The sequence below is a fragment of the Zea mays genome, chromosome 3 (genome assembly GCF_902167145.1).
Source record: "Zea mays cultivar B73 chromosome 3, Zm-B73-REFERENCE-NAM-5.0, whole genome shotgun sequence".
NCBI classification, from domain to species: Eukaryota; Viridiplantae; Streptophyta; class Magnoliopsida; order Poales; family Poaceae; genus Zea; species Zea mays.
Genome location: NC_050098.1, coordinates 100,443,480 through 100,515,568, shown reverse-complemented (window position 1 = coordinate 100,515,568; position 72,089 = coordinate 100,443,480). Strand labels below are relative to the sequence as shown.

At 47.1% G+C, this 72,089-nt stretch overlaps 2 protein-coding genes across 3 annotated transcripts in view; one reads left to right on the top strand and one right to left on the bottom strand.

Moving 5' to 3' along the window:
- LOC100278920 (uncharacterized) overlaps window positions 1–6,499 on the top strand; it is an 18,054-nt gene extending 11,555 nt beyond the window's left edge. For both annotated transcript variants that reach the window (NR_176394.1, NM_001152040.2), the window contains exons 4-5: window positions 5,704–5,840; window positions 5,914–6,499. Coding sequence is in view for 1 of the 2 variants with exons in the window: in NM_001152040.2 (NP_001145512.2) it covers window positions 5,704–5,840; window positions 5,914–6,127 (351 nt within the window). In the remaining variant the exon portion in view is untranslated. The remainder of the gene's footprint in view (window positions 1–5,703; window positions 5,841–5,913) is intronic.
- A 19,622-nt stretch (window positions 6,500–26,121) lies between these two features.
- LOC109945255 (uncharacterized) lies at window positions 26,122–31,276 on the bottom strand. Its single transcript, XM_020551100.1, has 2 exons — window positions 30,320–31,276; window positions 26,122–26,373 (listed from the first exon to the last, which is right to left on the bottom strand). The coding sequence occupies exons 1-2, from the start codon at window positions 30,797–30,799 to the stop codon at window positions 26,350–26,352; spliced, it is 504 nt and encodes a 167-aa protein (XP_020406689.1). The 5' UTR covers window positions 30,800–31,276; the 3' UTR covers window positions 26,122–26,349.
- Window positions 31,277–72,089: the final 40,813 nt, after the last annotated feature.

Below are 72,089 nucleotides of genomic sequence, written 5' to 3'. Positions count from 1 at the left end.
GGTGAGAATTTTTTGGTGGAAAGGTCCAAACAACGATAGCCTTTGTGATTGCTGGAATAGCCAAGAAAGACACAATGGCTAGAGCGGGGGGCAAGCTTGTGAGGAGCGGTGGCGGACATGTTGGGGTAACACGCACAACCGAAAACGCGGAGGTGGTCATAGGTAGGGTGAGAGCCGAAGAGGGCAAAATACGGGGTGCCATAAATAAGGGTTTGTATGGGTAGCCGATTAAGGAGGTATGTAGCGGTGTGAAGACCTTCGACCCAATAGGATGGGGCGAGGGAGGCCTGACATAAAAGGGAACGAATGATGTTGTTAATGGAACGAATCATATGCTCGGCTTTACCGTTTTGGGAGGACGTGTAGGGGCATGACATCCGGAGCAAAACACCTTGAGTGAGAAAGAAGGTGCGAGTGGAAGAGTTGTCGAACTCACGACCGTTGTCACATTGAATGCTTCAGATGGTGCAGCCGAACCGTGTCTTCACATAAGAGAAAAAATTAGCCAAGGTAGTGAATGTTTCGGATTCAAGGCGAAGAGGAAACGTCCAAAGAAAATGTGAGCAATCATCAAGAATAATAAGATAATATTTGTAACCGGACACACTGGAAATGGGAGAGGTCCACAGATCACAATGGATTAAATCAAAATTCTTGAGAGCTCGCGAGTGTGACACCCAACTTGACAAGCATGACATATGGAATCACTAGTAATTTTATTACAACCGATGGCAGAAGTACTAGTGAGTTTGGACAGAGCCTCATGTCCAGGATGGCCAAGGCGGCGATGCCAAGTAGTGGAGGAGACACTGGCAACAAGGGCACGGGATATCGGGGAACATGTTGGAGCAACAAGGGCCCGGAGCTATTGTACCTGGCGATCACGCTCCTGGAATGAAGATCCTTCACAGAAAGGCCAAGAGGGTCAAATTTGACAGCTGACGAACTGAAATGAGGTTTTAAACAATATCGAGGGCAACAAGAATGTTATTAAGATAAAAGGGACCCAGTATAATGGAGTGGCCAGAAGTTGTGATAGGTAAAGTGGATCCGTTTCCAACCATGATGGAAGTGGAGCGCGGAGGACGAAATAGAGATGTTACCACTGTCGGGAGTCATGTGACTAGAAGCACCAGAATCCATGACCCAATCTGTGATGCCAGGAGGACTGAGGGTCATGGTGCTGAAGTTGTTGGCGAGAGACTGGTGATCCCAGGATCTAGTCCATGGAGTCCATGGCGCAGTCGGGGAGGTAGGAACTGCAGGGGGCTGCTACGGAGTCCTGAGCTGATGCAGTGGCGGACCGAGTTGATGCTGAACCAGCCCGACAGGGTGGGTAAAGTGACACAGTAGAGGGGTGTACTGGGTCGGAGTAGCGAAGAGCGCCTGCTGTGGTGCGCCCTGGTGTGCAGGCGGACGTCCGCCATGCTGCTGTCTGTGGGGTCGGGCCACATCGCGATTTGCCTGGTCCATGGATTGTATAGTGAAGGCCAGGGCAACCGAGCCTTGCCTCCTCCACTGTTGGGGCAACGCCGTCGACAACCACTAGCAGAGGAGCCTCGCCATGGGTGTTGCACCAGCGGGCGCCGTGACACCTCCAGGGGGAGGGGCGATGGAGGAAGCAGTGGTACTGGCGACGAGAGCGGTGGACGGAGGCGGAGGTGAGGCGCGCGGGAGTCGATCTCCTCGAGGATGAGATCATTGTGGACGTCGGTGAAGGAGGGGAACGGCTTCGAGCGCCCTAAGTGGAGCTTCATGTGGGTGAACTTCTCATTCAGGCCACGCAACATGTTCAGGACGATGGTACGGTCGTGGATGACCTCTCCAAGATCACCAAGGGCCTCAGCCATCCCCTTCATCTTGCGACAATAGTCGCCGACGGAGAGATCGCCCTACATGAAAACATGAAACTCGGCGTCGAGGCGAAATGCGCGAGCTTCGCGATTGCCGAGGAACTGCTCCTCGATGGACAGCCAGGCGCGGCGCGCAGTGCCATCAGAGGTGCGAGCAGACTCCATCAGCTCGGGGGAGAGTGTGCCCAACACCCAGGACAACACAACGACATTCATGCGCCGCCAGGATGGCATGGCGGGGCAAGCGTCCGAGAGGACATGGTCGGTGAGGGCGTATCGCTCGAGGGCGAGCAAAACGAGATCGTGTTAGCGATTGTAGTGGGGAGAAAGGGGATCCAAAACCACGGGCACAAGGGCACATAGGTTCTGGATACTCGTCGCCTGCGCGTGAAGGTTGGCAATGAGGGTGGCCTCGTAGTCGAGGTCTTCAACAACATCGACGTTGTTGTTCGGGACACCGCCCTGGGGTGGTGGGAAAGCGGCGTTGTGGGCGACGATCGCAACGCGCTCAAGGTTGGAGGCAGCCTAGCGTTCCCTGGCGAGGGCGTCCTGGGCGGCGGCGACCAGGACCTAGCGAGCTGTCTCCTGCGCAGCATCAACGACGGGCGGAGGCTCTGCAGAGGCCATGGTGGCGCAACACAGGCAGTGGCAGGCAGTGTAGGTAGGGAAGAGTTTAGCGAAAGCGATAGGTCACAGGACTGTGACTGTCTCGTGATACCATGATAGCGTGGAATATTGTGTGTTGTATTGCATTGATTAACAGGATTACAATATATAGACCTCTACCAGATTGTGCTCCACCTGATTTGTAGAAACAATGATCAGGGAGATCTCACACTAAGTAGGAAACAACCATATAGGAAAGAATCACCCATTAGCACCTAATCAGGGGATATCATCCAACGCCTGATAGGGAAGGGTATCACCTAATTAGGGGCAATCAGCCAACACCTAATAGGGAAGGAAACCTCCTAAACATGGAAGCAAATAGGTTGTCTAACAAAACGCATGGTCGATGCCCTAACTCATCTGGGATCTCCCATCGATGACATGGTCCTTGTCCTCAACATCCTGCGAGGGATCAACCAGCGTTTCGAGCACCTCGGCATCATCATCCGTCGCTATTTGTCGTTCCTGATATTTCTAAAGGTTCGTGATGATCTTTTGCTGGAGATCCATCTGGACATCTCCGGTCTAGCGACGACTTCGACAGTGGTCTACTCCAAAAGCACACTATTTGCTTCAAAGTTGCCATCCTCAACATTGTCTCGTTCGCCCGACTCTGGCATCAGAAACGACACTAGCATTGGCAACACCAATTTCGACGACAACCGAAACAAGGGCAACAACTACCGCAATAGCGGCATTGGCGGCGTCACACACAGCCTCAACAATGATTGTGGTGGCTTCTCTAGCACATCTGCCACACTTTCTGTGGGAGCTGGGAGCACCGACGGCAAGGTGACGCCCTCGTGGTCAACATACGTCCACCCATGGCATGGGGCACATTGCTATGTACCTCGGATGATTTTACTCCTTATCTCTGGATGATTTTACGCCCTCGTGGTCAACATACGTCCACCCTACGCTAGCTATAAGTACTATTTAATCCTCTTGGATGATTTTACTCATTATCTCTAGACTTTTCCGTTAAAACTTAAATCTGACACCTTCACCACCCCGTCCAACTTTTTTTTGCTTATGTTGCCACTTAGTTTAGCTGCACTATCAAGGCGATCCAATGCGACAATGGGCATGAATTTAATAGTTCTTCTACCCAGTTTTTTCAGCTCTCCAAAGGCACTCAGTTGTGGATGTCCTGCGTTTACACGTCCCCTCAAAACAGTAAAGCCAAGCGTATTATTCGTACCATTAACAATGTCATTCTCTCGTTACTGATCCAGGCATCCCTTTGTGGACGGTACTTGGTTGAGGGGCTCCACACTTCCACTTACCTACTGAACTTCTCCCCACAAAGATGATCGATGTTGGTTGTCCTCGTGTCGCTTTGTCTGGTTCTGCACCTTCGCATGACCACCTGAGTTTTGGGTTGCGCATGTTACCCTAACACTGCCTCTACTGCTTCGCACAAGCTCGCTCCTTGATCCACCTAGTGTCTTTCTCGGCTACTCCGACGATCACAAAGGCTATCATTGTCTTGATCTATCTTCTAACCACATGCTCATCTCTTCATCTCTTGCCATGTGGTTTTTGATGAGGACAGCTTCCCGCTCGCTGCCATGCCCTCATCCCATCTAAATAACTTTGATTTTCTCTGTGAGTCTGGTTCCTCGGTTTCCACCTTACGGTCCCTCTAGCATTTCTGCCCTATGCGGCAGCGCCAACTTCGTTATGCTATGCGCAACTCCCCTGCTAGTTGGATCGTGAGTGACACCGACACCCCTGACGCGTCGTAAGTAGCACCTGTGCCTCTTGCCACGCTACACGCGGCTTCGGTGCCCCGAGTGTGGCCATCTTCGCTGATTGCCTACACTCGTCGCTCGCACTTGCCCATAACTCTGGCACCCCTGGCTCCTGCACCAGTGACACCACGTATGACATCCTAGTTCGCATACATCTTCACGAAGGGCCTCCCCTTATCGGTGTTCAATGAGTTCACGTCCAGTGTCAATATTTGCAGTGGCTACAGTTTCGACTGCGAGAGGTATAACATATTTGGTAGTCTAGATATTGTGTCTAGTAGACATGCCATATATATGATAAAGTATATTTGGTAGCTTAGATAGTGTTTTATAGACTGTCGTATGTATTTGTGGGTTACCTTATCTCCTACGCCATGTACTCTATATAAACCATCTAAGGGCTCAATGCGAGACATTATCTTTTGCTACAACATATACTTTTGGCTTACAGCATATGTTGCTAATATGAAGTATACAATTCTTCTATATTTTTTTAAAAAAATAGTATGTACTTTTATGGTCGAAAAGTGAAAAAACATAGTATGTCGGGGTTCTCCACACGTAGATTATAACTTAGGGCTAGTTTAAAAAATAGTATGTATATTATACGGATAGTACCCGTATGACTGTATTCGTCCCGCCAACAAAAATACCCGTATCGGTGTCCAAAATTTCGGGTTATTTCACTACCCGTATCCGGTACCCGACCTTGGTACCCACCCCGTTTTCACCCCTATTTGGCTCTGTTGTGACAGGTGTATTGGCTCTATTGTAATAAGGGCTTGTTTGGTGTGGTTCCTCCACGCTCGCTCCATAGCGTACATGAAAATGGCACTGGCTCTGTTCTTTCCTTTTGCTGTCCAGAAGCACTCCACACGAGGGCGTTTGGTGCAGCAGAGCCGCAGAGCTGGTGGTGAAGCCGGTGCAGGAGCCGCACCAAATGGGCCTTAAGTCCTTATTGTGGCATGTGTTTGGTCAATCTGATGGCATGGGCGCATCGCCTCAGTTTCTTGTATGTGTATCCCTGATGCTGTGAACAGATGCTACGGAAGAGCAAAATTCTTATGTCATTTGCATGTTCATGTATATCCGTTGACCATAAAAGCAAATAGCCATGTCGCCATAAACTGATATTTACAGTCATGATCTGTCAATTGATGAGAACTTAAAATTAACTCAAAATCCTTTTGACGCTAGCTATTTATATGTTTGTGGATATTTTCGGAGAATGTCTGCTCCATTCGAAAGTAGAGACCCCTGCAGCCTGGCTTATTTATTTTCTCTTGTGTTGCTATCACAATGTTCACCACACGCATTTGCTATGGATCCAATATCTAAATTCACGTACACTTGCCATCGTACGTAATATGCTTTTCATTTTCTATTATGATCCTGGTGTTTTACAATTTTTTTTTCCCGTAAAGCAGAAAAATAAACAGAGTCGGCGCCAGAAGAAGCTTAAAGCATACGATCTGTCGGCACTTTCTGAGTTCCTCCCAGAACCAGCTGCACCAGAGCAGAAGACTGAAGCAAAGCTGAACTGCAAGTCAAGACAGACATTAGTGTAATCCTCCCTTGTTCCTTGCTTCAGGTGGTCATGCTCTTCAACTGTCTCTAAACCCAAATTTCTTGTCCAGGGTGCAGGAGTCTGCTCATCTTAAGGCTGTACTGGACAACCCGCAGTTCCAGCTTGACCCATTCGCTGCGATCCATCAGCACCTGCTGGCAACGCAGCCGCCTGCAGCTGCAAAGAAGGACGACGCAGCGGGGAAGCAGGGGAAGGTTTCCAAGGACAAGAAAAGCAGGAGGAAGAAGGGCACATCGTCAATCTCTCAGGCAATGGATATCTGATTGTGTTCCTTCAGTACTAGTAACTTGGTCCGATGTCGACTGCCCGTGTTCCACTAGAGGGAGCTCATCGAAGTTCGATATCGATGGTTGGCATAGTTTGAGTACCAGTAGAGGTAGTACTGTACCAGCCCTCGCTTTTGGCAGCCTGTCGATTGATGTTTGCAGAATCGGTGCCATCAACATTTGGTGCTACTTTGGAAACTGGGGATTTGAGGAGAGGATTGAGGGAGAAAATGAACTTGAGGGGATTGAGAGGGTCAATCCTATATTCCTATATGAGGTGGCAATTTCCAAGCACAACAATTCATTTGTTATTATACCTGCCGACTGTTTCTGAATCCAGCTCAACTGTTGTAGGAAGCTTGGAAACAAGCGCTCCAATTTCATACGTTTGATATGGTTTTAGCTGAAAGTTCGCAGGGACGTGGCATGTTCAGTTCCGATCAATCTAACCGATGAAATCCAAAACTGACGAGGTCCAGGCCGCTCTATTTACAGCATCTAATACCGACTACACATTCGTGAATAACACTGGACAAAAAAAAAAAAAAACTCAGCCTGCTAGATCGTTTAATTTGTGGTCAGCTTGGCTTTGGCTCGTCGTCTTTAACCTAATTTTTCATCATGTTAGTTACAATAATTGAGTAGTTTATCTTGTTAGTTACAATAATTGAGTAGCTCGGCTCGTTGTCTCCAAACTTCTATAAACAACTTGATAACGGGATTTCTCCTATTGCGGGGGATGACCAAACCCGTTTATGGTTGCATCATTTATCTTCCAGTTCCAGAACTGTTAGGGTCAAGCCACCGACGTTGAAGTGGGTCTCTTTGTTGGGCTTCTAAGGTCACCATTCTTTACTCAAAGGCCGACTCCAGTAGATTATCCAAAGTTATCCATATATACTGTTCTGCATTGTACACTATACTATTATAGAGTGAAGTTTAAATATAGGTATGGAGATGGGTAAAGTGTAGAGATAATCTAACTAGGGACGTCTTTAAGGACAAATAAAAATTACCAACAATATTTTGCTGGGGTCAACCACATGTTACATTACAAATACATGCCTTGGCAAACAGGCTGCAAACAACAAAACCTACAATGTACTAATTCAGACAATATATAGAGATGTGTAAATGTAACATCATGTCTAGCTCCACATGCACTAAATGGATAAGAGAGTGGAAAACATCAGTAATCAGCGGTCTGTGACTTAGTTCTGGTTGCACACATAAAACTGCCACCTGCAGAGGTACATAATAGCAATCAAAATAGTTGGAAGGATAATTTCATATGAAATAAAGACCATTAATAGGCTAACAAAACAGTACTTGGTTTTATCTAGGCATAAAACTTTTGTTGGCTGACAATTATATTTGCATTGTTTTTTTCTATGCTAGCTAATATTTCTAAAGCAGATGACAATCTTACCCATCTGAGATCAAGATGACAATTAGCGGCATATCTTAACCAACAAGCTCATATTCTTGAGAAGTGAGTATCGAGTTCCTACATTTTTAGATAATGGGGTAAAAGTACACGGCCTTTGTCTATAAGTAGATCCTCATCCATGATGTCGGAAAAACTGCATCACCAACACCTCCATCTTACGGCAAGCAGTCTTCATTTGCTCCTGATCGTCTTCCTTACGCTGAAGTTGAGTCCAAAAGCAGAGCCAATGTGTAGTTCGGAATACCACCTGCATAGGAGTTTTCAAAGGAGCATTATCAAAGACCACACCATTCCTACTCAACCAGATAGCTCAGCACATAGCTGAGACCACTAGGAGCAACATTCGTCTCATTTTTACATCCCTACCATCAAGCCAAGAACCAAAAAGATGTGTTACATTGTGCGGAGGTCGTATTCCACACTGTATTTGAAACAACCGCCATAAATTTTTTGCATAATGACAATGAAAGAAGAAGTGATCAATAGTTTCTTTTCTACACAAAAAGAACAATTTGCATTACCCTTCCAATTACGCTTTACAAGGTTGTCCTTAGTAAGCGTAACTCCACGACATAAGTACCACATGAAGACCTTCATCTTTAGGGGCATTTTAATCTTCCATATGTCCTTATTCGTGACAACATTATCATTTGCTAACAAATTATTATATATAGATTGAACACTGAAAATACCACGGCTCGTCAAATTCCATCGAAAAGTGTCCCTTTTGTTATTCAATCGAACATGTGCAATTTGTGCCACTAGATTCATCCATTGGACCCTATATTGTTCTACCAATCCACGATGAAAAGAAACATTTAATGGAACGGTGCTAAAAACACTTGCCACCATTGTGTTCTTTCGTCTTACTAAATTATAGAGTTGTGGGAACTGATCTTTCAAAGAGAAGTTCCCCATCCATTTGTCCTCCCAAAATCTCGCATGATTACCATCATTAAGTTGAAAGGTTCCAAAGCTGAAAAAATCTTCTTTTACTTTCATTAGTCCCCCCCAAAGCGTGAATCTGTTGGCCGCCTCTGTACTTGAGCTAAAGTTTGGTTTCGTAAGTATTTCCGCCTAAGCAGTGTCTGTCATAAGCCCTCTTCATTCAGGAGCTTAAACAACCACTTGCTTATTAAACATCTATTATATATATCAAGATTCTTAATGCCTAAACCCCCCGACATCCTTAGGTTGGCAAATAATATTCTATTTGGTGAGCCTGTACTTCTTCTTATGTCCTTCCCCTTGCCAAAAAAGTGTGATATGAAGTAATCTATCTTTTTGAGAACTCCTCTTAGAACCTCAAAAAAGGACAACATGAACATCGCCAAACTTGTGAGGACTGAGTTAATCAGGACAAGCCTACCACCAACCGACATGTGTTTCCATTTCCAATAACATAACTTCTTTTCAAAATTTTCCACAACAATATTCCAGTCCGCGTTATTGAGTTTTTTGACATGCATAGGAATGCCTAAGTATCTAAATGGATAATTACCCTTTTTGCAACCAAAAAGCTGAGCATATTGTTGTTCATGTTGTTTTGCCTCACTAAAACAAAAGACTTCACTTTTATGGAAGTTAATCTTTATACATAATAATTGCTCAAAAGCACATAATATTAGTTTCATATTAATTGATTTTGAAAGGGAAATAGGGTTAACCTTTTCCTACAATTAATTTTGGTGATTGAATGCCCAACACAAATAAATGGACTAACTAGTTTGCTGTAGAATACTTGTTCTACAGGTGCAAAAAGGTTCATTATAAAACCAATAAATATTCAAGTTAGGGATCCATTTTGAAGGAGCAAAAGAAACCAAGTGTGGTCTGGTCTGGCGCACCGGACTGTCCAGTGTGCCACCGGACAGTGTCCGGTGCACCAGGCCCGTATAGGGTTGAACCAGCCACTCTCGAGTTTTGGCAGACGCACTCCGCTATAATCACGGGACTGTCCGGTGTGCCACCGTACTGTCCGATGCACCAGCGGAGCAACGACTACCTCACGCAATGGTCGACTGCAAAAGCCGCTGATAGAGGAACAGTGCGCGTAAGTCAGCGCCACGGAGTCAGAGGCGCACCGGACAGTGTCCGGTGTGGCACCGGACTGTCCGGTGCCACAAGAAGACAACAGTGCCAACGGTCGACTGCTCGAAAACCCTAACGGTTGGGTGACGTGGCGGCGCACTGAACTGTGAACAGTACCTGTCCGGTGGCGCACTGGACTGTCCGATGCGCCCATCGCCAGCAGCCTTCCCCAACGGCTACTTGGTGGTTGATGGCTATAAATACCCCCCAACCACCACAACTCCAAGCATCCAAGTTTTCTGAAGTTCTCATTCAATACAAGAGCTAGTGCATTCAATCCTAGACACAATTCAAAAGATCAATGCCTCTCCAAGTCTCAAATTCATTCCAACTACCTAGTGACTTGAGAGAGAGTCTGTTCATGTTCATTTGCGCTCTTGTTGTTTGGATCGCTTTCTTCCTTTCTCATTCTTGTTCCCAAGTGAATTGTAATCAAAGCAAGAGACACCTAAGTGTGTGGTGGTCCTTGCGGGGTCTAAGTGACCCGTTTGATTAAGGAGAAAGCTCACTCGGTCTAAGTGACCGTTTGAGAGAGGGAAAGGGTTGAAAGAGACCCGGTCTTTGTGACCACCTCAACGGGGACTAGGTTCTTTGGAACCGAACCTCGATAAAACAAATCACCATGTTCATTCGCTTGATTTCCATTTGATTTGTTTTCCCCCTCTCTCCCGGACTTGATTTAAGTTCTAACGCTAACCCCGGCTTGTAGTGTGTGTTTAAAGTTGTAAATTTTAGATTATGCCTATTCACCCCCCTATAGGCGACTTTCAATTGGTATCAGAGCCCGGTGCTTCATTAGAGTCTAACAACTCGAAGTGATGTCGAGAGATCACGCCAAGAGGGAGATCGTGACCGTTGACAAGCCCGCAAGCTCGGGGAGAATCCTTTCAAGGGAGTCCGGCCACAAGCATAAGGAGGAATCCTCTTCCTCCAACAAGACCCATCGTAAGGGTGACACGAAGAAGAAGATGAAGAAGGTGGTCTACTACGAGACCGACTCTTCGTCACCCTCCACATCTTCTAAGCGCCATGAGCGCAAGAAGTATAGTAAGATGCCACTTTGTTATCCCCATATTTTGAAGCGCGCTCCTTTACTTTCCGTTCCCTTAGGCAAACCACCATATTTTGATGGTGAAGATTATTGTATGTGGAGTGATAAAATGAGGCATCACCTAACCTCACTCCATGAAAGCATTTGGGATATAGTTGAATTTGGAGCGCAGGTACCACATGTGGGGGATAAAGACTATGACTCGGACGAAGCCGCCCAAATACGACACTTTAACTCCCAAGCCACGTCTATACTTGCCTACTTGTGTCGAGAGGAGTATAACAAGGTGCAAGGGTTAAAGAGCACCAAAGAAATTTGGGACATGCTCAAGACCGCGCACGAAGGGGACGCGGTGACCAAGATCACCAAGCGCGAGACGGTCGAGGGGGAGCTCGGTCGGTTCGTCCTCAACAAAGGAGAAGAGCCGCAAGCCATGTACAACCGGCTCAAGACGATGGTCAATCAAGTGCACAACCTCGAGAGCACCAAATGGGATGACCATGAAATGGTCAAGGTTATTCTAAGATCCCTCGTTTTTCGTAATCCTACTCACGTTCAAGTAATACATGGGGATCCTAGATATAAACTAATGTCTCCCGAGGAAGTTATTGGCAAGTTTGTGAGCTTTGAACTTATGATCAAAGACTCCAAACACATTGTCAACTTGGAGCAAGGCGCCACCTCCACACTCGAGGTGCAACCCGTCGCATTCAAGGCGACAGAAGAAGAGAAGAGGGAGTCTACACCAAGTAGGCTTCTAATCGACGCCTCCAAGCTCGACAACGAGGAGATGACGCACATTATCAAGAGCTTCCGCCAAATCCTCAAGCATAGGAGGGGGAGGACTACAAACCCTGCTCCAAAAGGGTGTGCTGCAAGTGTGGTAAGTCCGGTCATTTCATTGCTAAATGTCCAATGTCTAGTGAAAGTGACAAGGACAACGACAAGAAAGGGAAGAAGAAGGAAAAGAAGAAGTACTACAAGAAGAAGGGTGGCGATGCCCATGTGTGTTGGGAATGGGACTCCGATGAGAGCTCCACCGACTCCTCTGACGAGGACGCCGCAAACATCACCGTCAACAAGGGCCTCCTCTTCCCTAACGTCGGCCACAAATGTTTCATGGCCAAGGACAGCAAGAAAAAGAAGGTACAATCTAGAGCCACCCCTAAATATACAACATCTAGTGATGAGGGTAGCTCTAGTGAAGATGAAGATGATTTGCTTACTCTTTTTGCCAACCTCAGCATGGAACAAAAGAAAAAATTAAATGAATTAATAGAAGCTATTCATGAGAAGGATGATCTCTTGGAAAGCCAAGAGGACTTCCTTATTAAAGAAAACAAAAAACATGTTAAATTGAAAAATGTTTATGCTCAGGAAGTAGAAAAATGTGAAAACCTAACCAAAGAGCTTAGCATTTGTCATGACTCTATTTCAAACTTTAGAACTGAGAATGCTAGTTTAATTTCTAAGGTTGAAAAGTCAAATGTTTGTAATGATTCAATTTCCAGTCTTAGAAATGAGAATACTAGTTTGGTTTCTAAGATTAAAGAACTGAATGTTTGCAATGATTCTATTACCTGTCTTAGAGATGAGAATGAAAGATTAAATGCTAAGATAGAGGAATTAAATGTTTGCAAACCCTCTACATCTACTGTTGATCATGTTTCTATTTGCACTAGATGTAGAGATGTTAATATAGAAGCTATTAATGATCACCTTGCCATGATTAAACAACAAAATGATCATATAGCTAAATTAACTGCTAAAATTAATGAGCATGAAATAGAAAATGAAAAGTTTAAATTTGCTAGAAGCATGCTTTATAATGGGAGACGCCCTGACATTAAGGATGACATTGGTTTCCAACAGGGGAGCAATGTCAAGCTTAATGTCCCTAAAAGATTGTCTAATTTTGTAAAGGGCAAGGCTCCCATGGTTCAGGATAATGAAGGCTACATTTTATATCCTGCTAATTATCCTGAGCACAAAATTAGGAGAATTCATGCTAGGAAACCTCACACTGCTTCTCATCATGCATTTATGCATAAAAATGAGGCTTCTAGCTCTAGGCAATCAACTCATGTTAAAGTGCCTAAAAAGAAAACTCCTACTGCATCAAATGAGCATAACATTTCATTTAAGACTTTTGATGCATCATATGTGCTTACTAACAAATCAGGCAAAATAGTTGCCAAATATGTTGGGGGCAAACACAAGAGTCCAAAGACTTGTGTTTGGTTACCCAAGGTGCTTGTTTCTAACATCAAAGGACCCAAGACTGTTTGGGTACCTAAGAACAAGGCCTAAAATTGTTTTGTAGGTTTATGCATCCGGTGGTTCAAGTTGGATAATCGATAGCGGGTGCACAAACCATATGATAGGGGAGAAAAGGATGTTCTCCTCCTATGAGAAAAACGAAGATCCCCAACAAGCTATCACATTCGGGGATGGAAATCTAGGTTTGGTCAAAGGACTTGGTAAAATTGCTATATCACCTGACCATTCTATTTCCAATATTTTTCTTGTAGATTCTTTAGATTACAATTTGCTTTTTGTTCCACAATTGTGTAAAATGGGCCACAATTGTCTTTTTACTGATATAGGTGTTACTGTCTTTAGAAGGAGTGATGATTCAATAGCATTTAAGGGAGTGTTAGAGGGTCAGCTATACTTAGTTTATTTTAACAAAGCTGAACTTGACACTTGCTTAATTGCTAAGACTAACATGGGTTTGCTCTGGCATCGCCGACTAGCCCATGTTGGAATGAAGAATCTTCATAAACTTCTAAAGGGAGAGCACATTTTGGGACTAACCAATGTTCATTTTGAGAAAGATAGGGTTTGTAGCGCATGCCAAGCAGGAAAGCAAGTTGGTGCCCACCATCCACACAAGAACATCATGATGACTGATAGGCCACTCGAGCTACTCCACATGGATTTATTCGACCCGATAGCTTACATAAGCATCGGCAGGAGTAAGTACTGTTAAGTTATTGTGGATGATTATTCTCGCTTCACTTGGGTATTCTTTTTGTAGGAAAAATCTCAAACACAAGAGACCTTAAAAGGATTCTTAAGACGGGCTCAAAATGAGTTCGGTTTAAGGATAAAAAGATAAGAAGCAATAATGGGACGGAGTTCAAGAATTCACAAATTGAAGGCTTTCTTGAGGAAGAGGGCGTCAAGCATGAGTTCTTTTCTCCATACACACCTCAACAAAATGGTGTAGTGGAGAGGAAGAATAGAACTCTACTCGACATAGCAAGAACCATGCTTGATAAGTACAAGACACCAGACCGGTTTTGGGCGGAAGCAATCAACACTGCTTGCTACTCCATCAACCGGCTCTATCTTCACCGAATCCTCAAGAAGACATCATATAAACTCCTCACTGGTAAAAATCCTAATGTTTCATATTTTAGAGTCTTTGGCAGCAAATGCTTTATTCTTGTTAAAAGAGGTAGAAAATCTAAATTTGCTCCTAAGGCTGTAGAAGGCTTTTTACTAGGATATGACTCAAACACAAGGGCATATAGAGTCTTCAACAAATCCACTGGATTAGTTGAGGTTTCTTGTGACATTGTGTTTGATGAGACTAATGGCTCCCAAGTGGAGCAAGTTGATCTTGATGAACTAGATGATGAAGAGGCTCCGTGCGTCGCACTAAGAAACATGTACATTGGGGATGTGTGTCCTAAGGAATCCGAAGAGCCCCCACAAGCACAAGATCAACCGTCATCTTCCAATCAAGCATCTCCACCAACTCAAGATGAGGAACAGGCTCAAGATGATGAAAATGAAGATCAAGAGGATAAGCTACCTCAAGAGGAGGACAATGATCAAGGGGGAGATGATAATGATAAAGACAAGGAAGATGATCAAGAAATTCAGGGTCAAAGACCGCCACACCTAAGAGTCCATCAAGCAATTCAACGAGATCACCCCGTCAACTCCATCCTTGGTGATATCCATAAGGGGGTAACCACTAGATCTCGAGTTACACATTTCTGTGAGCATTACTCCTTTGTGTCCTGTATTGAGCCTTACAGGGATAGAGGATGCACTAAGAGATCCGGATTGGGTGCTAGCAATGCAAGAGGAACTCAACAACTTCACAAGGAATGAGGTATGGCATTTGGTTCCACGTCCTAATCAAAATGTTGTAGGTACCAAATGGGTATTCCGCAACAAGCAAGATGAGTATGGTGTGGTGACAAGGAACAAAGCCCGACTTGTGGCCAAAAGTTATTAAAAAGTCGAAGGTTTGGATTTCGATGAAACTTATGCACCCATAGCTAGGCTTGAGTCAATTCGTATTAATTGCCTATGCTACTTACCATGGCTTTAAGCTTTATCAAATGGACGTGAAAAGTGCCTTCCTCAATGGACCAATCAAGGAAGAGGTCTATGTTGAGCAACTTCCCGGCTTTGAAGATAGTGAGTACCCTAACCATGTATATAAACTCTCAAAAGTGCTTTATGGGCTCAAGCAAGCCCCAACAACATGGTATGAATGCCTAAGAAATTTTATTATCACTAATGGCTTCAAAGTTGGTAAATCCGATCCTACTCACTTTACTAAAACTGTTGCGAAAGACTTGTTTGTATGCCAAATTTATGTTGATGATATCATACTTAAGAAATTTGGCATGAAGGATGGCAAACCCATCAAGACACCCATGGGAACCAATGGGCATCTCGACCTCGACACGGGAGGTAAATCCATAGATCAAAAGGTATACCGGTCGATGATAGGATCTTTACTCTACTTATGTGCATCTCGACCGGATATTATGCTTTCTGTATGCATGTGTGCAAGATTTCAGGCCGATCCTAAGGAAGTTCACCTTAGGGCCGTGAAAAGAATCATGAGATATTTAGTTTACACTCCTAAGTTTGGGCTTTGGTACCCTAAGGGATCCACCTTTGATTTAATAGGATATTCCGATGCCGATTGGGCAGGGTGTAAAATTGATAGGAATAGCACATCAGGGACTTGTCAGTTTCTGGGAAGATCCCTGGTGTCTTGGGCTTCTAAGAAACAAAACTCAATAGCTCTTTCCACTGCCGAAGCCGAGTACATTGCCGCAGGCCATTGTTGTGTGCAATTACTTTGGATGAGGCAAACCCTAAGGGACTATGGCTACAAATTGAGTAAAGTCCCTCTCCTATGTGACAATGAGAGTGCAATCCGCATGGCGGATAATCCTGTTGAACACAGTCGCACTAAGCACATAGACATTCGGTATCACTTTCTGAGGGATCACCAACAAAGGGGATATCGAAATAGCTTATGTAAACACCAAGAATCAATTAGCCGATATCTTTACCAAGCTATTAGATGAGAAAACCTTTAGCAAACTTAGGAATGAGCTAAATATTCTTGATTCTCGGAATTTCGATTAAAACATTGCACACATAGCTCATTTATATACCTTTGATCATCTCTCTTTCATTTGGTACAAATGCATATTTCTTATTATTTTACCAAGGCTACGACTAATGTGTTTCCAAGTATATTTCTATACTAAGTCATAGATTGAAAGGGAAATGGAGTTTTCGGCAAAGACAAGGCTTCCACTCCAACTCTGACGGTATCAATTACCATTTGCCGTTATTCCTCCACACTCTCAATTGGTATAATCCTTCACTCTTATTTACTTGTACCAATGGGGAGAAAGTATTGAAGGGGCTCTCAGCGTCTCCGTTTTTGGCGATTAATGCTAAAGGGGGATAAAATATTGAGCCCAAAGCAAAAGGACCGCACCACCAATTTCAAAATTTTCAAAATAAAGCTTTAATTGATATTTTTCATTGGTATCTATGTCATGGCAATATCTCAATTGTTGTCCTTATCTTGAGAAAGCAAAATCTCAATTGGTATTGTTTTAAACTTCAACTGGTATCTTGCAATGACAATTTCTTCAATTAAGTATATTTAAAGGTAGATTTTCAAAGTTGGTATCTATTAAAACCCTCTTGAAAACTAAGAGGAGAATTTCATTCAGGGGGAGTTTTGTTTAGTCAAAGGAAAAGCATTTGAAACAGGGGGAGAAATTTCAAATCTTGAAAATGCTTCTTGCAATCTTATTCATATATCTTTGACTATTTGCAAAAGACTTTGAAAAGACTTTCCAAAAAGATTTGAAAAAACAAAACAAGTTGTGCAATTGTGGTCCAAAATATTAAATAAAAGAAAGCAATCCATTCATATCTAGTGAGATTCTCAATTGGTTTAATTCCATGTAACCTATGCACTTACCTTATGCAAACTAGTTCATTTCTGCACTTTATATTTATTTGCTTTGGTTTGTGTTGGCATCAATCACCAAAAAGGGGGAGATTGAAAGGGAAATAGGGTTAACCTTTTCCTACAATTAATTTTGGTGGTTGAATGCCCAACACAAATAAATGGACTAACTAGTTTGCTCTAGAATACTTGTTCTACAGGTGCAAAATGGTTCAATATAAACCAATAAATATTCAAGTTAGGGATCCATTTTGAAGGAGCAAAAGAAACCAAGTGTGGTCTGGTCTAGCGCACCGGACAGTGTCTGGTGCACCAGGCCCGTACAGGGTTGAACCAGCCACTCTCGAGTTCCGGCAGGCGCACTCTGCTATAATTCACCGGACTGTCCGGTGCACCAGCGGAGCAACGGCTACCTCGCGCAATGGTCGACTACAAAAGCCGCTGATAGAGGAACAATGCGTGCAAAGTCAGCGCCGCGGAGTCAGAGGCGCACCGGACAGTGTCCGGTATGGCACCGGACTATCCGGTGCCACAAGAAGACAACGACACCAACGATCGACTGCTCCAGAACCCTAATGGTTAGGTGACACAGCGACACACCGGACAGTGAAAAGTACCTATCCGGTGGCGCATCGGACGGTCTGGTGCGCCCATCGACAGCAGCCTTCCCCAACGGCTACTTGGTGGTTGAGGGCTATAAATACCCCCCAACCACCACAACTCTAAGCATCCAAGTTTTCTGAAGTTCTCATTCAATACAAGAGCTAGTGCATTCAATCCTAGACACAACTTAAAAGATTAAAGCCTCTCCAAGTCCCAAATTCATTCCAACCACCTAGTGACTTGAGAGAGAGAGAGAGAGTTTGTGTTCATTTGCACTCTTGTTGCTTGGATCGCTTTCTTCCTTCCTCATTCTTGTTCCCAAGTGAATTGTAATCAAAGCAAGAGACACCTAAGTGTGTGGTGGTCCTTGCGGGGTCTAAGTGGCCCGTTTTATTAAGGAGAAAGCTCACTCGGTCTGAGTGACCATTTGAGAGAGGGAAAGGGTTGAAAGAGACTCGATCTTTGTGACCACCTCAACGGGGACTAGGTTCTTTGGAACCGAACCTCGGTAAAACAAATCACCATGTTCATTTGCTTGATTTCCATTTGATTTGTTTTTCCCCTCTCTCCGGGACTCGATTTAAGTTCTAACGCTAACCCCGGCTTGTAGTGTGTGTTTAAAGTTGTAAATTTCAGATTACGCCTATTCACCCCACTCTAGGCGACTTTCAGATTTCTCGAAATCATGGTCCATGAACAGAATCGTATCATCGGCATATTGTAAAATCGATAAACCTCCATCCACTAAGTGTGGCACTAAACCAGATAGTCGCCCGTCCACTTTAGCTCTATTAATTAAGATAGACAGCATACCCACTACAATTGTAACACCCCTGGTGTTACTGTCACTAAAACTTGAGCATAACATCATGTGCATGGGCATATCATGTGTTTGTTACACCTAGAGTGCATTCACTAGGAAAGAATTCAAACAAGTTATACTGATGTGACTGATGTGTGGTTAACACTGGGTAGATTACTTAACCCTAAATGGGGCTTATGGGTGAAAATGAAGCCCAAATAAGTTAAAGCCTCAAAACTCATTAGGAACGATCATAAGATATCATCTTTGATAGACTTTAGTGACCCAAAACCCCTAAAGTGCTAAAAACCCTGAAAAGACCCTTGGAAAACCCTAAACTAGAACCCTAGGGGGCTAAGTGTAAATTTTGTGCACTTTTGGACCCAAATGCAAAAACCAAAATATTAGAGAACCACCAATCATATGTTTTACACATTTGAGGATTTGCAAATCAAATTATGGGATTTAGACTTATTTGCAAAAAAAACACCACTTAAACCCTATTGGGTTAAGTCTGAAATTCAGTAAATTTGGGGCATCTTTGGAGCCTTATATCTTTAAATCCATGTGGATTCTGTCCTGGTCCAAAACATCAAGATGATAGAGCTATGATAGGAGGATATGTTTGATTAAAAGGCTTAACCCAAAAACCTACAGGAATTTAACGAAAAGCCCCTCAAAGTTGAGCTATCAGACTAGGTGTTGGGGACTTGTTCTCAAATGCTATGAGTTAAGAACAAGACAACACAAAACGTTAAAGGTTAAAGCCCTTCGTCCTTCGAAGCATTATTTCTCTTAGGATATAATGATCTTCAGACGAAGGTCATGAAGGACATACCTTCATCATCGCAATATATGTTAATGAAAGAAGAAGCATGTGAAATATGAGAGACAACATGAATAATCATATATCATATAACATTATTAACTCATCTTTTATTATATATCGTGGATAAACAAAAAATAATATAGAATTACATTTGTACCTTCGGCTTGACAGAAGGGGTAAGTACAAGTGTGATGCACGAACGAATACAAATCAGCGTGAACAGTACGGGGGTACTGTTCATCTATTTATAGGCACAGGGCGTAGCCTGTGTAAAATTACATTCATGCCCTTCATGTTTACTATTGACATTGGGACAATCTATCGAGGACTAAATAACCTTTTCCTCTTTAAGTCGGTTCCTTTTCTACTATTGAGCCGAAGCTCCCTTGCGCGTAGCTTCGGAGCTGGTTCGACCTTCGTCCTGACCATGCTTTTCATATTGTGAACAGCTTCATCCCGAGTCCGAAGGTTCCTGTACATATATTACACTTGGGAAACAATGTTAATCATGTTTTTGAGGACCTTCGGAAGACGAAGACCCCCAACACTAGGGTTCTGTAGGTTTCAGAAGAACAATTGTATAGGGCCGACTTTGGGGCCATGTGGAGCTCAAATTAAGGGGTGTTTAACCAAAACGTCTGTAACAAAGTTAAAATTGGTTTGTAGTAGAGTAACTTTGATGCAGTCGGCTTGCTACGGTATTGTACAAAAATCAGAGAAATAGTGCGATGAAGTTGAGCTATCAGAGACAAGTTATGAGAATGGGGTAATACTGAAAATCGGATTAAGAATGTTATGGCTTCAGTGAAATGCAGTCGAATTGAGGGCACCAGATCTGAGAATTTATGCAGAATTGATCCATGAATCCTATAGTAAACTTGAAGACTGTTGTTTGGTGAACAATTTTTATTAATGAAGATCACCCTGTTCTTAACAAGAATTAAGAGAAAGAGAGGGTGAAAGGAGGCCAGTTCAGTGAAACGATGAAGATCAGTGGCACATGAAATATCTGAAGAACAAAAAGATCAGTGGCACTGTGGATTCGGATGTGCTCAGGTGAATTGGAGATTGGAACGACCGCGGCAAGATAACTATGAGCCGTGTCATCGTTCTGCGAATTTGGCCAGAGCCTGACCGAAGATATTTCATCGACGGTCACCGTGGCTCGGTCATTTCATCACCGTGTCACTCACGCCTCACTCCTCCCTCACTGTGCTCCTTCCTTACGTGTTTGCCATGCGCTAACAATGAATTTCGTGACCATGGATCGCTAGCCTGGTCGCCGCCCCTATAAATAGCACCATCACCCATGGCGAGGTACTCACAGTTTCACCAGTGAGCTCGGTTGAAGCCAAAATTCGCGGGATCCTCTCCACCTCTCCCCAAATTGGTTGTGCACGGTGAATTGGTAGTCCCTTGCGGCCATGTAGCCCCAACGTGACCTCCTAATTCCACAAGAGATCGTCGCGACGCCATTTCCCCCTTTTCAGACACCGTTGAGCACGAATTCTCCGCGCTCCGTGGCCAGCCGTCTCCAGGTCTACTCTCGCTCTCCTTGGTCATGTTTTAGCACCCACACATGCTTGCGATACTCATCGGCTCAACCCTTTGTGCTTGACCACACTCAATCAACCAGAACACTTTGATTTGTATTCGGTATTCGCCGTCACCGTGGTCAGTGAATCCAGGGCCGTATTAGTTCAATTAAGGCTTGTTCTAGGTTCGCCTCGGGTCGGTAATGCTTGCCCCTTAGTTAATTTGGGCAGCCGATGCCGGTCATGGCCAGTCTGAGCAACAAGGTGGCCGGCGGCGAGCGCGTCGTTGCCAGGGTTCGTTTTGGAGAAGAAACATAAAACAGAGGACCTTAGTGTAAATGTCAGAGAGACGCGTGAATAGTGTCGAGGACTTCACTTCTGATCTTTGAACCGGTAGGGACTTTTCTGCAAAACCAACTGCGCGGTCGTGAGCGCGCCCGTTTTCTGTATAGGTCTGGGCTGGTTGGGCCAGTTTCGGCCCAACACTATTGACAATTTATCTTTTTCTTTTTCCAAGAACCTTTGAAAATCCCTAAAGAATTATAGAAAAATGATAAAATAATGAGACTAATTTTGTTGGACTCCTAAATTTCTCTAGTATTTAATAAAAATAGTTCTAGGATTTTTAGTCCAAACAAGGAATTAGTTAGTATTTAAAAGAGCTTAAACCTATACCTCTAGAATTTTAGGAATTATTTAATAGCCCCAAAAATCATAAAACTTTTTGGGTGAACTTATTTTGGTACTTAGAACCCATGGGTAAAGTTTGATATGTTTTGGACGTTGTTTGGTTCTCAAACCCAAAACTCTAGCTCCTTAGGGTAAAAATGTCTAATTTCACTTAAGTATTGACTCAGAAAAACCCTAGTTTCCCTAGAGCACCGTGAAGGAAAGTTGTATTCAAGATACAACTTAGTGTAGTTTCTCTATTATTGCATTTTCATAAGCATTACATGAGCATTCATGAGTATATTTGGCTACGTATAGAGAACGAAGAAGAGATAACTGTAGAAGAGGAAGAACCTACTCCGTCAACAGAAAATCCACCTGCCCGGAACTGTTTCTATTTTGACATCTGTGGAACAGAGCCCGACTCTCCTACAACACAAGGCAAGCCCTGGTGCATTTGGTGCCACCTCCTTGCTGTTTTAAACTCTTTATCACTTGAATGATGCATTAGGTGGTAGGAGTTGTGCGTTAAACCAGTTGATGCATTTCCTTCCTTGGATCTGTTTACCATTCCTTGATTACCGGTTTTATTCAAAAGGTTTTTCTGATGCTTAGTCCTACTTTAGAAAAACAAAGGTTTTGTTTTTAACAAAAGGTGATGCTTCACAGTGGATGGGATGTTTTCAAAAATAAAACATGATGGTGGATCCATCATGGCCATGATGGGTTCAACCTCAGAAAAGATGTACCTCTGCCAGGTACCAAACTTTGGGTTTGAAATGATAAAGCTGAGACCGGGTGGGTGACTTGCACGAGAAGAGAGTCTCAGTGTAGTGTCTCCGTCTGAGTCGATTAAGGACCGTGTCGATGTAGGCTTGTTGATTGAGGACCTTTTAACTGGTCACATGCCTCATCATGGGTAAGCTTTGCCTCGGGCAGACTGATACTAGAAAGGCCAACACGCAATGGGAGTGGAGAGATGGCGAGAGTAGCGTGTACCCTCCGTGGCAAGAGGATGGACGGTGGTGTATCTATACTCTTGGTTGGCGTGATCCCGGTCTGGTCTTAAGAAACCCGGTGGCGAGTTGACATATGCAAGGGTTAAGTGTTACATATGTCGTGTGATTGGAGATCCCCAGCTGGGTATTAATCAATTCGGATCGCCGTTACTTCTCGGACATGAAGATTTGGTCACTGCCTTACACGTAGCATTCCAGTGAACAAAAAGGGGTTGATAAAAGGATGGCTAGCATAGGCCAAGTGCTTGAACTAGGGTAGAAAGAACTCTAGTGACATGTAATGACTTAACTTGCTAATAAAACTGGATTTTTAAGGATTCACTATTAGTAAGCATTCTTGCAAACAAAGTCTTGATTCTTGATTAAGCCTTACCTTGACTCCCTCAAGCCAGCATATCCTTGAGAGTCTTTTATTTTGACGGGTAAGACTTGCGAAAGTACACTTTGTACTCAGGGTTTTCGAACCCATGTTGTTGTAGGTGATGAAACAGCAGACTTCTGCTGTTTTTTGCACTAAGGTGGTGCCCAAGGATGTGGTGCCCAAGGACAAACCTCAACAGTAACGTGGTTGCGGAAGGACGTGGTCCTTCCTTTTGAAAAACAATATACTTATATGTGGGATGGGTTTTTGCCCCCCAAACTTGTAATAATAATACCTATGCACTCTTATATCCTGGTGATGTAATAATAACACTCTTTCTATATTTTAATGAATGTAAATTAAGTTATTGTAATCCGCTTCCGCTTATTCGTTCCTCTGATGTGTTGTAATATCTGCGTGACGGGTGAAACGCTCTTGGGAAAGGAAAATGATACAGATACCGAACTTATCGAGTGATTATGTGCATCTACAAGGTTGCCCAAGATCCATTGGACAAGGACAACTGTAGGTGGGCCTAATGACTTGGGAGGTTCCGTCACAGCTGGTATTAGAGCGAAGCCCATCTCTTCAGATATTATGAAGCTTTTCAAAACGAATTTTCAAATAGTTATCCAAGAAAATTTCTTTCATTCTTACCTTATCATTTTCTAGAAGTACTCATCTTGCAAGACCAGGTAATAGAGTGCAAAATAGAGGAAGTAGGATCAACAAAGGTTGATTCTGTAATTATGCATGCATCACGTTTAAAAACCCCACTAATAAATTTTCCCCCTTATGGAGATATGCCGTGTACGAGGAAAACCACATGTAAGTCCACTGGACCCATTGGTGTGCCTCGTCATCGGTTGGCTCCAAGACATGAAGAGAGCAGCAGCGGCAGCAACGATCCAATCGGAGACTTGGAGGCCCAAGTGGAGCAGCTTCGGACGGAGCTACATCACCGAAACAGGGTGTGGGCAGAAGACAGTCAGCGTATAGCTGAGTTATCAACCGAAGCCGGCCGCTTGCGGTTTGAGCTCTCCGAAAGAGACTCGGTCGTTGATTGGGCCATCAACTCGCGCTCAATCACTTGGCATCGTGAAGCAAAAGCTCGAGCTCGTGTGGATGAGCTCATCATGGCCCTTGATAAGCTGCAAGTATATTGTAATACTCTACATGAGGAAGTACATGTACTATATGGTCGACTACACCCGGACGTAACTGCCGACTCTGTTGCAATGGGAGCCAGACCATCGGGGACAGCAGGTGAAGGACCTGATGGGGAACTGGATCTTTTTAAGCCCCCTCCTTCTATGAACCTGGCTGATGAGCAGTCTCCTGCAGCAGATAGTGAAGCAACAAAAGATAACGAAGACTAGACTAGTATAGTTTAGAAACTATACTTATGTAAAATAAGTAGTAAGGTCATGTTGTACACTTGAGTCTGTATCATTACATCTTGGTAATGTAAAATGATGGTATATAGCGGCATGTTATATTTTTCCCAAATGTTTCTTTTCCTCAGATGCCATCAAGGACTCGTGCGCATGACAGTGCGGGTACTTCCCATGGACGGGAAGATACTCCTAATCCACCACCTGTACCACCAACATTGGCCGAGGCTATCGCTGCCTTGGTCAACGCGACTGCAGATAATACCCGCTTTTTACGTGAAATGGCGGGTAATCAATTCTAGCAGCATGGCGAAAGGGCTCCTCCCTAGGGACCGCATGAAACCTCATACCTGGACTTCTCTGAAACGCGTCCCCCACTCTTTGTTAAAGCTGAAGATCCTCTTGAAGCTAATGAGTGGATCAGGGTAATGGAGCAGAAGTTCGGATTAATCCGCTGCACCGAAACACAGAAGCCATTGTACCTGGTGGGGAAATTTTGTGGCGATTCAACAAGCAGGACATCAGGTCACTTGGGATGAATTTAAATTGGCATTCCATGAGCACTATATTCCAAAAGGAGTGCTTCACATGAAACAAGAGGAATTTATTTGACTAAAACAAGGAGGGGATACTGTGATACAGTATCTCAACAAGTTTAACCATTTTTCCCAATATGCAATTGATCAAGTAAACACTGACCTAAAAAAGAAGAATGGCTTCATGAGAGGACTTAACGATCGGCTCCAAAGGAAAATGGCCACCTGCATAGATCTTACATACAGCAGGGCTGTCAGCACGGCGCTGGCAGTAGAAGCCAAGAATACAGGCCAAGGAAAATCCAAGGGATTTGGAGGTGACAGATCCAATCAGGGACCTGAGAAGCGAACAAGGTTGGTAATCCGACCTTTCAATCAAAATCGTTCTTCGTCTCGTCCACCCTCCTATCCATTCAAACAGCCTGTTTTCATTCGCCCTGCCACTGCCCCCACTTCTACAAATCAGCCGAGTGCCCCTGGTGCTCATTTCCCCGCCATCCCTAGTTCCTCAACTGGCTGCTTCAACTGTGGGAAGTTTGGTCATTTTATCAAAGACTGCCCATATCCGAGGCAGAATAAGTCCACCAATCAGCAGAACTCGGGGAGCTCAAATCAAGGCAAAGGGAACATGGCAAATAATTCAGCGGGCAAATATGTGAAGAAGACTGGGCGAATTTATTACACTCAAGTGGCCACTACACCGGAAGGAGAGCCGATAATGATGGGTATGTTCCTTGTGGCCAATCACCCAGCAGTCATTCTCTTTGAATCTGGTGCTTCACATACATTCATAAGCAAGAAATTCGAGGAAAAATATTGCATTCCTTGCACTGAATCAAGGGAAGGGTTTATTATTCATTCGCCCGGGGGACAAATATTTACTAACGAAGTAGCCTTCCATGTGCCAGTTGTGGCGGAACTGCCAAAATTATTCCAACTTAAGTGCCTATTGTAACACCCCAGGTGTTACCAGGGTGTTGGCTTCCTAATGGCACATCTACCTATTATCACATGTGGGTAAAACATGGAGGAGAGGGAGCACTTAAGACCTTGGAAGCTTGAGTGAGTTAAGAAATGCCAAGGACCATAGCATTACCCAAGCTTTTAGGTAACATCACCTTGGGCAAGGTAGGATTGAACCTTGGCCCCCCTCTCTTGAAGCCTTTAGTTGAGAGAAAGATTAGGCAAATCCACATTCCATGATTTAAACCCTTAACCAAAGTTTAAGAGTGTGGCGGAACCACCCGAATTATTCCAGCTTAAGTGCTCAAGTCGCACCCTTAAGGGCAGCAACACACTTAAACAGGAATAACCCGTCAGTCCCTCGGATCTAGTCCGATAAAGCCACTTACCAGGATCGAATACCACTAGCTCACTCGAAGGTGAGGCACAGAGAAATACAATAAAACATAATACCACAAATTTAATAAGTATCATTAGTGATTACATTATCGGAGTTTCAGAAATAATAACCATAAATTTTAATGCAGCGGAAATAACTAACGGAGAAGAACCGAGTAACATGGCGAAGCCTGGCCACGCTACTCCTCCTGGTCCTCTCCTGCGGAAGCAGTAACCCACTCGACCGTCTATCCCGGTGGCAGGGATGGAGGCCAAGTCACACCATCAACCAATCACCCTAAGGGGTACCTGCAAAAATTGTGCCACAAGCAAGGCTGAGTATACTAATACTCAGCTAGACTTACCCGGTGTGAGGAGTCTATACTCCTCTACCTCTAGACATGCAGCTGTTTGGCTGTGGGGTTTGGTTGCCAAAAGCACTAGCTGAATTTCTAAGTCAAGATTTTAATTTAGTCAAAGTTAAGTGTGACTCTCTTAAGGCTAAAAGTGTACTATCTATTCATACAAAGTAGCAAACATTTTAGCAATCAACATCTTATATCATCTCCGCATCATTTCACTTGTTACTCAATGTAGCAGCATGGATCAAGCAGTCTCATTAGCTGCGAGAAGCAGACGATTCGAATCGAGTTTTTATCCTTGCAAGGTAAACCTAAACACACGACATGTAGGGGCACTCCGTCCCCACACATATCAACCGTCCCCATCGATTCCCCGTCAGCAGATCAGGGCTCACCGCCTTGGCGTACAATGCCTCACTGACCCCGACTGGCCGTCGTGCAGTGACCGCACTTGTACCCACCATAACCGGAATGGGAGACCTCGTCTCAGGTCGCGTGAGGGGATATGTCCACTGCCAGGTTCACTCAGGCTTACCGATTTACCATATTTCTCGGCATATGTTTAGTACGTTCAAACGCTTGACTCACGGTACCACACCTTAATCCTTATTCCAATTTCCACCTCGTAGACAACCAATCCCCATGGATTGTTGTCCACAGACCAACATCATTATGATATAAAAATGGATACAACCAATTCCTGACCTCGCGCGAGTGCTAGAAAAATCACTTGACTTCTACCGAGATCCCTAATTAGCAAAGCAGCTACTCGACCTAGTATACTAGTATCCATCTCAAAAGGAATCCTGAGTTCATGCAGCTAAGGTTTCAGTCAACTCCTACACTTAAGTGCACAGTACAAACCTACAATCATTAAGTGCAGTAAAATAGCATATATAACGGTTATGCATAAAACCGGGGCTTGCCTTTAATTTTAACACTTAGATAGTGTTTGCTGGGGGAGGTACTCGCTTGGCGAGCATCTACTGGTCATGTCCATCATTCTTCAGGTCGTCCACCAACTGCATCTTGGGGGTGGCACCACATCACTGGCTCGATCACCATCTCTCGGTCCTATATGAGGTGCAAGATGCATATGTATGAATATAATGAAAGTAGCACAAAAATAGCACAAGATAGACCTAGACACATTGGCGAACCAAACATTAATTAGTATGACACTGCAACAACTATACGCAAACACTAGTTACTTATGTGTCATTGGGCACACGTAAACACCACCACTGGAAAGGCAACGATCACTACCTACAATTAACCAATGCAACACAATATCACTCGTACAAGCATTTATTTAGTTGCTACGACTTTTCATTAGTTCTTCTATTGATCACACAAAAGCATCACAAATACAAGTTTAATAGAGGACCGATGCATCAATGTCGATGGACTCCTCTATCACAATCAACTACAGCAAGCAAGCACATTAATCATGAAACACATGTTAACCTAAGTTTAGCCATGACAAGTCTATGTCCGTTAAGTGCTAACTAAGCATTTTTAGCCAAAATGGTGAACTAAATATTCATTTGAGCACGTGCAGATTTTTTAGGACAGCAGCACAGCAGCTACTTGTTCTAATCATAACTTTTCAAATATTAATCCAAAAATAGTAAACTATGACTTTCTGGAAAGTTTAGAAAGTGCTCTATAATTTTGGTATTTTCATCACAGCATGATTCAACACTTAGCAAAGTCGAATTGTGCAGACACAGCAGCTCTGTCCAGATTTGGACAGATTCAGGCTTGCAACTTCAAAAATTCACAAATGAAGATTCAGACATCCAAACAAAGTGATTTTAGACTTTCTGGAAAGCTAATTAAATGTTCTACAAATTATTTATAAACATCTCAAGGTGATTCCATATCTAACTAAGGATAAAAGGCACTAGAAGGCTTTGCTGTCCAGAATTGGACAGATTCAGTCTTTAGAGTTTAAACATCCTTAACTTAATCTTCAGATCACCAAAAATAGTGATCCAAGACTTTTTGGAAAGCTTAGAAAAAGCCCTACATAAATTTTATAATTACCAAGAAGTGATTCCAGTTTTAATCAAATCAAATATTTCAGTTTTCGAAATCTGTTCTGACAGAGGACAGAACACAGCAATCAGTTTGTAAATTTCATAACTCTTAAACCGTCAGGCCTTTAGTTATGAAATTTTAACACAGGCAAGATCAGAAAAGCATCTACAACTTTCTTATAATCTACAAGGACTGATTCAAACATTAACTTAAGCAACCAGTACAGTCTCTGAAATCTGTACAGAAATTGGACAGATTCAGTTACTGAATTTGTAAAAAGCATAACTCCTAAACTGTGAGTCCTATGGCTGTCAAATTTTAACACAAGTAGGATAATAAAGTTATCTACCACTTTTCTATAGCACATATCTATAGAAAACATCATTTAGTTTATCAAACATACAGCACTAGAAAATCACTGCGTGCAGTCCAAAACAGCAATCAACACATTTCAGCTTCTATACAATTCAAGAATTGCCGCGTTCTAGAGACTTGAATCATTCTAGCACTTTACCATTTCTTAGAGTTAAATTAATTAAATGAGGACTGACAAGTAGACTTACAAATTTTATCCAAATCATTTAGTGCACTAAAATTACCACATTCAGTTAACAAACGCATTCACCACAATCATCAAATCCGGCATATACTTATATCTAAGCGCTTTTCACCCACTAGTCCGCATTTTAGTTTAGACACCACACGAGCACTATAGATTTTTACCCGCGATCATCACCATGCGCATCTAGACTACAACACGCAATTCATCGGGACTACAAGCTTAATTAAAGTCATCTAACCAGTCGTCTAGCTAGAGCAACGACACAACCCGCTGGACAGCATACACGTCGGCTTGCCTATTATTATCACAATTCGTGACACAACATATATAACAATCACTTAACACAATCAACTCCTACCTGACATGAGTTGGCTAATGACGTGACCATTTCCCAATTACCATCACACATCACCTTTCGCCATTTTTTTGGATGACCGGCATGACACACAGCTATTGTAATACATCTCAAGTTCATTCAACCCATCAGTGGAGCACTAGCGCATTTCAGAAACTTTTCTAAGACTACGACGACAAGGCATCGATTTTATCATGTTCATACAAGCATTACAAGCGTGTTTACAAAACCTATCGGTTAACTTGATCGACACACTATCCATGTTCTTTGCCTTTCAAATTTTTATCGCACAACAAGAATCATCCCCTTTTGCTAATGACACCAATAATACCTACTGACCTATGGTTTACCACCCGAGCACAGTTACACGCCGCACATTAGTTTCTAACATGATTCTCGCATAACTCGTAATTCAATTACTCGCTAGCCATAAATCACGCACGACCACTACCACATCGACCGGTTAATTTATTTGGACACCGCCTAGCGTACCACTAGTATCCCGCATTTTGGCTCGACTTATAAACATAGAGGAAGTGATACAACGACCAAACATTTATGTCGAGCACAATTATTCATGACCACATTTATCGACTAGACAAGTGAAACACTAACCGATCGTTCGCACATCTCGCCTTTAAAACACGAATCACATGTCACATAATTTATATTTTTAACCCACGCTATCCTACGCCACGATGAATACATAAGATATATTTAACATAGGCTAACATCTTAGCCGACTGCGGAAATTTCCAAGCATTCTTTACGCTTTATTAAATTTACCACAACTAACACACTAATTTACGACGAAGTGCTTTAGCAAATAATTAATACATCCGCGAACCAATCTCTACGACGCACAAAAGAACTATCGCAGCCACACATATATATATATATCCAATCCAACAACAAAATAACACATCGGCTCACCATATCAAATCTCCGTCGTGGTTGCTGCACATGTGGCGTGAAGACGAACGCGTCGTCGCGCATGGACGACCAAAGCAAAGCCGGAGGGCGTGGCTCGCTGCGGCGATTCGTCGAGCACTCAACGCGCGAGGCGAAGGAGCATGCTGCTGCGGCGTGCAACTTGCTGCGCAGATCGGCGGTGGAGCTCGCTGCTGGAATTTTCTGAGCGCCCTGGACAGTGAGCTGGGCGGCCAGGGAGGAAGGGGGCTCGGCCATGGGCGACGGCGACTCGCTGCGGGTGCCGTTTGGTGGGGAAGATGGGGAGGAAATGGAGCAGCAGCGCTGCGCATGGATGCTGCTGGGCGCCGGACAGGGGTAGAAGAAATGGGGCTTGTGCTCGCGCGCAGGGAATCCTCGGCGCCGTGGCTGCTGACCGGAGTTGGAGCTCGGCAGCAACAGAGGGCGGCTGGCCATGGAGGAAAGGAGCTGCTGCGTCGCCATGGACCTGGACCTCACCGAGGTCAGCCCAAGGAGCTACAGCGCGCAGGGAGAAAGGCTGCCTGCTGCAGCGCGAAGAAGAAAACAGGGGCGTCCATGGAGGAACGCAGGTAGGGAGTCGGGTCTGGGCGTCCATGGCTGCTGGAGCTTCTGCCCCTGCGCGCACCAAGCAGGGAAGGAGGAAAATGGGGCGTCGGCTGCTCTCCTGCAGGGAGCAAGCGCCAGGGAGGAGGGCGCCATGGTGGGGAGCGCCTGCTCCAAGGGAGCTCGGCCATGGCGGCTGATGGAGATGGAAGCCGTTGGCCATGGGAGGGAAAAACTCCTGCTCGCCATGGACAGAAACAGGGAGGGAGGAAGGGCGTTGTCCCTGCTACAAGGGTGCCGAGCGCCATGGCAGCTGCCGTGGGATGCCTGCTGCGCGATGGAGAAGAAGACAGGGAGGCTGCTGCGGCGGCTGGAAAAAAAATGAGGGGTGGGAATGCAAAATAGCCCAAGTGCAAGGAGAGAGGGCTGCTATTTATAGAGAAACCCTAGGGCTAGGGTTGCTTAGTGGGCTGGGCTGGGCTGGGCCAAAACACGTTATCGGGCTGCGCTAAATTATTTTTCTGAATAAAAATGCTCCCGCGGAATTCGTTTCTACAGAGAACAGAGCGAATTAGAGTTTCGGCGAATGGACAATTGAGCGATTAATTCGGCCGAGAGTCTGATTTGATTTCGCTCGGAAATTAATTCCCTACGTGTGATTGGAAAATAAATCGTCCTGAGATTTGATCGACTTTGGATTTTTAGTCGGAGAAAGCGAATCGTGATATTTAAAAATCGTTGCCGATGTTGATTTTGAAATCGGATTGGATACAGAGATGCTAAGCTGAGTCGAGTAAGATTTGATCAGAGGACGACATATTGATTATTTCGTTTGTGAGTATGGACTCGGATTAAAATAGTTGGACATCGATCGAACATCGAGAAATTGGATTCGGACACAGCGCGACCAGCAACTGTCGAGCGTTTGATTAATATGAGCTTCAGACGAGATTTATAAATCGAGATTGAATATCGAGATTGCCTTCGTGCCGAGGATAAAAGTTTTAGCAGGCTTCAAAAATTGGCCTTCTATGAGACTGAGTAACTCCGAATTCGGTGAAACGTGAATGAATAATCTAGATAATCAGGGACATACACAAGAGAGAAATAAAAATTTTCACTGAGCATCCGAGATTAGGACAAATCTCGTGACGTAACACGAAACTGACACCTGGGGTGTCACAGCCTTCCCCCCTTAACAAGAATCTCGTCCCGAGATTCGGATGAGGATATTTAAGGGTGGAGAAGCATGTAACTCCCAGACTGAAGATAGATGCAAAATTATGAGATGGGATCTGATAAGATAATGAAGATAGATTTGGATAGAATATCGTGGCATGTTGAGACAAAATGCAGCGATCACTTTGAGATAAAGTCCACAAAAGATAGCACACCAGTATAGTCTCGTAATGGATCACGACTATTAACCGCGATACCAGCGCGTGCCGAGCAGCTCAACCATGTGTGCACCATAGTAAGCTCTCGGTCTCGTCGCGGCACCATCAGTCGTCAGTCATGATGCCATTACCAACGTAACCAATGAGAAATCCACATAGCACATATAGATGGAGCCCATGAGAGTATGGCTCAGAAAATAAGAATGTGATCAGAGTTGAAGCAGAGATGGCTGGCAAAAGAGCATCACATGAGAACTCTTCAACTCCGCGAATTAGTTTATGATCAACATGGAGATTATCAGATCAGATATTAGCACGAGATTTGATATGAGGATGAACCGACCATGAGATCAAAAAATAGATTGTTGAGCTTTTAGAGACATGAGAGAACCAAGGACAACAGCGAAATCCATTAATCCACATGGATATGCCATTTAGAGATGAGTTGATAAAACAAGCGTCATGATCCTCGGAGAAGGGGGTATGAGAACGACCAGAATTAAGAGATTTAGGCAAGATCAACATCTGATACTTGAGAACAGGTTATAGCAGATAACCAGATAATAGGGCAGAATCAATAGGGGGTCCCGAGATTCGGATGATAAAGCCAACATGATTCATAAGAAAAAGGATTACCATATCCAGGTGAAAGGAGAGGTAGGCAACAAGATCAGCTGGATGATCAACAGGAATGTTATGAAGTTTTAGGGGCAAGGGTTTATGGAAAGAAACATGGCCTTGATAGGGTTTGCGCAACTAGACACCAAACAACATTTTTTTTGTGACATGTGCAGAAGGAGACTTGGGTTGATCTAGCGGTCAAGCTATGGGTGTCTATAAGTTGTGCAGGTGCAATTTCAAGCGTAAACACCTAAACAAGCACGTGATTTGATTTTTTTTAACAAAGGTTTCACTTGCTAAACTCAAGGTTGTTTGGAGGGGGAAATCTTTTCATGAGCAGAACAGACAACATGTTTTTTTTTGTAAAAAGGGTTGAACATTCAGAATACCACCTAGATAGCACGGCAAGAGAGACACATAACACAACCTAACAAGACTTACCAATCTGACACGAGGTAAGACATTTCTAACATAGCAGCACATCACATTATTCACAAGTTCTTATTATTGGAATAAAGGTGAGAGAAGCATGTTGATGCACAAGAAACAATTATGCGACAATCATGATGCATGCTCATTCTAGTCGTCTTCTCAGACCTAACTACTTTATCGGATGCTTCTACAGCATCCTTATTAGTAGTAGTAGTAGCCTTTATGGCCTAAATAACTAGCCACCTAGCTACCCATCTATTTCCTAAGGCTTCACGTCCTAGGTCTATCCTGATCGTCCTGACGATCTATCCAACATTAGTTTCTAGCAAGTTTTACTTTTAGAAAATGTTGGTATTCATGACTTATTGACTTCTCTGTGATGGTATTCGCTCCGATACCAGCTGTGGCGGAACCGCCCGAATTATTCCAGCTTAAGTGCTCAAGTCGCACCCTTAAGGGCAGCAACACACTTAAACAGGAATAACCCGTCAGTCCCTCGGATCTAGTCCGATAAAGCCACTTACCAGGATCGAATACCACTAGCTCACTCGAAGGTGAGGCACAGAGAAATACAATAAAACATAATACCACAAATTTAATAAGTATCATTAGTGATTACATTATCGGAGTTTCAGAAATAATAACCATAAATTTTAATGCAGCGGAAATAACTAACGGAGAAGAACCGAGTAACATGGCGAAGCCTGGCCACGCTACTCCTCCTGGTCCTCTCCTGCGGAAGCAGTAACCCACTCGACCGTCTATCCCGGTGGCAGGGATGGAGGCCAAGTCACACCATCAACCAATCACCCTAAGGGGTACCTGCAAAAATTGTGCCACAAGCAAGGCTGAGTATACTAATACTCAGCTAGACTTACCCGGTGTGAGGAGTCTATACTCCTCTACCTCTAGACATGCAGCTGTTTGGCTGTGGGGTTTGGTTGCCAAAAGCACTAGCTGAATTTCTAAGTCAAGATTTTAATTTAGTCAAAGTTAAGTGTGACTCTCTTAAGGCTAAAAGTGTACTATCTATTCATACAAAGTAGCAAACATTTTAGCAATCAACATCTTATATCATCTCCGCATCATTTCACTTGTTACTCAATGTAGCAGCATGGATCAAGCAGTCTCATTAGCTGTGAGAAGCAGACGATTCGAATCGAGTTTTTATCCTTGCAAGGTAAACCTAAACACACGACATGTAGGGGCACTCCGTCCCCACACATATCAACCGTCCCCATCGATTCCCCGTCAGCAGATCAGGGCTCACCGCCTTGGCGTACAATGCCTCACTGACCCCGACTGGCCGTCGTGCAGTGACCGCACTTGTACCCACCATAACCGGAATGGGAGACCTCGTCTCAGGTCGCGTGAGGGGATATGTCCACTGCCAGGTTCACTCAGGTACTAGGCTTACCGATTTACCATATTTCTCGGCATATGTTTAGTACGTTCAAACGCTTGACTCACGGTACCACACCTTAATCCTTATTCCAATTTCCACCTCGTAGACAACCAATCCCCATGGATTGTTGTCCACAGACCAACATCATTATGATATAAAAATGGATACAACCAATTCCTGACCTCGCGCGAGTGCTAGAAAAATCACTCGACTTCTACCGAGATCCCTAATTAGCAAAGCAGCTACTCGACCTAGTATACTAGTATCCATCTCAAAAGGAATCCTGAGTTCATGCAGCTAAGGTTTCAGTCAACTCCTACACTTAAGTGCACAGTACAAACCTACAATCATTAAGTGCAGTAAAATAGCATATATAACGGTTATGCATAAAACCGGGGCTTGCCTTTAATTTTAACACTTAGATAGTGTTTGCTGGGGGAGGTACTCGCTTGGCGAGCATCTACTGGTCATGTCCATCATTCTTCAGGTCGTCCACCAACTGCATCTTGGGGGTGGCACCACATCACTGGCTCGATCATCATCTCTCGGTCCTATATGAGGTGCAAGATGCATATGTATGAATATAATGAAAGTAGCACAAAAATAGCACAAGATAGACCTAGACACATTGGCGAACCAAACATTAATTAGTATGACACTGCAACAACTATACGCAAACACTAGTTACTTATGTGTCATTGGGCACACGTAAACACCACCACTGGAAAGGCAACGATCACTACCTACAATTAACCAATGCAACACAATATCACTCGTACAAGCATTTATTTAGTTGCTACGGCTTTTCATTAGTTCTTCTATTGATCACACAAAAGCATCACAAATACAAGTTTAATAGAGGACCGATGCATCAATGTCGATGGACTCCTCTATCACAATCAACTACAGCAAGCAAGCACATTAATCATGAAACACATGTTAACCTAAGTTTAGCCATGACAAGTCTATGTCCGTTAAGTGCTAACTAAGCATTTTTAGCCAAAATGGTGAACTAAATATTCATTTGAGCACGTGCAGATTTTTTAGGACAGCAGCACAGCAGCTACTTGTTCTAATCATAACTTTTCAAATATTAATCCAAAAATAGTAAACTATGACTTCCTGGAAAGTTTAGAAAGTGCTCTATAATTTTGGTATTTTCATCACAGCATGATTCAACACTTAGCAAAGTCGAATTGTGCAGACACAGCAGCTCTGTCCAGATTTGGACAGATTCAGGCTTGCAACTTCAAAAATTCACAAATGAAGATTCAGACATCCAAACAAAGTGATTTTAGACTTTCTGGAAAGCTAATTAAATGTTCTACAAATTATTTATAAACATCTCAAGGTGATTCCATATCTAACTAAGGATAAAAGGCACTAGAAGGCTTTGCTGTCCAGAATTGGACAGATTCAGTCTTCAGAGTTTAAACATCCTTAACTTAATCTTCAGATCACCAAAAATAGTGATCCAAGACTTTTTGGAAAGCTTAGAAAAAGCCCTACATAAATTTTATAATTACCAAGAAGTGATTCCAGTTTTAATCAAATCAAATATTTCAGTTTTCGAAATCTGTTCTGACAGAGGACAGAACACAGCAATCAGTTTGTAAATTTCATAACTCTTAAACCGTCAGGCCTTTAGTTATGAAATTTTAACACAGGCAAGATCAGAAAAGCATCTACAACTTTCTTATAATCTACAAGGACTGATTCAAACATTAACTTAAGCAACCAGTACAGTCTCTGAAATCTGTACAGAAATTGGACAGATTCAGTTACTGAATTTGTAAAAAGCATAACTCCTAAACTGTGAGTCCTATGGCTGTCAAATTTTAACACAAGTAGGATAATAAAGTTATCTACCACTTTTCTATAGCACATATCTATAGAAAACATCATTTAGTTTATCAAACATACAGCACTAGGAAATCACTGCGTGCAGTCCAAAACAGCAATCAACACATTTCAGCTTCTATACAATTCAAGAATTGCCGCGTTCTAGAGACTTGAATCATTCTAGCACTTTACCATTTCTTAGAGTTAAATTAATTAAATGAGGACTGACAAGTAGACTTACAAATTTTATCCAAATCATTTAATGCACTAAAATTACCACATTCAGTTAACAAACGCATTCACCACAATCATCAAATCCGGCATATACTTATATCTAAGCGCTTTTCACCCACTAGTCCGCATTTTAGTTTAGACACCACACGAGCACTATAGATTTTTACCCGCGATCATCACCATGCGCATCTAGACTACAACACGCAATTCATCGGGACTACAAGCTTAATTAAAGTCATCTAACCAGTCGTCTAGCTAGAGCAACGACACAACCCGCTGGACAGCATACACGTCGGCTTGCCTATTATTATCACAATTCGTGACACAACATATATAACAATCACTTAACACAATCAACTCCTACCTGACATGAGTTGGCTAATGACGTGACCATTTCCCAATTACCATCACACATCACCTTTCGCCATTTTTTTGGATGACCGGCACGACACACAACTATTGTAATACATCTCAAGTTCATTCAACCCATCAGTGGAGCACTAGCGCATTTCAGAAAATTTTCTAAGACTACGACGACAAGGCATCGATTTTATCATGTTCATACAAGCATTACAAGCGTGTTTACAAAACCTATCGGTTAACTTGATCGACACACTATCCATGTTCTTTGCCTTTCAAAATTTTATCGCACAACAAGAATCATCCCCTTTTGCTAATGACACCAATAATACCTACTGACCTATGGTTTACCACCCGAGCACAGTTACACGCCGCACATTAGTTTCTAACATGATTCTCGCATAACTCGTAATTCAATTACTCGCTAGCCATAAATCACGCACGACCACTACCACATCGACCGGTTAATTTATTTGGACACCGCCTAGCGTACCACTAGTATCCCGCATTTTGGCTCGACTTATAAACATAGAGGAAGTGATACAACGACCAAACATTTATGTCGAGCACAATTATTCATGACCACATTTATCGACTAGACAAGTGAAAGACTAACCGATCGTTCGCACATCTCGCCTTTAAAACACGAATCACATGTCACATAATTTATATTTTTAACCCACGCTATCCTACGCCACGATGAATACATAAGATATATTTAACATAGGCTAACATCTTAGCCGACTGCGGAAATTTCCAAGCATTCTTTACGCTTTATTAAATTTACCACAACTAACACACTAATTTACGACGAAGTGCTTTAGCAAATAATTAATACATCCGCGAACCAATCTCTACGACGCACAAAAGAACTATCGCAGCCACACATATATATATATATCCAATCCAACAACAAAATAACACATCGGCTCACCATATCAAATCTCCGTCGTGGTTGCTGCACATGTGGCGTGAAGACGAACGCGTCGTCGCGCATGGACGACCAAAGCAAAGCCGGAGGGCGTGGCTCGCTGCGGCGATTCGTCGAGCACTCAACGCGCGAGGCGAAGGAGCATGCTGCTGCGGCGTGCAACTTGCTGCGCAGATCGGCGGTGGAGCTCGCTGCTGGAATTTTCTGAGCGCCCTGGACAGTGAGCTGGGCGGCCAGGGAGGAAGGGGGCTCGGCCATGGGCGACGGCGACTCGCTGCGGGTGCCGTTTGGTGGGGAAGATGGGGAGGAAATGGAGCAGCAGCGCTGCGCATGGATGCTGCTGGGCGCCGGACAGGGGTAGAAGAAATGGGGCTTGTGCTCGCGCGCAGGGAATCCTCGGCGCCGTGGCTGCTGACCGGAGTTGGAGCTCGGCAGCAACAGAGGGCGGCTGGCCATGGAGGAAAGGAGCTGCTGCGTCGCCATGGACCTGGACCTCACCGAGGTCAGCCCAAGGAGCTACAGCGCGCAGGGAGAAAGGCTGCCTGCTGCAGCGCGAAGAAGAAAACAGGGGCGTCCATGGAGGAACGCAGGTAGGGCGTCGGGCCTGGGCGTCCATGGCTGCTGGAGCTTCTGCCCCTGCGCGCACCAAGCAGGGAAGGAGGAAAATGGGGCGTCGGCTGCTCTCCTGCAGGGAGCAAGCGCCAGGGAGGAGGGCGCCATGGTGGGGAGCGCCTGCTCCAAGGGAGCTCGGCCATGGCGGCTGATGGAGATGGAAGCCGTCGGCCATGGGAGGGAAAAACTCCTGCTCGCCATGGACAGAAACAGGGAGGGAGGAAGGGCGTTGTCCCTGCTACAAGGGTGCCGAGCGCCATGGCAGCTGCCGTGGGATGCCTGCTGCGCGATGGAGAAGAAGACAGGGAGGCTGCTGCGGCGGCTGGAAAAAAAATGAGGGGTGGGAATGCAAAATAGCCCAAGTGCAAGGAGAGAGGGCTGCTATTTATAGAGAAACCCTAGGGCTAGGGTTGCTTAGTGGGCTGGGCTGGGCTGGGCCAAAACACGTTATCGGGCTGCGCTAAATTATTTTTCTGAATAAAAATGCTCCCGCGGAATTCGTTTCTACAGAGAACAGAGCGAATTAGAGTTTCGGCGAATGGACAATTGAGCGATTAATTCGGCCGAGAGTCTGATTTGATTTCGCTCGGAAATTAATTCCCTACGTGTGATTGGAAAATAAATCGTCCTGAGATTTGATCGACTTTGGATTTTTAGTCGGAGAAAGCGAATCGTGATATTTAAAAATCGTTGCCGATGTTGATTTTGAAATCGGATTGGATACAGAGATGCTAAGCTGAGTCGAGTAAGATTTGATCAGAGGACGACATATTGATTATTTCGTTTGTGAGTATGGACTCGGATTAAAATAGTTGGACATCGATCGAACATCGAGAAATTGGATTCGGACACAGCGCGACCAGCAACTGTCGAGCGTTTGATTAATATGAGCTTCAGACGAGATTTATAAATCGAGATTGAATATCGAGATTGCCTTCGTGCCGAGGATAAAAGTTTTAGCAGGCTTCAAAAATTGGCCTTCTATGAGACTGAGTAACTCCGAATTCGGTGAAACGTGAATGAATAATCTAGATAATCAGGGACATACACAAGAGAGAAATAAAAATTTTCACTGAGCATCCGAGATTAGGACAAATCTCGTGACGTAACACGAAACTGACACCTGGGGTGTCACAAAGAGTACCAAAATGTTTACAAAAGACAGCAAAGTAACTTTACAAAAAGACCCCTAAAAGACCCCTAAATCAGCCCTAAGTGGAGAACACTATGGAATCACCCCATTCCCTCTAAGTCCCAAAATCAACCCTAATCTAGAAATCAGGGGTGTTCACCTAGCTAATGACACCAAAACCCCAGGGTCTAAATAACAAAAAGGAGCCAAATTACCTAAGGAACCCCCTGGAAGAGTTTGAACCCAAGCCAAGACCGTTCGACACGGGTTGGCACCTGTTTTCTCTCGGGTTGAACAGTGCAGACAGACACGACTTGGCGCCACCATATCTTCTAAACCAGACCCGATCTTCCCTTGGAACTTACATGAACTAGGTAGCCCTAGGTGCAGGGAAGAAATCTTACACAAGCCATAGGGCGAGATTCGCACGTTTGGCTGCTCAGCAGGCGCAAGAACAAGGGCAGAAAGCAACGGCCACGTGTTCGACGCACTCTAGGCTCGCCAGAGCACGCCCGACGCGCGCCCCGCGTGCCCCGCGTCATGCTAAAGCCCAGCCGGCGCCATGGCCCGTGCCTATAAAGCACCCAGGGACCTTGACCGTACCCCTCCGCACGCGCTCGACCTCACCGGAGCCCAAATCCACCGGCGTTTGCCCGTGCACGGCGTGTCCGCGGCCGCCCGATCCCCTTGCCACCGTAGACCGGCCAACAGGACCTTCCCAACCCCGTCCAGCCCTCTGAGAAGACTGAGCACACCTCGGTGAAGCTCCCCGAGCGAGGAATCGGAGTTTGCTTCGCCGGAGAGGCCAGTCCACGGTCGCCGGACTCCACCCGACCGCCGGCGAGCGTAGACCGGGTAATCCTCTGCTCCATTCTCCGATTCCTTGTGCACACAGCCTATACATCACCCCATGAAGCTCACCGTGCCATTGGATTGAACTAGATCGCCGTGGTTTTGCCGGAGCACCCGCCGCCGACGAGAGCACCCGCCTGCGCACGTGGACCGGACGATTCCGGCCACCCCTGCCATCGAGCCATACACCGTTGTGACCGCCAGGACCTCCCGGAGCCAACCCCGCCCCTCGCCGGACCTCTCTCACCGCCGGTAAGCCGCGCCGCCCTTTTCTTTCTTGTGGGTAATGTTTAAACCTAGGGAGGGACCGCGGGGGAGAAGAAGAGAAAGCTAGGGGGTTTTGCGCAATGTCAGTGACTCGAATGAATAGTAGCGCGGGGGTATAACTGAGAGAGTTAGTTTGGAAATAACCCGAGGACTTCGGTGCAAAGTGGTTTTCCAGGAAACCTTTTATTAAATCTGATCTAAAATTCAAACAGAACTTGAATAATTCATATCTTCTGTTTTATTCACCCAAATCAAGTCAAACCAATTTTGCCTGATCTTAAATAATGTAGACTACTTAAAAAAATATAAAACCCCTAGGTGCTACAGAAAACATTAGGGTTCTGATTTAAATACTAATTTGGCCAAAAGCTAAATAATGGGAAGAAAAATAGTTGCACTACTTAACTGAGGTTAAGAAAATTTGGAGAAGTACATGACCACCTACTGACCCATTTAAAAATGATAAACCCCTCTGTCCACCCCATTAAGGTAGAGTTTGCCATTTATTTTACATCATGCTTAAGGTTAAAGAAAATAGGAAAGGTAAATTAAATAAAGAATCAGGGAGCCCCCATATTTTTGTTAATCTACTTATTCAGTATAGTTCACTAGAAAAATTTATTATACTCTAGTTTAGTACAAAATAATTGGGATACCTTTTATTTTGAGAAAACAAGGAAAACTTAGAAAAACCCTAGAAAAATAACTCCAAGGCAAAAACACCCCAAACTTTGGGATAATTAATATTTTGTTATTAAGAACTTAGGAAAAAATATGAAATCTGCTGGTTGACATTTTTCAAATAGCAAGGCAGTAGAAAGTGCCTTTTTGGCATTAAAACTTTGGAAAATCACAACTAAATAACCATCCCTTAGTTTTCTGTGATTTTTGGCACAGAAGCTTATTATTACTAATAGATGCCAACAAAAATAACCCTTAGGACAGAACCCACCCCTAGTTAAGAGTTATAGTACAAAGTGGCCCATTTACCCAACTTTTGTCATTTTTGTCTAAAGCATGGCCTTTTATTTTGAACCTCAAATTCCTAGAACAGGCTATGGTGACCAATGGCAACCCACTGTAATTTTTACAAAATTTTTGGAAAAAGTTAAACCACTGTTGTAGTTCAAACCCACACTAGAATTCATAATTAGAAAATGAAAAAGGAGAAATTGATAATAGAAATTTGTGTCACCTAGCCCAACTAGCAAAACCCTTTGATTGCCCACTAAAATATCTAAGGAAAATACAATCCACTATGCTTATCCCTAACAAAACCCAAACCTAAATTGATAAGCATACACCACTAAGAGCCACGTATGACCAAGAAACCCTAAGTAACTAAACTAACTTCGTTTTCTTTCACTTAGCATAATGTTTACTAAATCCTGCATAATCATGGCATACATATTCTTATTCATTGCATTCGATAGATTGCAACCTCGCTGATGGAGAGTACATCCTCATGCCGGAGCAAGGAGTTGCTCAGGAAGTAGCCCCGAATCCAGCACCAGAGCCTGCACCAGAGGATCTGCCTGCCACAGCTTTGGAAGGCAAGCCCCGGTTTATGCATAACCTGTTAATTATGTTATTTTACTATACTTAATGAGTGTAGGATTGATTGTGCACTTAGGTGTAGGAGTTGTTTAAAACCCTAGTTGCTTGATCTCAGGAATCCTGTTGAGATGAATACTAGTATGCTAGGTCGAGGTAGCTGCTTCACTAATTAGGGATCTCGGTAGAAGTCGAGTGATTTTTCTAGCACTCGCGCGAGGTCAGGAATTGATTGTATCCACTTTCTTATCATAATGGTGTTGGTTGGTGGACAACAATCCATGGGGATTGGTCGTCCACGGGATAAAAATTGGAATAAGGATTAAGGTGTGGTACCGTGAGTCAAGCGTTTGAACGTACTAAACATATACCGAGAAATATGGTAAATCGGTAAGCCTAGTACCTGATTGAACCTGGCAGCAGATTGCCCTCCTCACGCGACCTAAGACGAGGTCTCCCATTCCGGTTATGGTGGGTACAAGTGCGGTCACTGCACGACGATAGTCGGGCTCAGTGAGGCATTGTATGCCAAGGCGGTGAGCCCCTCTCTGCTGACGGGGAATCGATGGGGACGGTTGATGTGTGTGGGGACGGAGTGCCTCGCCACGTCGTGTGTTTAGGTTTACCTTGCAAGGTTTAAAAACTCGATTCGAATCGTCTGCTTCTCGCAGCTAATGAGACTGCTTGATCCATGCTGCTACATTGAGTAACAAGTGGAAATATGATAAGTTGATACAAGATGTTGATTGCTAATAATGTTTGCTACTATGTATGAGTAGATAGTCCATATTTAGCCTTAAGAGAGTCACACTTAAATTTGACAAAGTTAAAACTTGATTTAGAAACTCAGCTAGTGCTTTTGGCAACCAAACCCCACAGCCAAACAGCTGCATGTCTAGAGGTAGAGGAGTAGACTCCTCACACCGGGTAAGTCTAGCTGAGTATTAGTATACTCAGCCTTGCTTATGGCATAATTTTTCAGGTTCTTTGGAGGACATGGTTGCTAGAGTGACTCGGCCATCCATCTTGCCACCGGGTTGGACTGTCGAGTGGGACCCCGCCTCGGCTCAGGAGGAGCATGAGGAGTGATGGGACAGGCTTCCCCATCCCTCCATTTAATTATCGTTAGTTTTATTCCGCTGCACTTCGAACAATGATGACTACTTTTGCAAAACTCCGATGGTGCTGTAATAATTTAATACTCCTTAATGTATGGTTTTATGCTTTATTGTATTTGCTCTATGACTCACCATCGAGTGAGATTGTGGTACTTGATCTTGTCAGTGGCCTTGTCGGACTAGATCCAAGGGATTGACGGGTTATTCCTATTTAAGTGTGGTCTAGCCTCTAAGGCGAGACTTAGGCACTTAAGTCGGAATAATTCGGACAGTTCCGCCACAGCTGGTATCGGAGCTTATACCACCACAGAGGAATCAATAAAATATAAATACCATCCTTTTCCGAAGTAAAACTTGATAGAAACAAATGTTGGATAGATCGTAGGACGATCAGGATAGACCTAGGACGTGAAGCCTTAGGATGATAGAGGGGTAGTTAGGTGGCTAAGTGATTAAGCCCTACAGGCTACTATAAGGGATGGGAGTTCTTCCCTATTCCCTTTACATTAATGTGAGGTCGTTCAGGACGAGCATGCATGCATTCTTAATTAAACAAATGGATAATTGAGTAAGGACTTAAATACAAAATGATGACCAACTAAGTACCCCAGTACCATTGTCATAATTAGAGAGAGGCTGAGTTGTGTTTCGTTTTCTTTTTATAATTATTTTTCTTTTACTTACGCTTAACCGTACACAGATGGCTTCCCACGGATCCTCAGACGACGGGAATGCACTGTCCCACACTGACGGGCTTGCACGAGAGGGCTTTCCCCGTATTTTGTGGGAGGTACTTCAGGGGGCCGGGTACACGACACCTCCTCAGTACGCGGTGCAGCAGTTCGAGAAGCACCGAGTGCCCCGCTGTAGGGTGAGGATGACCTTGGAGCCTCATCCCCTGCAGCCAGGCTGGCGTTCGCTGGACTCTGAGTCCTTTGGATACCGGGCTGAGGATACAATCGAGGCGATTGCTCTGCACGGGTTGACCACTTTCAGCGGATTCCATCCCTTGGAGCTGTCCACCCACCCCATTGGTTTGTTCCCCGCTGAGAAGGAGGACGACCCAATGTGGAAGGATCAGGTGGAGCATGCCAAGGACATCTGGGCTATCTACCTAGGCCAGACTGCTCACTTGACAGTGCGGTGCATGAATGCCCTGTACCGTCTGCATGTGATGCGTGGTGAGGCAATGTCCCATCTGATGGCACTATTGGAGGCAACTAAGATCACCCTGGACAACAGAGAGGAGCTTGTGGTTGATTTGTCCACTGAGATGGTGGAAAAAGACTTACAGGTGGAGCAGCTGTCAAATGAGATCCAAGAGCTGGAGGAATTAGTGGGAACAAGGGAGAACACCATCGAGGTTCTCAAGGATCAGCTTATCAACACCCAGCAGCAGCTTGCCGAGGCTAATGAGCACCTGGATATGCATCACCAGGAGATCCAGGATATGGAGGCCAACTAGGACGTCGACATTAAGGGAGGAGAGGAGCCTGCCTCCAGCTTGGACACTGCTGGCTCAGGGAGACCACCTTCCCCCGAGTCGAGTGTTGCCTCGTTCGCTCACTAGGTATCAGGAGTAGGGCTAGAAGTCGGAAATGGTGGGACTCCTCAAAGCTAGCTTAGCTTTTGCACCCTTGGGGTACTAGGCTAGATAGAGTTGAGTCTTTTGGGCCATTGATGTAATCATGATAAACTCTTTTGGAAGCATGGTTGATGGATGATGTTAGTCTTAATTTGGGAAGAAAAGTTTATGACTTGTGAAATCCTTTATGTTTATGTAAGAATCTATCAATTTCGCCTTTTGACTTTTTCATCGCGATTGAACCTTGAACTTTGAAGATGTGTTATTGAGAATATATGTGATTTTTCAGATGGCCGAGAGAGCGCGTCGTGGTCAGAATGAGCGCGTTCCTCCACCGCCGCCACCGCCTCCCACTCTACAGGAGCTAATGGCTCAGCAGAATGAGATTTTGAGGCAGCTAGCTCAGCGCCAGCCACCACCTCAGCACTATGGTGGTGGAGATCATCAACGTCACCCCGCGGCAGCCACCTACCAGGAGTTCCTCAGTACCCAGCCACCATTGTTCACCAGGGCAGAGGACCCACTGGATGCGGATGTATGGTTGAGAGTAGTGGAATCCAAATTCCCGCTACTCCATGGAGTTTGTTCAGAGGTCACTAAGGTCAGGTTCACCACCCAGCAGCTTCGCGGACCCGCAAGGACTTGGTGGGACCATTTTCTTGCTATGCAGCCAGCTGACCGAGAGGTGGAATGGAGAGAGTTCAACGCAGCTTTCAGGGGGCACCATATACCAGCCGGTATTATGGATCGAAAGCTCAACGAGTTTCTGGTACTCACTCAGGGCAACAGGACAGTGTTGCAGTATGCTCAGGCCTTCAATGACCTGTGCTAGTATGCTGGGTATCATGCAGACACGGACGAGAAAAAGAGAGATAGGTTCAGGAGGGGGCTCAACACTAAGCTCCGTGACCGCCTCAACACAGTCAGGGCCAACAGTTATAATGAGTTGGTCAACATGGCCATTTCTCAGGAGGACTGTATCACAGCTCGTCAGGCAGAGAAGAAGAGGAAGACCCTTGTGGCAGGACCCTCAGCCCAGCCACATCGCTTTAGATTTGTGTCTGACACTCAGAACAGGGGACCTCAGCAGCAGCAAGGGCGATGGGTGATCCGACCACAGCAGCAGCAGCAGGCACCCAATCGTACCCAGTATTCCGCTCAGAGGAACAATCAACAGCAGCAGCAGCATCGTCAGGCTAATGACAACAGGTGTTTCACATGTGGCAACATCGGACATTATGCCAAAAATTGCCCCAGAAACCAGCAGAGGTAGGGGCAGAATGTTAATCAGAACCAAGGCAAGAGGCAGAAGGTGCAAGTGAGGCAAGGCCGGCTGAACTTCACCACCATGGCTGATATTCCAGAGGGAGCACCCGTCATGACTGGTATCTTTACAGTTTTGAATTATCCTGCCATTATTCTTTTTGATTCTGGTGCATCGCATAGTTTTATCAGTGCCAAATTTAGTGCCAAGTGTCAGTTACCTTTTCACCACACCGATGGGGGTATTACAATTTCGACCCCAGGAGGCAGGGTTGCCACCTACCAAATCAACAGGCAAGTGCCTATAAAATTGGGGAGTATTGTGATTAGAACCACCCTTCTCATCTTAGGATTGGATAGCGTGGATATTATATTGGGAACTGATTGGTTAACCAGGCATTAGGCAGTATTGGATATTGCAACAAGGCCCATTGAAATTCACTCCCCTGCTTATGGCGAGACTGTTTTATATTTGCCTGATCAGGTGTAACGCCCTGAATTTGGGGGTAGAATTTTTTCTTCTTTCTCTCACCAAATTCGGGCGTTACTCTCTTTTCTCTTTCCCCGTTTGCTCCTTCTTCCCAATTTCAAACCAGTATAGCGGCAGGTGTCCGTGTCATGTATAAACCAAAACCTAAGTGTCATGGGTGTTGCATCATGCCGAAGCGCATTTCTTTGTCTGATGATGAGTGTTCGTCTCGTTCCGTTCCGGATTTCGGTTCGCGATTTAATTCCGTTTAGTGGTCCGCGCTCGTCGTGGGTTTTCGATCCGCGAAGTGGCCCGGCCCAGCCCAGCTTAGTCCAGCCCAGCTCAGCCGGCCCGCCCTGGCCTGCGCGCCCCCGGCGCCCAAAACCCCCCCCTGCGCCCCCAACCTCTCTCCCTCTCTCATTTGGATCTCCCGCGCAACAACCTCTCCTCTCCCTCTTCCACCTCTCTCTCCCCGTGGTGCCCTAGGATTTGGAGACGGCGATCACCGGATTTTGGACCCCGAGGTGAGCTCCCCTCCCCTTCTCTTCTCTCTCTCCCTCTCCCTCCTCTCCTTCTCCCCGCGCGCGCCCTCCCCTTCCCCTCGCACGCGGCGGCGGCGCCCGCCCCTTCCCCGGCCGCGGCGGCGTCCGCCCGCCCCTGCCCGGCCCCGCGGCGGCGCTCCCCCTTTCCCCCCGCGCGCGGCGGCGCTCGGCCGCCCGCCCCTGCCCGTCCCGCGGCGGCTCCCCGCCCCCTGCCCCTCCCCGGCGCGGCCCCGTCCCCGCCCCTCCCCGGCGCGGCGGCGCCCCTGCCCCCGCCCCGACCCGCGCGGCGCTCGCCCGCCCTCCCCGGCCCGCGGCGGCGCTCGCCTGCCCTACCCCGGCCCACGGCGGCGCTCCCGGCTCCCTGCCCGGCCGCGGCGGCGGCGCCCGCCCCTCCCCTGCCCGCGCGCAGCGCGGCCCCCGCCCCGGCTCACCGGTGCGCGGCCCCCGGCGCGTCCCCGGCGTGGCCCCGGCGCGGCCCCCTGGCCGGTTCAACCGCCCCGGCCCCGGCCGGTCGCCCGTTCCCCCGTCCCGGCCTCGCCCGACCGTATCTTCGCTCGCCCGCGCTCGCGGTGATTATTCGTTAATTAGCGTGTTGCGTCGCGCGCTTCGCCGCGCGACGGATTTGTCTAAATTCAGATTCTATCTTGTGTTGCGTCGTGCGCTTCGTCGCGCGACGATCCATTTTTGTTTCAGGTTGTTTAAGGTGTAGCGCCGCGTGTGTATTCACGCGACGTTCCACTTTGGACTCAGTTTAGTCAACGTATGCCGTCGTGCGCTTCGTCGCGCAACGCTTAACGTCTCCTCTTAACTAAGGCAAAGTGTCTCGTTGCGTGCTCGGTCGCGCGACGAGTCGTTAATTTCTTAATTTGTTTTAGAGAGCTTTGTCGCGCGTCTCGCCGCGCGACCATCCTTTTATGTATCTCCACCTGCTTATAATAATTAGACATGAAACATGACTTTACTTTACGCTAAACATAGTGTCTACATTAAATTTCCGTCCATTAAGCGAGTGGTTAATTTATAATCATGTAACGTGATCGTTTCTCGACTGTCTTTTTCCCTTTCTCTCTTAACCGTACTCGCGAGCCTGCGTAGAACGTCTGTTTACTTATTGCATTCTATTGTATGGTGTACTGTTCTTTGGTATTAAATATGTGGATGTGTGTATGTTTGCGCTCGCATAGAGAACGATCCGGTTGAAGAGCCCGAGGAACTCGCAGGAGAAGCCCCTGAGCAGCAGTCGGTTGGTGGAGGCAAGTGTCCCTTGACCTATCTATGTCCTATTCATTATTTAATTCACCTCCCGCTTTACACATTTATGCCTAAGGATTGACTAGCTTTTGTGATCCATGTCCTTGTTCACCTATTTGGGTTGGATTATTACTGTTTAGCTTTATGCTATTGCTCAAACTCTAATCAATGAACATGATGAGAATATCTATGATACGCTGTTTTCCCTTCTCTTATTATGATGTTGTACTTGTGGTCACCAAGGGGGCTCGAGCGGTTTCTCGAGTGCCTCTCCGTAAGGACCTGTTCTATGGATGACCGCCCGGGAAAACAGTGCAACCATGAGGGTGGAATGGGATGCCCTTAGCTGAATAATTAGAGGATCCGGGGTGTAGTTCACTTAGCCGTCGTGCCGTCAATGGGGCTCGGTGTATGCGGCTCGCTCTGCCAAGGTTGATTTGTCCCTTGGGGAGGAGTGCGGTACATTTAGGAAACCTAACGGGTGGCTACAGCCCCGGGGAATCTTTGTAAAGGCTACGTAGTGATGCCCTGCTGGGTCACCTTGGTAGTGATCAAGGGAGAGTCATGATCTCCGGGCAGAATGGGAATCACGGCTTGTGGGTAAAGTGCACAACCTCTGCAGAGTGTTTGAAAACTGATATATCAGCCGTGCTCGCGGTTATGAGCGGCCAAGGGAGCTCCAATGATTAGTGGTACTTGATCAGAGACATTGTGGTACAGATGGTTATGAGATCGATGGTTTTGGTTATGACTATGGTGCTGGTAAGTGGTATTCTTTCCGTTTGGAAAGGGTACATCGGGTTAATAACTTGGGTTAATGCTAAAACTTGGCTTTCTACTAGTAAGTAATAATCTGACCAACTAAAAGCAACTGCTTGACTTATCCCCACATAAAGCTAGTCCACTACAGCCAAACAGGATACTTGCTGAGTATGTTGATGTGTACTCACCCTTGCTCTACACACCAAACCCCCCCCAGGTTGTCAGCATTGCAACCACTGCTCAGGCGAAGATGAAGCTGTGGAAGGAGACTTCCAGGAGTTCCAAGACTACGACGAGTTCTAGGCGTGGGTTAGCGGCAACCCCCAGTCGGCTGCCTGTGAAGGCCGCGGTTATCTACGTTTCTTTTCCGCACTTTGATTTATTGTAAGAACTATATGGACGTCTCAGACGTATGATGTAATCAACTATTATTCCCTTTTAATACTATTTTGAGCACTGTGTGATGATGTCCATATTATGTAACTGCTGTGTACGTGAATAACTGATCCTGGCACGTACATGGTTTGCATTCGGTTTGCCTTCTAAAACCGGGTGTGACATAAGTGGTATCAAAGCCGTGCTGACTGTAGGACCGCTAGCCTAGAGTAGAATGGTCGTTCTAAGGACTATAGACCTCTGTCCCTTCCTTGACTTTGATATCCCTTCAAAAGTTGGTCATACCGACCAAACCTATGTTCTACTATATATTATACCTTGCTGAAAATCATGTTTTATTCTAATCCTTCATTTACTTATGATTCATTATTTGCTGGTCATATGAATTCTGTTCTCACCCTTTTGCTTGCGATGTCTTTTATAGATGGCTCGACTTAGACACACTGCACGAAAGTCAGTCATCCCCTTCTTACCCTCCCGCCTTGCTGAGCGTCCGCTTCGCCGTCCCGTGGCCAGACAGTCCAGCCACTTGGAGAGACTGCACCACCGCCTGCATGAGGAGCAGGAGCGTCGACGACAGGAGCAGCAGGGCTCTTCTTTCTCGCTCCACCAGGAGATAGAGTCTGTGAGGAGCTGCTCCCCTGTGCTTCCTCTGGAGCCGCCCCCTGCACCACCACTGGGCGTCCCAGCTTCTGGAGTAGCTGCTGGAGGAGACCCAGACGACGGAGATGGCGACGACAGCTCGAGCCACGACACCGACTTCTCTGCTAACCCTGAGCCGGAAGGATGGGTTGCTCGACCCATCACTCGCGACGCTGCTCGCGGGTGTCACTTCCACGATGCGCTCGACACCCTGCTACGTCGGGCATTTGACCGACATACTTGGTCCGTCGAGTATCGCTGTGTGGTCTACCAGCATAGTCGCGGGGTCTACCCGGACCGCTGGGAGGCGACTTGCTTGGTGCGCTGCCCGGAGAACAGTCTCCAGGGTGCTGAGGTCTGCTCAGAGCACTATTCTATCTCTGAGCGGGACTCAGCTGAGGCAGCCATGCAAGATGCTGCACGGCGTGCGCTTTCGCACTACTGCTCGGTTTTCGGTGGGGCAGCTGACGGTCTTGACCTGAAGTATTACCCCCGCCGTTCGTCTGGCAGCACAGGAGGCGTGATTGTCTCACCTGTCGGTGAGGGCAATCCTAGGTTGAGCAGCACAGTCAATCTAGCCGCCGTGCTAAACACGGAGCTGGACCATGCATTAGACGAGCTGAGTAGGGCTCGTGCTGAGATCGCCCTGCTGCGGGCTGAGCGCGCGGAACGTCGTCACCTGGATGGTGGTTCCCCCGCTCCCGTCGGGACTCAGCACCCGTACCGCTCACCTCAGCGTGGACACCAGTCTTATGGCAATCCCGACTGCAAGACCAAGATAAATCTAGAACCATAGATCGTTAGAGTTGGATCTTGTAATTAATACGAAATATATATACATAGAAGCTTCAGTTTTAGCTTTAGTTTCGGTCTTAGTTAATCTTAGTTAGACAGGGTAGTTTGCTATATCCTGTGCATCTATGTTTGTCATGATGAACTATGTTTGGTTTGGATCTTTGTAATGATTGTCACCAGAGTGTGGGTATCCCCTGCATTTTGGTTTACCTATTATGTTAATAAAGATAGTTATATAGTTGGGAAACCTTTTATTCCACTTTCCTCTTTATCTGAGAAGTTGTGTGGTCTGTGTCGAAGATCAGTGAAGATGCTCATCTGTTCAGTGCTGTTGAAGAATTCTATTCTCTTTCCTTATGCTGCAAGATTTGCCAGATCAGTTCTGATGTGTGGTTGCATTCTGTAGATGTCAGAGAACAGGCGCAGAGGAGGAAGGCGTGCTCAGCAGGAGCGAGCCGCTCAACAGGATGAGGTGCCCCAGCAGCAGCACCTGCCGCCCCCGCCCCCGATGTCCATCGAGCAGATGTTTCTGATGCAGACTCAGGCAGTTCAAGCCATTGGTCAGACTTTGGCCGCCATTCAGCAGCAGCAGCAGCAACAACAGCAGGCCCCACCTCAGCCTCAGATGCCTCAGATGCCCAGAGACAAGCGTGCTGAATTCATGAGAGGTCATCCACCAACGTTCGCTCATTCTTCTGACCCCATGGATGCTGAAGATTGGCTGCGCACTGTGGAGCGGGAGTTGCACACCGCTCAGTGCGATGACAGGGAGAAAGTCTTGTATGGTCCCCGTTTGTTGAGAGGAGCAGCCCAGTCATGATGGGAGTCCTACCTCGCCACCCATGCCCACCCTGACGCTATCACTTGGGAAGAGTTTAGAGGTAGCTTTCGTAAGTACCATGTTCCTGCAGGTCTGATGACAGTGAAGAAGGAGGAGTTCCTGGCCCTCAAGCAAGGGTCATCGTCTGTCAGTGAATACCGAGACAGATTTCTGCAATTGTCTCGCTATGCTCCTGAAGATGTCAACACTGACGCCAAGCGACAATACCGTTTCCTGAGAGGCTTGGTTGACCCTCTGCAGTACCAACTGATGAATCACACCTTCCCGACATTCCAGCACCTGATTGACAGAGCAATCATGACGGAGAGAAAGCGTAAGGAAATGGAGGATCGTAAGCGCAAGATCAGTGGACCCCAGTCTGGAAGCAGCAGCCGTCCTCGTTTCTCAGGCAATCAACCTCAGCAGTTCAGGCAGAACCAGCGTCCACCTCAGCAGCATCAGCAGTTCCAAAGGCAGTATCCTCAGCACCAGTACCAGAACCGTCAGAGCAATCAGTCAGGAGGTCAGTTTCAAAGGCAGAATCAGCAAGCACCTCGTCTTCCTGCCCCAACAACTCAGCAGAACAATCAGGCAGCACCAGCTCAAGTTGGAAACAGGGCATGTTTCCACTGTGGAGAGCAAGGCCACTGGGTGATGCAATGTCCGAAGAAGGCAGCCCAGCAGCAGTCAGGCCCCAATGCCCCAGCGAAGCAGAATGTGCCTCAGTCTGGAGCAGGCAATCGCCCTCAGCCGCGCTATAATCATGGAAGGCTGAACCACTTGGAGGCGGAAGCAGTTCAGGAGACCCCCGGCATGATAGTAGGTATGTTCCCAGTCGACTCCCATATTGCAGAAGTGTTATTTGATACTGGAGCAACACATTCTTTCATTACTGCATCATGGGTAGAAGCACATAATCTTCCAATTACTACCATGTCAACCCCCATTCAAATTGACTCAGCCGGTGGTAGAATTCGAGCCGATAGCATTTGTTTGAATATAAGTGTGGAAATAAGGGGGATAGCGTTTCCCGCCAACCTTATAGTAATGGGTACTCAGGGAATAGATGTCATCCTAGGGATGAATTGGCTAGATAAGTATCAGGCAGTTATCAGTTGTGATAAAAGGACAATCAAGTTGGTGTCCCCACTAGGAGAGGAAGTGGTGACCGAGTTAGTCCCGCCCGAGCCAAAGAAAGGAAGTTGTTATCAGATAGCTGTCGATAGCAGTGAAGCAGACCCAATCGAGAGTATCAAGGTTGTGTCCGAGTTCCCGGATGTGTTTCCAAAGGATTTACCGGGTATGCCACCAGAGCGGAAAGTTGAGTTTGCCATAGAGCTTCTTCCTGGAACCGCCCCTATCTTTAAGAGAGCTTACAGAATATCTGGACCAGAGTTGGATGAACTTAAGAGGCAAATTGATGAGCTGTCAGAGAAAGGTTACATTCGGCCAAGCACCTCGCCTTGGGCTGCCCCTGTCCTATTTGTGGAGAAGAAAGATGGCACCAAGAGGATGTGTATCGATTATCGAGCTTTGAATGAGGTCACAATCAAGAACAAGTATCCTTTGCCTAGAATAGAAGATCTGTTCGACCAGTTGAGAGGAGCCAGTGTGTTCTCCAAGATTGATCTGAGGTCAGGTTATCATCAGCTCAGAATCCGACCTTCGGACATTCCGAAGACGGCATTCATTTCCAAGTATGGTTTGTATGAGTTCACAGTGATGTCTTTTGGTTTGACCAATGCGCCAGCATTCTTCATGAACTTGATGAACAGTGTATTCATGGATTACCTTGATAAGTTTGTGGTGGTATTCATTGATGACATTCTGGTTTATTCTCAAAGCGAAGAAGAGCATGCAGATCATTTGAGGATGGTATTGCAGAGATTGCGAGAGCACCAGTTGTATGCAAAGTTGAGCAAGTGTGAGTTCTGGATCAGTGAAGTCCTGTTCTTGGGTCACATAATCAACAAAGAAGGATTGGCTGTGGATCCGAAGAAAGTGGCAGACATTTTGAACTGGAAAGCGCCAACAGATGCTCGAGGAATCAAGAGTTTCATTGGAATGGCCGGATATTATCGGCGATTCATTGAAGGGTTTTCGAAGATTGCGAAACCAATGACCGCGTTGCTAGGCAACAAAGTTGAGTTCAAGTGGACCCAGAAATGCCAAGAGGCCTTTGAAGCGCTGAAAGAGAAGTTGACTACAGCGCCTGTCCTAGTCTTGCCTGATGTGCACAAGCCCTTCTCGGTGTATTGTGATGCTTGCTACACAGGTTTGGGATGTGTGTTGATGCAAGAGGGAAGAGTTGTGGCTTACTCGTCCCGACAGTTGAAGGTTCATGAGAAGAATTACCCAATCCATGACCTAGAGTTGGCAGCAGTGGTTCATGCACTGAAGTCATGGAGGCACTATTTGTATGGACAGAAATGCGATGTTTACACAGATCACAAGAGTCTGAAGTACATATTCACTCAATCAGAGTTGAACATGAGGCAACGAAGATGGTTAGAGTTGATCAAAGACTATGAGTTGGAGATTCATTACCATCCAGGCAAAGCAAACATAGTGGCAGATGCTTTGAGCAGAAAGAGTCAAGTCAATCTGATGGTCGCTCGTCCGATGCCTTATGAGTTGGCCAAAGAGTTCGACAGGTTGAGTCTCGGGTTTCTGAACAATTCGCGAGGAGTCACAGTCGAGTTGGAACCTACCTTAGAGCGCGAAATCAAAGAAGCGCAGAAGAATGATGAGAAGATCAGTGAGATTCGGCGACTGATTCTAGATGGCAGAGGCAAAGATTTTCGAGAAGATGCAGAAGGCATGATATGGTTCAAAGACCGCTTGTGTGTTCCCAATGTCCAGTCCATTCGGGAGTTGATTCTCAAGGAAGCTCATCAGACAGCCTATTCGATTCACCCTGGCAGTGAGAAGATGTATCAGGATCTGAAGAAGAAATTCTGGTGGTACGGAATGAAAAGGGAAATTGCAGAGCATGTGGCTATGTGCGATAGTTGCCGAAGAATTAAGGCAGAGCACCAGAGACCTGCTGGATTGTTGCAACCGTTGCAGATCCCTCAGTGGAAATGGGATGAAATCGGTATGGATTTCATAGTCGGATTGCCTCGCACTCGAGCCGGCTACGATTCCATTTGGGTAGTAGTGGACCGCTTGACCAAGTCAGCCCACTTCTTACCTGTCAAGACCAACTATAGCAGTGCAGTATTGGCAGAGTTGTATATGTCTCGGATCGTTTGTCTTCATGGTGTGCCAAAGAAGATAGTGTCAGACAGAGGAACGCAGTTCACCTCTCATTTCTGGCAGCAGTTGCATGAAGCCTTGGGCACACATCTGAATTTCAGTTCAGCTTATCATCCGCAGACAGATGGCCAGACCGAAAGGACCAATCAAATTCTTGAAGACATGTTGAGAGCCTGTGCATTGCAAGATCAGTCCGGATGGGATAAGAGATTGCCTTATGCAGAGTTTTCCTATAACAACAGTTACCAAGCCAGTTTGAAGATGTCACCATTTCAGGCGCTCTATGGAAGGAGTTGTCGAACTCCGTTGCAATGGGATCAGCCTGGAGAAAAGCATGTGTTTGGGCCAGACATTTTGCTTGAAGCCGAAGAAAACATCAAGATGGTCCGAGAGAATCTGAAGATAGCGCAATCGAGGCAGCGAAGCTATGCAGACACAAGAAGAAGAGAGCTGAGTTTCGAAGTCGGAGACTTTGTCTATCTGAAAGTGTCACCGATCAGAGGAGTCAGAAGATTCGGAGTGAAAGGCAAGCTAGCACCACGCTACATTGGTCCGTATCAGATTCTTGCAAGACGTGGAGAAGTGGCCTATCAGCTCAGTTTGCCCGAGAATTTGTCTGCTGTGCATGATGTCTTTCATGTGTCTCAGTTGAAGAAGTGCTTGCGTGTGCCAGAAGAGCAGTTGCCAGTGGAAGGTCTTGAAGTCCAGGAGGACTTGACCTACGTTGAGAAGCCAGTGCAGATCCTTGAAGTTGCAGACCGAGTCACCCGCAGGAAGACCATCAGAATGTGCAAAGTCAGATGGAATCACCACTCTGAGGAAGAAGCAACCTGGGAGCGTGAAGATGATCTGATGGTTAAATACCCTGAGCTCTTTGCTAGCCAACCCTGAATCTCGAGGGCGAGATTCTTTTAAGGGGGATAGGTTTGTAACGCCCTGAATTTGGGGGTAGAATTTTTTCTTCTTTCTCTCACCAAATTCGGGCGTTACTCTCTTTTCTCTTTCCCTGTTTGCTCCTTCTTCCCAATTTCAAACCAGTATAGCGGCAGGTGTCCATGTCATGTATAAACCAAAACCTAAGTGTCATGGGTGTTGCATCATGCCGAAGCGCATTTCTTTGTCTGATGATGAGTGTTCGTCTCGTTCCGTTCCGGATTTCGGTTCGCGATTTAATTCCGTTTAGTGGTCCGCGCTCGTCGTGGGTTTTCGATCCGCGAAGTGGCCCGGCCCAGCCCAGCTTAGTCCAGCCCAGCTCAGCCGGCCCGGCCCGCCCTGGCCTGCGCGCCCCCGGCGCCCAAAACCCCCCCTGCGCCCCCAACCTCTCTCCCTCTCTCATTTGGATCTCCCGCGCAACAACCTCTCCTCTCCCTCTTCCACCTCTCTCTCCCCGTGGTGCCCTAGGATTTGGAGACGGTGATCACCGGATTTTGGACCCCGAGGTGAGCTCCCCTCCCCTCCCCTTCTCTTCTCTCTCTCCCTCTCCCTCCTCTCCTTCTCCCCGCGCGCGCCCTCCCCTTCCCCTCGCGCGCGGCGGCGGCGCCCGCCCCTTCCCCCGCCGCGGCGGCGTCCGCCCGCCCCTGCCCGGCCCCGCGGCGGCGCTCCCCCTTTCCCCCCGCGCGCGGCGGCGCTCGGCCGCCCGCCCCTGCCCGTCCCGCGGCGGCTCCCCGCCCCCTGCCCCTCCCCGGCGCGGCCCCGTCCCCGCCCCGACCCGCGCGGCGCTCGCCCGCCCTCCCCGGCCCGCGGCGGCGCTCGCCCGCCCTACCCCGGCCCGCGGCGGCGCTCCCGGCTCCCTGCCCGGCCGCGGCGGCGGCGCCCGCCCCTCCCCTGCCCGCGCGCAGCGCGGCCCCCGCCCCGGCTCGCCGGTGCGTGGCCCCCGGCGCGTCCCCGGCGTGGCCCCGGCGCGGCCCCCTGGCCGGTTCAACCGCCCTGGCCCCGGCCCGGTCGCCCATTCCCCGTCCCGGCCTCGCCCGACCGTATCTTCGCTCGCCCGCGCTCGCGGTGATTATTCGTTAATTAGCGTGTTGCGTCGCGCGCTTCGCCGTGCGACGGATTTGTCTAAATTCAGATTCTATCTTGTGTTGCGTCGTGCGCTTCGTCGCGCGACGATCCATTTTTGTTTCAGGTTGTTTAAGGTGTAGCGCCGCGTGTGTATTCACGCGACGTTCCACTTTGGACTCAGTTTAGTCGACGTATGCCGTCGTGCGCTTCGTCGCGCAACGCTTAACGTCTCCTCTTAACTAAGGCAAAGTGTCTCGTTGCGTGCTCGGTCGCGCGACGAGTCGTTAATTTCTTAATTTGTTTTAGAGAGCTTTGTCGCGCGTCTCGCCGCGCGACCATCCTTTTATGTATCTCCACCTGCTTATAATAATTAGACATGAAACATGACTTTACTTTACGCTAAACATAGTGTCTACATTAAATTTCCGTCCATTAAGCGAGTGGTTAATTTATAATCATGTAACGTGATCGTTTCTCGACTGTCTTTTTCCCTTTCTCTCTTAACCGTACTCGCGAGCCTGCGTAGAACGTCTGTTTACTTATTGCATTCTATTGTATGGTGTACTGTTCTTTGGTATTAAATATGTGGATGTGTGTATGTTTGCGCTCGCATAGAGAACGATCCGGTTGAAGAGCCCGAGGAACTCGCAGGAGAAGCCCCTGAGCAGCAGTCGGTTGGTGGAGGCAAGTGTCCCTTGACCTATCTATGTCCTATTCATTATTTAATTCACCTCCCGCTTTACACATTTATGCCTAAGGATTGACTAGCTTTTGTGATCCATGTCCTTGTTCACCTATTTGGGTTGGATTATTACTGTTTAGCTTTATGCTATTGCTCAAACTCTAATCAATGAACATGATGAGAATATCTATGATACGCTGTTTTCCCTTCTCTTATTATGATGTTGTACTTGTGGTCACCAAGGGGGCTCGAGCGGTTTCTCGAGTGCCTCTCCGTAAGGACCCGTTCTATGGATGACCGCCCGGGAAAACAGTGCAACCATGAGGGTGGAATGGGATGCCCTTAGCTGAATAATTAGAGGATCCGGGGTGTAGTTCACTTAGCCGTCGTGCCGTCAATGGGGCTCGGTGTATGCGGCTCGCTCTGCCAAGGTTGATTTGTCCCTTGGGGAGGAGTGCGGTACATTTAGGAAACCTAACGGGTGGCTACAGCCCCGGGGAATCTTTGTAAAGGCTACGTAGTGATGCCCTGTTGGGTCACCTTGGTAGTGATCAAGGGAGAGTCATGATCTCCGGGCAGAATGGGAATCACGGCTTGTGGGTAAAGTGCACAACCTCTGCAGAGTGTTTGAAAACTGATATATCAGCCGTGCTCGCGGTTATGAGCGGCCAAGGGAGCTCCAATGATTAGTGGTACTTGATCAGAGACATTGTGGTACAGATGGTTATGAGATCGATGGTTTTGGTTATGACTATGGTGCTGGTAAGTGGTATTCTTTCCGTTTGGAAAGGGTACATCGGGTTAATAACTTGGGTTAATGCTAAAACTTGGCTTTCTACTAGTAAGTAATAATCTGACCAACTAAAAGCAACTGCTTGACTTATCCCCACATAAAGCTAGTCCACTACAGCCAAACAGGATACTTGCTGAGTATGTTGATGTGTACTCACCCTTGCTCTACACACCAAACCCCCCCCCCCCCCAGGTTGTCAGCATTGCAACCACTACTCAGGCGAAGATGAAGCTGTGGAAGGAGACTTCCAGGAGTTCCAAGACTACGACGAGTTCTAGGCGTGGGTTAGCGGCAACCCCCAGTCGGCTGCCTGTGAAGGCCGCGGTTATCTACGTTTCTTTTCCGCACTTTGATTTATTGTAAGAACTATATGGACGTCTCAGACGTATGATGTAATCAACTATTATTCCCTTTTAATACTATTTTGAGCACTGTGTGATGATGTCCATATTATGTAACTGCTGTGTACGTGAATAACTGATCCTGGCACGTACATGGTTTGCATTCGGTTTGCCTTCTAAAACCGGGTGTGACATCAGGGTTGTACCCGTTCTTGTGCCTTCGTTATGATAGAATCCCCAGTGGAAAAGATCCCAGTGGTTTGTGACTACCCAGATGTTTTTTCGGATGAATTGCCACGAATGCCACCTGATAGAGACATTGAGTTCGCCATTGAATTGCAACTCGGGACTGCTCCTATCTCCAAGAGACCCTATAGGATGCCTCCCACGGAATTGGCAGAATTGAAAAAGCAACTGCAGGAGTTGTTGGACAAGGGGTTTATTCGCCCAAGTACTTCACCATGGGGATGTCCTGCTTTATTTGTGAAGAAAAAGGATGAGAGTTTGAGAATGTGTGTCGATTACCGCCCTCTCAATGCAGTGACTATCAAGAACAAATACCCACTGCCCCGCATTGATGTTTTGTTCGATCAGTTGGTGGGAGCCAAAGTGTTCTCCAAGATAGACCTTCGCTCGGGTTACCATCAGATCAAGATCCGTGCCAGTGATATTCCCAAGACGGCCTTCTCAACTAGATATGGGCTTTATGAGTTTTTGGTGATGTCTTTTGGGCTAACAAATGCCCTGGCTTATTTTATGTACCTAATGAACTCAGTATTCATGCCAGAGTTAGACAAGTTTGTGGTCGTTTTCATTGATGATATTCTGGTCTATTCCAAGAATGAGGACGAACATACTGAGCATCTACACGTCGTGCTTCAGCGGCTACGCGATCATCATCTTTATGCCAAGTTGTCTAAATGTGAGTTCTGGCTAAAGGAAATTAAATTCTTAGGTCACACAATTTCTCAGGACGGGATATCAGTTGATCCTGAGAAGGTACAAGAGGTAATGGATTGGAAACCCCCGACTACAGTGAGGCAGATTCAGAGTTTTCTGGGTTTGGCAGAGTATTATCGACGATTTATTCCGGACTTCTCCAGAATTGCCAAGCCAATGACTGAACTGTTGAAGAAAGGAGTCAAGTATAATTGGAGCCAAAAGTGCAAAGATGCCTTTCATACACTGAGGCAGCATTTGACAACAGCCCCAGTGATGGCTCAACCTGATAATACCAAGCCCTTTGAAGTTTATTGTGATGCTTCCGGTATGGGATTGGGATGTGTCTTAATGCAAGATAACAGAGTAATTGCTTATGCCTCCCGAGCACTCAGACCCCATGAGCAGAACTACCCTATGCATGATCTGGAGTTAGTAGCCGTGGTTCATGCTCTCAAGATATGGAGACACTACTTGATGGGAGCTCACTGTAACATTTACACTGATCACAAGAGCCTCAAATACATTTGCACTCAGGCAGATCTGAACATGAGGCAGAGGAGATGGTTGGAGTTAATCAAGGACTATGATTTGGAGGTGCATTACCATCCGGGCAAAGCCAATGTTGTGGCAGATGCCTTGAGCAGAAAGGCCCAGTGCAATTGTATGAGCATGGATGCAAGAGTTACCACCCTGTGTGATGAGTTATGCAAATTGAACCTGGAAGTTGTTTCTTCGGGTGATTTAATTTATATCTCGGTGGAGCCCACACTGCAAGAGCAAATAGTCAGGGCACAGATTGAAGACAAGTGTGTTCAGGTTATCAAAGAAATGATCAAGCAGAAGGCGGAGAAATACAAGTGCTTCCGTCAGGACAGCAAGGGAATTTTATGGTTTGGAGATCGATTGGTTGTTCCCAAGGACCCTGAGCTCAGAAAGAAGATACTGGATGAAGCTCACCTTTCAAAATTCTCCATGCACCCGGGCAGCAACAAGATGTATCATGATCTCAGATCCTTATACTGGTGGACCAGAATGAAGAGGGAGATTGCCAAGTACATATCCGAGTGTGACACCTGCCAGAGGATCAAAGCCAGTCATTTGAAGGCAGCAGGCCCTTTGCAACCCCTTCCCATACCATCTTGGAAATGGGAGGACATTTGCATGGACTTTATCGTGGGATTGCCCAATACCTCCAGGCACCATGATTCTATTTGGGTCATTGTGGACAGATTGACCAAGTCAGCTCATTTCTTGCCAGTACACACCACCCACAGGACGGAGAAGTATGCGGAAATCTACATTGACCAGATAGTTCGTTTGCATGGAATACCAAGGGCTATAGTATCAGACAGAGGAGCACCATTTGTGGCACGATTTTGGGAGCAACTGCAAGAATCACTTGGGACCCATGTAATATGAAGCTCAGCTTACCATCCTCAAACTGATGGCCAGACAGAAAGGGTAAATCAAATTTTGGAAGACATGTTGAGGGCATGTGCGCTACACTATGGAAGGGATTGGGACAAGTGTCTTTCTTTAGCAGAGTTTTCCTATAATAACAGCTACTAGTCCAGTCTAAAGATGGCACCTTTTGAAGCCTTGTATGAGAGAAGGTGTAGGACCCCGCTGAATTGGTCTCAAGCAGGAGAGAGGGAAATATTTGGGCCAGATTTGGTACTTGAAGCAGAGGCAAAGGTCAGAGTCATCAAGAAGAACTTAGAAGCTGCTTAGGCCAGGCAAAAGAGCTATCATGATAAGAGGCGGAAGCCTCTACAGTTTGAAGTGGGAGAGCATGTTTATCTTAAGGTGTCACCCACCAAGGGTGTCCAGAGATTTGGAATCAAGGGCAAGTTAGCTCCTCGCTACATTGGGCCCTATGAGATCAAAGCAAGCTGTGGACCCGTAGCCTATCAATTGGAATTGCCACCTCACTTGTCAGCAGTTCACAATGTGTTTCATGTATCTCAGCTGCGGAAATGTGTCCGCCTACCCACTGAAGTGCTACCTGAACCAGACCTTGAGATCGAACCAGACTTATCTTATCAAGAGTACCCCATCAAGGTATTGGATCAGAAAGAGAGGTCAACGCGGGCAAGGTCGATCAAAATGTATAAGGTTCAGTGGAGTCACCATTCAGTAGAAGAAGCTACATGGGAGACTGAGGATTTTCTACGCTCTCGCTTCCCCGACTACCTGCCCAAAGGAGTCGGTACGTAACCCAAAACCCCACCCTCCACCTGCCCTTTGAATACAAATATAAGAAAAACTTAGATGACAAGGGTAGTCTACGTTGTGGATTTAACTTAAAAAGGGCTTCCTTCGGAAATTGCGAAGAGAATGACATTCGAAGAGCAGTTAACAAGAGAAACTTGGATAAAGGGAAGGGTTACACACCAGCACACCTTCATAGCACCCCCATTAATCTCGGGGCGAGATTCCTTTAAGGGGGAGGGCTGTAACACCCCAGGTGTTACCAGGGTGTTGGCTTCCTAATGGCACATCTACCTATTATCACATGTGGGTAAAACATTGTAACGCCCTGAATTTGGGGGTAGAATTTTTTCTTCTTTTCTCTCACCAAATTCGGGCGTTACTCTCTTTTCTCTTTCCCCGTTTGCTCCTTCTTCCCAATTTCAAACTAGTATAGCGGCAGGTGTCCGTGTCATGTATAAACCAAAACCTAAGTGTCATGGGTGTTGCATCATGCCGAAGCGCATTTCTTTGTCTGATGATGAGTGTTCGTCTTGTTCCGTTCCGGATTTCGGTTCGCGATTTAATTCCATTTAGTGGTCCGCGCTCGTCGTGGGTTTTTGATCCGCGAAGTGGTTCGGCCCAGCCCAGCTTAGTCCAGCCCAGCTCAGCCGGCCTGGCCTGCCCCGGCCTACGCGCCCCTGGCGCCCAACCCCCCCATGCGCCCCCACCTCTCCTCTCTCTCTCATTTGGATCTCCCGCGCAACAACTTCCCTCTCCCTCTCCCACCTCTCTCTCCCCGTGGTGCCCTAGGGTTTGGAGACGGCGATCACCGGATTTTGGACCCCGAGGTGAGCTCCCCTCCCCTCACCTTCTCTTCTCTCTCTCCCTCTCCCTCCCCCTTCTTCTCCCCACGCGCGCCCCCTTCTTCCCCTGCTCGCACGCGCCCCATGCCCGCCCCTGCTCGTCGGCGGCGCGGCGCTCCCCCGCCCCTCCCCGGCCCCGGCCTCGCCCGCCCCTTCCCCGACCCCGGCGGCCTCGCCCGCCCCTTCCCCGACCCCGGCGGCCTCGCCCGCCCCCTCCCCGGCCCGCGGCGGCGCTCCCCCGCCCCTCCCCGGCCCCCGGCGGCCTCCCCCTCCCCTTCCCCGACCCCGGCGGCCTCGCCCGCCCCCTCCCCGGCCCGCGGCGGCGCTCCCCCGCCCCTCCTCGGCCCCCGGCAGCCTCCCCCTCCCCTTCCCCGACCCCGGCGGCCTCGCACGCCCCCCGCCCGTCCCCCGGCCCCGCGGCGGCGATCCCGCCGGCCCCTGCTCGCCGGTTCGCGTCCCCGGCGCGGCCCCCGGCGCGGCCTTCGGCCCCGGCGCGGCCCCGGCCGACTCGGCCGCTCCTGGCCGGTTCAACCGCCCCTGGACCGGTTCAACCGCCCTCCCCCCCGTTCGGCCGCCCGTTCCCGTCCCGGCCTCGCCCGACCGTATCTTCGCTCGCCCGCGCTCGCGGTGATTATTCGTTAATTAGCGTGTTGCGTCGCGCGCTTCGTCGCGCGACGGTTTGTCTAATTTCAGATTCTATCTGTGTGTTGCGTCGTGCGCTTCGTCGCGCGACGATCCATTTTTTGTTTCAGGTTGTTTAAGGTGTAACGCCGCGTGTGTATTCACGCGACGTTCCACTTTGGACTCAGTTTAGTCGACGTATGCCGTCGTGCGCTTCGTCGCGCGACGCTTAACGTCTCCTCGTAACTAAGGCGAAGTGTCTCGTTGCGTGCTCGGTCGCACGACGAGTCCTTAACTTCTTAATTTGTTTTAGAGAGCTTTGTCGCGCGTCTCGCCACGCGACCATCTTTTTGTTTATCTCCACCTGCTTATAATAATTAGACCTGAAACATGACTTTACTTTACGCTAAACATAGTGTCTACATTAAATTTCCTTCCATTAAGCGAGTGGTTAATTTATAATCATGTAACGTGATCGTTTCTCGACTGTCTTTTCCTCTTTCTCTCTTAACCGTACTCGCGAGCCCGCGTGGAACGTCTGTTTACTTATTGCATTCTATTGTATGGTGTACTGTTCTTTGTATTAAATGTGTGGATGTATGTATGTTTGCGCTCGCATAGAGAACGATCCGGTTGAAGAGCCCGAGGAACTCGCAGGAGAAGCCCCTGAGCAGCAGTCGGTTGGTGGAGGCAAGTGTCCCTTGACCTATCTCTGTCCTATTCATTCTTTAATTCACCTCCCGCTTTACATATTTATACCTAAGGTTTGACTAGCTTTTGTTATCCCTATCCTTGCTTACCTATTTGGGTTGGATTATTACTGTTTAGCTTTATGCCATTGCTCAAACTCTAATCAATGAACATGATGAGATTATCTATGATACGCTGTTTTCCCTTCTCTTATTATGATGTTGTACTTGTGACCTTCAAGGGGGCTCGAGCGGTTTCTCGAGTGCCTCTCCGTAAGGACCTGTTCTATGGATGACCGCCCGGGAAAACAGTGCAACCATGAGGGTAGAATGGGGTGCCCTTAGCTGAATAATTAGAGGATACGGGGTGTAGTTCACTTAGCCGTTGTGCCGTCAATGGGGCTCGGTGTATGCGGCTCGCTCTGCCAAGGTTGATTTGTCCCTTGGGGAGGAGTGCGGTACATTTAGGAAACCTAACGGGTGGCTACAGCCCCGGGGAATCTTTGTAAAGGCTACGTAGTGATGCCCTGCTGGGTCACCTTGGTAGTGATCAATGGAGAGTCATGATCTCCGGGCAGAATGGGAATCACGGCTTGTGGGTAAAGTGCACAACCTCTGCAGAGTGTTTGAAAACTGATATATCAGCCGTGCTCGCGGTTATGAGCGGCCAAGGGAGCTCCAGTGATTAGTGGTACTTGATCAGAGATACTTTGGTACAGGTGGTTATGAGATCGATGGTTCTGGTTATGACTATGGTGCTGGTAAGTGGTATTCTTTCCGTTTGGAAAGGGTACATCGGGCTAATAACTTGGGTTAATGCTAAAACTTGGCTTTCTACTAGTAAGTAATAATCTGACCAACTAAAAGCAACTGCTTGACTTATCCCCACATAAAGCTAGTCCACTACAGCCAAACATGATACTTGCTGAGTATGTTGATGTGTACTCACCCTTGCTCTACACACCAACCCCCCCAGGTTGTCAGCATTGCAACCACTGCTCAGGCGAAGATGAAGCTGTGGAAGGAGACTTCCAGGAGTTCCAAGACTACGACGAGTTCTAGGTGTGGGTTAGCGGCAACCCCCAGTCGGCTGCCTGTGAAGGCCGCGGTTATCTACGTTTCTTTTCCGCACTTTGATTTATTGTAAGAACTATATGGACGTCTCAGACGTACGATGTAATCGACTATTATTCCCTTTTAATACTATTTTGAGCACTGTGTGATGATGTCCATATTATGTAACTGCTGTGTACGTGAATAACTGATCCTGGCACGTACATGGTTCGCATTCGGTTTGCCTTCTAAAACCGGGTGTGACATAAGTGGTATCAAAGCCGTGCTGACTGTAGGACCGCTAGCCTAGAGTAGAATGGTCGTTCTAAGGACTATGGACCTCTGTCTCTGCCTTGACTTTGATATCCCTTCAAAAGTTGGTCATACCGACCAAACCTATGTTCTACTATACATTATACCTTGCTGAAAATCATGTTTTATTCTAATCCTTCATTCACTCATGATTCATTATTTGCTGGTCATATTAATTCTGTTCTCACCCTTTTGCTTGCGATGTCTTTTGTAGATGGCTCGACTTAGACACACTGCACGAAAGTCAGTCATCCCCTTCTTACCCTCCCGCCTTGCTGAGCGTCCGCTTCGCCGTCCCGTGGCCGGACAGTCCAGCCACTTGGAGAGACTGCACCACCGCCTGCATGAGGAGCAGGAACGTCGACGACAGGAGCAGGAGCAGCAGGGCTCTACTTTCTCGCTCCACCAGGAGATAGAGTCTGTGAGGAGCTGCTCCCCTGTGCTTCCTCTGGAGGCGCCCCCTGCACCACCACTGGGCGTCCCAGCTTCTGGAGTAGCTGCTGGAGGAGACCCAGACGACGGAGGAGGCGACAACAGCTCGAGCCACGACACCGACTTCTCTGCTAACCTTGAGCCGGAAGGATGGGTTGCTCGACCCATCACTCGTGACGCTGCTCGCGGGTGTCACTTCCACGATGCGCTCGACACCCTGCTACGTCGGGCATTTGACCGGCATACTTGGTCCGTCGAGTATCGCTGTGTGGTCTACCAGCACAGTCGCGGGGTCTACCCGGACCGCTGGGAGGCAACCTGCTTGGTGCGCTGTCCGGAGAACAGTCTCCAGGGTGCAGAGGCCTGCTCAGAGCACTATTCTATCTCTGAGCGGGACTCAGCTGAGGCAGCCATGCAAGATGCTGCACGACGTGCGCTTTCGCACTACTGCTCGGTTTTCGGTGGGGCAGCTGACGGTCTTGACCTGAAGTATTACCCCCGCCGTCCATCTGGCAGCACAGGAGGCGTGATTGTCTCACCTATCGGTGAGGGCAATCCTAGGTTGAGCAGCACAGTCAACCTAGCCGCCGTGCTAAACACGGAGCTGGACCATGCATTAGACGAGCTGAGTAGGGCTCATGCTGAGATCGCCCTGCTGCGGGCTGAGCGCGCGGAACGTCGTCACCTGGATGGTGGTTCCCCCGCTCCCGTCGGGACTCAGCACCCGTACCGCTCACCTCAGCGTGGACACCAGTCTTATGGCAATCCCGACTGCAAGACCAAGATAAATCTAGAACCATAGATCGTTAGAGTTGGATCTTGTAATTAATACGAAATATATATACATAGAAGCTTCAGTCTTAGCGTTAGTCTCGCTCTTAGTTAAGTCTTAGTTAGACAGGGTAGTTTGCTATATCCTGTGCATTTATGTTTGTCATGATGAACTATGTTTGGTCTGGATCTTTGTAATGATTGTCACCAGAGTGTGGGTATCCCCTGCATTTTGGTTTACCTATTATGTTAATAAAGTTAGTTATATAGTTGGGAAACCTTTTATTCCACTTTCCTCTTTATCTGAGAAGCTGTGTGGTCTGTGTTGGAGATCAGTGAAGATGCTCATCTGTTCAGTGCTGTTGAAGAATTCTATCCTCTTTTCTTATGCTGCAAGATTTGCCAGATCAGTTCTGATGTGTGGTTGCATTCTGCAGATGTCAGAGAACATGCGCAGAGGAGGAAGGCGTGCTCAACAGGAGCGAGCCGCTCCGCAGGATGAGGTGCCCCAGCAGCAGCACCTGCCGCCCCCGCCCCCGATGTCTATCGAGCAGATGTTTCTGATGCAGACTCAGGCAGTTCAAGCCATCGGTCAGACCTTGGTCGCCATTCAGCAGCAGCAGCAGCAACAGCAGCAGGCCCCACCTCAGCCTCAGATGCCTTAGATGCCCAGAGACAAGCGTGCCGAATTCATGAGAGGTCATCCACCAACGTTCGCTCATTCTTCTGACCCCATGGATGCTGAAGATTGGCTGCGCACTGTGGAGCGGGAGTTGCACACCGCTCAGTGCGATGACAGGGAGAAAGTCTTGTATGGTCCCCGTCTGTTGAGAGGAGCAGCCCAGTCATGGTGGGAGTCTTATCTCGCCACCCATGCCCACCCTGACGCCATCACTTGGGAAGAGTTCAGAGGTAGCTTTCGTCAGTACCATGTTCCTGCAGGTCTGATGACAGTGAAGAAGGAGGAGTTCCTGGCTCTCAAGCAAGGGTCATCGTCTGTCAGTGAATACCGAGACAGATTTCTGCAGCTGTCTCGTTATGCTCTTGAAGATGTCAACACCGACGCCAAGCGACAGTACCGTTTCCTGAGAGGCTTGATTGACCCTCTTCAGTACCAACTGATGAATCACACCTTCCCGACATTCCAGCACCTGATTTACAGAGCAATCATGACAGAGAGGAAGCGTAAGGAGATGGAAGATCGTAAGCGCAAGATCAGTGGACCCCAGCCTGGAAGCAGCAATCGTCCTCGTTTCTCAGGCAATCAACCTCAGCAGTTCAGGCAGAACCAGCGTCCACCTCAGCATCAGCAGTTCCAAAGGCAGTATCCTCAGCATCAGTACCAGAACCGTCAGAACAATCAGTCAGAAGGTCAATTTTAGAGGCAGAATCAGCAGGCACCTCGCCTTCCTGCCCCAGCAGCCCAGCAGAACAGTCAGGCAGCACCAGCTCAAGTTGGAAACAGGGCATGTTTCCACTGTGGAGAGCAAGGCCACTGGGTGATGCAATGTCCGAAGAAGGCAGCCCAGCAGCAGTCAGGCCCCAATGCCCCAGCAAAGCAGAATGTGCCTCAGTCTGGAGCAGGCAATCGCTCTCAGCCGCGCTATAATCATGGAAGGCTGAACCACTTGGAGGCTGAAGCAGTTCAGGAGACCCCCGACATGATAGTAGGTATGTTCCCAGTCGACTCCCATATTGCAGAAGTGTTATTTGATACTGGAGCAACACATTCTTTCATTACTGCATCATGGGTAGAAGCACATAATCTTCCAATTACTACCATGTCAACCCCCATTCAAATTGACTCAGCCGGTGGTAGAATTCGAGCCGATAGCATTTGTTTGAATATAAGTGTGGAAATAAGGGGGATAGCGTTTCCCGCCAACCTTATAGTAATGGGTACTCAGGGAATAGATGTCATCCTAGGGATGAATTGGCTAGATAAGTATCAGGCAGTTATCAGTTGTGATAAGAGGACAATCAAGTTGGTGTCCCCACTAGGAGAGGAAGTGGTGACCGAGTTAGTCCCGCCTGAGCCAAAGAAAGGAAGTTGTTATCAGATAGCTGTTGATAGCAGTAAAGCAGACCCAATCGAGAGGATCAAGGTTGTGTCCGAGTTCCCAGATGTGTTTCCAAAGGACCTACCGGGTATGCCACCAGAGCGGAAAGTTGAGTTTGCCATAGAGCTTCTTCCTGGAACCGCCCCTATCTTTAAGAGAGCTTACAGAATATCCGGACCAGAGTTGGTTGAGCTTAAGAAGCAGGTTGATGAGCTGTCAGAGAAAGGTTACATCCGGCCAAGCACCTCGCCTTGGGCCGCCCCTGTCCTATTTGTGGAGAAGAAAGATGGCACCAAAAGGATGTGTATCGATTATCGAGCTTTGAATGAAGTCACGATCAAGAACAAGTATCCCTTGCCCAGAATAGAAGATCTGTTCGACCAGTTGAGAGGAGCCAGTGTGTTCTCCAAGATTGATCTGAGGTCAGGTTATCATCAGCTCAGGATCCGACCGTCGGACATTCCGAAGACGGCATTCATTTCCAAGTATGGGTTGTATGAGTTCACAGTGATGTCTTTTGGTTTGACCAATGCGCTAGCATTCTTTATGAACTTGATGAACAGTGTATTCATGGATTACCTTGATAAGTTTGTGGTAGTATTCATTGATGACATTCTGGTTTATTCTCAAAGCGAAGAAGAGCATGCAGATCATTTGAAGATGGTATTGCAGAGATTGCGAGAGCACCAGTTGTATGCAAAGTTGAGCAAGTGTGAGTTCTGGATCAGTGAAGTCCTGTTCTTGGGTCATATAATCAACAAAGAAGGATTGGCTGTGGATCCGAAGAAAGTGGCAGACATTCTGAACTGGAAAGCGCCAACAGATGCCCGAGGAATCAAGAGTTTCATTGGAATGGCCGGATATTATCGGCGATTCATTGAAGGGTTTTCGAAGATTGCGAAACCAATGACAGCGTTGCTAGGCAACAAAGTTGAGTTCAAGTGGACCCAGAAATGTCAAGAGGCCTTTGAAGCGCTGAAAGAGAAGTTGACTACAGCGCCTGTCCTAGTCTTGCCTGATGTGCACAAGCCCTTTTCGGTGTATTGTGATGCTTGTTACACAGGTTTGGGATGCGTGTTGATGCAAGAGGGAAGAGTTGTGGCTTACTCGTCCCGACAGTTGAAGGTTCATGAGAAGAACTACCCAATCCATGATCTAGAGTTGGCAGCAGTGGTTCACGCACTGAAGACATGGAGGCACTATCTGTATGGACAGAAATGCGATGTTTACACAGATCACAAGAGTCTGAAGTACATATTCACTCAGTCAGAGTTGAATATGAGGCAGCGAAGATGGTTAGAGTTGATCAAAGACTATGAGTTGGAGATTCATTACCATCCAGGCAAAGCAAACGTAGTGGCAGATGCGTTAAGCAGAAAGAGCCAAGTCAATCTGATGGTTGCTCGCCCAATGCCTTATGAGTTGGCCAAGGAGTTTGACAGGTTGAATCTCGGATTTCTGAACAATTCGCGAGGAGTCACAGTCGAGTTGGAACCTACCTTAGAGCGTGAAATCAAAGAAGCGCAGAAGAATGATGAGAAAATCAGTGAGATCCGGCGACTGATTCTAGATGGCAGAGGCAAAGATTTTCGAGAAGATGCAGAAAGCGTGATATGGTTCAAAGACCGCTTGTGTGTTCCCAATGTCCAGTCCATTCGGGAGTTGATTCTTAAAGAAGCTCATGAGACAGCCTATTCGATTCACCGTGGGAGCGTGAAGATGATCTGATGGCTAAATACCCTGAGCTCTTTGCTAGCCAACCCTGAATCTCGAGGGCGAGATTCTTTTAAGGGGGATAGGTTTGTAACGCCCTGAATTTGGGGGTAGAATTTTTTCTTCTTTTCTCTCACCAAATTCGGGCGTTACTCTCTTTTCTCTTTCCCCGTTTGCTCCTTCTTCCCAATTTCAAACTAGTATAGCGGCAGGTGTCCGTGTCATGTATAAACCAAAACCTAAGTGTCATGGGTGTTGCATCATGCCGAAGCGCATTTCTTTGTCTGATGATGAGTGTTCGTCTTGTTCCGTTCCGGATTTCGGTTCGCGATTTAATTCCATTTAGTGGTCCGCGGTCGTCGTGGGTTTTTGATCCGCGAAGTGGTTCGACCCAACCCAGCTTAGTCCAGCCCAGCTCAGCTGGCCTGGCCCACCCCGGCCTGCGCGCCCCTGGCGCCCAACCCCCCCCATGCGCCCCCACCTCTCCTCTCTCTCTCATTTGGATCTCCCGCGCAACAACTTCCCTCTCCCTCTCCCACCTCTCTCTCCCCGTGGTGCCCTAGGGTTTGGAGACGGCGATCACCGGATTTTGGACCCCGAGGTGAGCTCCCCTCCCCTCCCCTTCTCTTCTCTCTCTCCCTCTCCCTCCCCCTTCTTCTCCCCACGCGCGCCCCCTTCTTCCCCTGCTCGCGCGCACCCCATGCCCGCCCCTGCTCGTCGGCGGCGCGACGCTCCCCCGCCCCTCCCCGGCCCCCGACGGCCTCGCCCGCCCCTTCCCCGACCCCGGCGGCCTCGCCCGCCCCTTCCCCGACCCCGGCGGCCTCGCCCGCCCCCTCCCCGGCCCGCGGCGGCGCTCCCCCGCCCCTCCCCGGCCCCCGGCGGCCTCCCCCTCCCCTTCCCCGACCCCGGCGGCCTCGCCCGCCCCCTCCCCGGCCCGCGGCGGCGCTCCCCCGCCCCTCCCCGGCCCCCGGCGGCCTCCCCCTCCCCTTCCCCGACCCCGGCGGCCTCGCCCGCCCCCCGCCCGTCCCCCGGCCCCGCGGCGGCGATCCCGCCCGCCCCTGCTCGCCGGTTCGCGTCCCCGGCGCGGCCCCCGGCGCGGCCCCGGCCGACTCGGCCGCTCCTGGCCGGTTCAACCGCCCCTGGACCGGTTCAACCGCCCTCCCCCCGTTCGGCCGCCCGTTCCCGTCCCGGCCTCGCCCGACTGTA

Bases quoted from the DNA above. Each gene is read 5' to 3' on its own strand.
- LOC109945255 (XM_020551100.1), bottom strand. From the start codon at position 30,799: ATGGCGACGCAGCAGCTCCTTTCCTCCATGGCCAGCCGCCCTCTGTTG. The intron at 26,374-30,319 runs GTGAGCCGATGT...CAATTTTTGCAG, and splicing joins CACGACGGAGATTTGATATG to GTACCCCTTAGGGTGATTGG.